Source organism: Ambystoma mexicanum, chromosome 8, assembly GCF_040938575.1.
Source record: "Ambystoma mexicanum isolate Mex_15411 chromosome 8, UKY_AmexF1_1, whole genome shotgun sequence".
Taxonomy (NCBI): Eukaryota; Metazoa; Chordata; class Amphibia; order Caudata; family Ambystomatidae; genus Ambystoma; species Ambystoma mexicanum.
Window position 1 is genome coordinate 1674356766 of NC_090929.1, and position 72089 is coordinate 1674428854.

The 72089-nt window shown below is 47.3% G+C and overlaps 1 pseudogene; it reads right to left on the minus strand.

Moving 5' to 3' along the window:
* Positions 1-47702: 47702 nt before the first annotated feature.
* LOC138475077 (28S ribosomal RNA) lies at positions 47703-52497 on the minus strand (annotated as a pseudogene).
* Positions 52498-72089: the final 19592 nt, after the last annotated feature.

Genomic DNA, 72089 nt, shown 5'->3' on the forward strand with positions numbered 1-72089 from the left:
CCACAGTTTGATGCTTTGCCAAGTGGACCGCTTTACTTTAATTGCATGCGTGACAAAGCTACAGAGCTTTCTGCGGCCACCACCGCCCTTCAGTTTCTCATTTGGCCACCTGCGAAAAAGAGTGTGAGCAATGCATCTAGACACCACCACCACCCTCTAATGTGTACACTGGACACCCTGACTTTCTATGCACACCACCACCATCCATCCTTTCCCTGGGCCACGTGTGCAACAGAGCGTGAGCACGTTCTCTGAACATCACTGCCATCTTCTATCCTTTCCCTGGGCCATGTGTGCAACAGAGCGTGAGCACGTTCTCTGACATCACCGCCATCTTTTATCCTTTGCCTGGGCTACGTGTGCAACAGAGCGTGAGCACGTTCTCTGACATCACCGCCATCTTCCATGCTTTCCCTGGGCCACGTGTGCAACAGAGCGTGAGCACGTTCTCTGAACATCACCGCCATCTTCTATCCTTTGCCTGGGCCACGTGTGCAACAGAGCGTGAGCACGTTCTCTGACATCACCGCCATCCTCCATCCTTTCCCTGGGCCACGTGTGCAACAGAGCGTGAGCACGTTCTCTAAACATCACCGCCATCTTCTAACTTTTCCCTGGGCCACGTGTGCAACGGAGCGTGAGCACGTTCTCTGAACATCACCGCCATCTTCTATCCTTACCCTGTGCCACGTGTGCAACGGAGCGTGAGCACGTTCTCTGACATCACCGCCATCTTCTAGCCTTTCCCTGGGCCACGTGTGCAATGGAGTGTGAGCACGTTCTCTGAACATCACCGCCATCTTCTATCCTTTCCCTGGGCCACGTGTGCAACAGAGCACGAGCACGTTCTCTGAACATCACCGCCATCTTCTATCCTTTCACTGGGCCACGTGTGCAACAGAGTGTGAGCACGTTCTCTGACATCACCGTCATCTTCTATCCTTTCCCTGGGCCACGTGTGCAACAGAGCGTGAGCACGTTCTCTGAACATCACCGCCATCTTCTATCCTTTCCCTGGGCCACGTGTGGAACAGAGCGTGAGCACGTTCTCTGACATCACCGCCATCTTCTATCCTTTCCCTGGGCCACGTGTGCAACAGAGCGTGAGCACGTTCTCCGAACATCACCGCCATCTTCTATCCTTTCCCTGGGCCACGTGTGCAACAGAGCGTGAGCACGTTCTCTGAACATCACCGCCATCCTCCATCCTTTCCCTGGGCCACGTGTGCAACAGAGCGTGAGCACGTTCTCTGAACATCACCGCCATCTTCTATCCTTTCCCTGGGCCACGTGTGCAACAGAGCGTGAGCACGTTCTCTGAACATCACCGCCATCTTCTATCCTTTCCGTGGGCCACGTGTGCAACAGAGCGTGAGCACGTTCTCTGACATCACCGCCATCTTCTATCCTTTCCCTGGGCCACGTGTGCAACAGAGCGTGAGCACCTTCTCTGAACATCACCGCCATCTTCTATCCTTTCCCTGAGTGTGCAACAGAGCGTGAGCACGTTCTCTGACATCACCGCCATCCTCCATCCTTTGCCTGGGCCACGTGTGCAACAGAGCGTGAGCACGTTCTCTGACATCACCGCCATCTTCTATCCTTTCCCTGGGCCACGTGTGCAACAGAGCGTGAGCACGTTCTCTGACATCACCGCCATCCTCCATCCTTTCTCTGGGCCACGTGTGCAACAGAGCGTGAGCACGTTCTCTGACATCACCGCCATCTTTTATCCTTTGCCTGGGCTACGTGTGCAACAGAGCGTGAGCACGTTCTCTGACATCACCGCCATCCTCCATCCTTTCCCTGGGCCACGTGTGCCCCGCCATCTTTTATCCTTTGCCTGGGCTACGTGTGCAACAGAGCGTGAGCACGTTCTCTGACATCACCGCCATCCTCCATCCTTTCCCTGGGCCACGTGTGCAACAGAGCGTGAGCACGTTCTCTGAACATCACCGCCATCTTCTATCCTTTGCCTGGGCCACGTGTGCAACAGAGCGTGAGCACGTTCTCTGACATCACCGCCATCTTCTAACCTTTCCCTGGGCCACGTGTGCAACAGAGCGTGAGCACGTTCTCTTTACATCACCGCCATCTTCTATCCTTTTCCCTGGGCCACGTGTGCAACGGAGCGTGAGCACGTTCTCTGACATCACCACCATCTTCTATCCTTTCCCTGGGCCACGTGTGCAACGGAGCGTGAGCACGTTCTCTGAACATCACCGCCATCTTCTATCCTTTCCCTGGGCCACGTGTGCAACGGAGCGTGAGCACGTTCTCTGAACATCACCGCCATCTTCTATCCTTTCCCTGGGCCACGTGTGCAACAGAGCGTGAGCACGTTCTCTGAACATCACCGCCATCTTCTATCCTTTCCCTGGGCCACGTGTGCAACAGAGCGTGAGCACGTTCTCTGACATCACCGCCATCTTCTATCCTTTCCCTGGGCCACGTGTGCAACAGAGCGTGAACACGTTCTCTGAACATCACCGCCATCTTCTATCCTTTCCCTGGGCCACGTGTGCAACAGAGCGTGAGCACGTTCTCTGACATCACCGCCATCTTCTATCCTTTCTCTGGGCCACGTGTGCAACAGAGCGTGAGCACGTTCTCTGACATCACCGCCATCTTCTATCCTTTCCCTGGGCCACGTGTGCAACAGAGCGTGAGCACGTTCTCTGAACATCACCGCCATCTTCTATCCTTTCCCTGGGCCACGTGTGGAACAGAGCGTGAGCACGTTCTCTGACATCACCGCCATCCTCTATTCTTTCCCTGGGCCACGTGTGCAACAGAGCATGAGCACGTTCTCCGAACATCACCGCCATCTTCTATCCTTTCCCTGGGCCACGTGTGCAACAGAGCGTGAGCACGTTCTCCGAACATCACCGCCATCCTCCATCCTTTCCCTGGGCCACGTGTGCAACAGAGCGTGAGCACGTTCTCTGAACATCACCGCCATCTTCTATCCTTTCCCTGGGCCACGTGTGCAACAGAGCGTGAGCACGTTCTCTGAACATCACCGCCATCTTCTATCCTTTCCGTGGGCCACGTGTGCAACAGAGCGTGAGCACTTTCTCTGACATCACCGCCATCCTCCATCCTTTGCCTGGGCCAAGTGTGCAACAGAGCGTGAGCACGTTCTCTGACATCACCGCCATCTTTATCCTTTCCCTGGGCCACGTGTGCAACAGAGCGTGAGCACGTTCTCTGAACATCACCGCCATCTTCTATCCTTTCCGTGGGCCACGTGTGCAACAGAGCGTGAGCACGTTCTCTGAACATCACCGCCATCTTCTATCCTTTGCCTGGGCCACGTGTGCAACAGAGTGTGAGCACGTTCTCTGAACATCACCGCCATCTTCTATCCTTTCCCTGGGCCACGTGTGCAACAGAGCGTGAGCACGTTCTCTGACATCACCGCCATCCTATATCCTTTCCCTGGGCCACGTGTGCAACAGAGCGTGAGCACCTTCTCTGAACATCACCGCCATCTTCTATCCTTTCCCTGAGTGTGCAACAGAGCGTGAGCACGTTCTCTGACATCACCGCCATCCTCCATCCTTTGCCTGGGCCACGTGTGCAACAGAGCGTGAGCACGTTCTCTGACATCACCGCCATCTTCTATCCTTTCCCTGGGCCACGTGTGCAACAGAGCGTGAGCACGTTCTCTGACATCACCGCCATCCTCCATCCTTTCTCTGGGCCACGTGTGCAACAGAGCGTGAGCACGTTCTCTGACATCACCGCCATCTTTTATCCTTTGCCTGGGCTACGTGTGCAACAGAGCGTGAGCACGTTCTCTGACATCACCGCCATCCTCCATCCTTTCCCTGGGCCACGTGTGCACCGCCATCTTTTATCCTTTGCCTGGGCTACGTGTGCAACAGAGCGTGAACACGTTCTCTGACATCACCGCCATCCTCCATCCTTTCCCTGGGCCACGTGTGCAACAGAGCGTGAGCACGTTCTCTGAACATCACCGCGATCTTCTATCCTTTGCCTGGGCCACGTGTGCAACAGAGCGTGAGCACGTTCTCTGACATCACCGCCATCCTCCATCCTTTCCCTGGGCCACGTGTGCAACAGAGCGTGAGCACGTTCTCTGAACATCACCGCGATCTTCTAACCTTTCCCTGGGCCACGTGTGCAACAGAGCGTGAGCACGTTCTCTTTACATCACCGCCATCTTCTATCCTTTCCCTGGGCCACGTGTGCAACGGAGCGTGAGCACGTTCTCTGACATCACCACCATCTTCTATCCTTTCCCTGGGCCACGTGTGCAACGGAGCGTGAGCACGTTCTCTGAACATCACCGCCATCTTCTATCCTTTCCCTGGGCCACGTGTGCAACGGAGCGTGAGCACGTTCTCTGAACATCACCGCCATCTTCTATCCTTTCCCTGGGCCACGTGTGCAACGGAGCGTGAGCACGTTCTCTGAACATCACCGCCATCTTCTATCCTTTCCATGGGCCACGTGTGCAACAGAGCGTGAGCACGTTCTCTGACATCACCGCCATCTTCTATCCTTTCCCTGGGCCACGTGTGCAACAGAGCGTGACCACGTTCTCTGAACATCACCGCCATCTTCTATCCTTTCCCTGGGCCATGTGTGCAACAGAGCGTGAGCACGTTCTCTGACATCACCGCCATCTTCTATCCTTTCTCTGGGCCACGTGTGCAACAGAGCGTGAGCACGTTCTCTGACATCACCGCCATCTTTTATCCTTTCCCTGGGCCACGTGTGCAACAGAGCGTGAGCACGTTCTCTGAACATCACCGCCATCTTCTATCCTTTCCCTGGGCCACGTGTGGAACAGAGCGTGAGCACGTTCTCTGACATCACCGCCATCTTCTATCCTTTCCCTGGGCCACATGTGCAACAGAGCGTGAGCACGTTCTCCGAACATCACCGCCATCTTCTATCCTTTCCCTGGGCCTTGTGTGCAACAGAGCGTGAGCACGTTCTCCGAACATCACCGCCATCCTCCATCCTTTCCCTGGGCCACGTGTGCAACAGAGCGTGAGCACGTTCTCTGAACATCACCGCCATCTTCTATCCTTTCCCTGGGCCACGTGTGCAACAGAGCGTGAGCACGTTCTCTGAACATCACCGCCATCTTCTATCCTTTCCGTGGGCCACGTGTGCAACAGAGCGTGAGCACTTTCTCTGACATCACCGCCATCCTCCATCCTTTGCCTGGGCCAAGTGTGCAACAGAGCGTGAGCACGTTCTCTGACATCACCGCCATCTTCTATCCTTTCCCTGGGCCACGTGTGCAACAGAGCGTGAGCACGTTCTCTGAACATCACCGCCATCTTCTATCCTTTCCGTGGGCCACGTGTGCAACAGAGCGTGAGCACTTTCTCTGACATCACCGCCATCCTCCATCCTTTGCCTGGGCCAAGTGTGCAACAGAGCGTGAGCACGTTCTCTGATATCACCGCCATCTTCCATCCTTTCCCTGGGCCACGTGTGCAACAGAGCGTGAGCACGTTCTCTGAACATCACCGCCATCTTCTATCCTTTCCCTGGGCCACGTGTGCAACAGAGCGTGAGCACGTTCTCTGAACATCACCGCCATCTTCTATCCCTTCCCTGGGCCACGTGTGCAACAGAGCGTGAGCACCTTCTCTGACATCACCACCATCTTCTATCCTTTCCCTGGGCCACGTGTGCAACAGAGCGTGAGCACGTTCTCTGAACATCACCGCCATCTTCTATCCTTTCCCTGGGCCACGTGTGCAGCAGAGCGTGAGCACCTTCTCTGACATCACCGCTATCCTCCATCCATTGCCTGGGCCACGTGTGCAACACAGTGTGAGAACTCTCCATGGACACCGCCTCCCTTCTGTCTCGGCCAGAGAGTGTGCGAGCTTTCTATGTGCACCACTGCCCTGCAGTTTCTCCCTAGCCACATTTGAAAGGAAGGTGGGGATTTTTATGGGCACCGTCCGTCATCCTCCATTTTCTCCGTTGGCCATGTTTGGGAAATAGTGTAGGCTCTTTATGCGGGCACTACTGCACTCCTCTATAGCACATCCATTGCCACGCGTGGAACAAAGTGCAAGCACGTTGGTGGACACCTCATCCTCCAAGGCAAGGCACCCTCAGACACCTGTGTGCAATCCTGCAAGCCAGCTCTTGTTTAAAGTGAGGGGCTTTGAAGGTTCCTGATGCTGCCTACAGTGAGCTTCATAAGTTGGCCTGCTGTCGACCCCCGACTGACCTAACAGCGCCCAGCTGTCTAAGAACTTCAACACGCACCTGTTTGTTGGTAAAATTTGTTGCAAACTGTGAATTTTGACGAAAGTTTGTCCACTAGCACGGGTCAAAACTATCAGCTGCACAATGAACTAACTTCTCAAACTACAACGAGCTCACTTCAGCCAAAACACTGGCCGAAACCCGCACTCAGGGCCTGCACTTTGGGCTTTGTGCCAAACAGCGCCTGCACTTTGGGCTTTGTGCCACATAAGCCTACACTTTGGGCTTTGTGCCACACAGCGCCTGCAATTTGCGCTTTGTGCTATCGCCCTTTAGGCCAGCCCGAGCCTTTGGAGGGAAGGGGAAATCTTGGGAGATAGAGGTAAGGAGGGTGAGAGAGAGGGAAGGAGGAAGAGAGCAGCCGGTCCTGATGGATGAAATAACGGTGGACTTTCACCCAATAGCCCTACAGTTAATTATGCAGTACTTTCACATGCAGTACTTTCACATGCAGTACTTTCACATGCAGTACTTTCACATGCAGTACTCTTACATAGAGTACTTTCACATGCAGTACTTTCACATGCAGTACTTTCACATGCAGTACTTTCACATACAGTACTTTCACATGCAGTACTTTCACAGGCAATACTTTTACATGCAGTACTCTTACATAGAGTACTTTTACATGCAGTACTTTCACATGCAGTACTTTCACATGCAATACGTTTACATGCAGTACTCTTACATAGAGTACTTTCACATGCAGTACTTTCACATGCAGTACTTTCACATGCAGTACTCTTACATAGAGTACTTTTACATGCAGTACTTTCACATGCAGTACTTTCACATGCAGTACTTTCACATGCAATACTTTTACATGCAGTACTTTCACATGCAGTACTTTCACATGCAGTACTTTCACATGCAGTACTTTCACATGCAATACTTTTACATGCAGTACTTTTACATGCAGTACTTTCACATGCAGTACTTTCACATGCAATACTTTTACATACAGTACTTTCACATAGAGTACTTTCACATGCAGTACTTTCACATGCAGTACTTTCACATGCAATACTTTTACATGCAGTACTTTCACATAGAGTACTTTCACATACAGTACTTTCACATGCAGTACTTTCACATGCAATACTTTTACATGCAGTACTTTTACATGCAGTACTTTCACATGCAGTACTTTCACATGCAGTACTTTCACATGCAGTACTTTTACATGCAGTACTTTCACATGCAGTACTTTCACATGCAATACTTTCACATGCAGTACTTTCACATGCAGTACTTTCACATGCAGTACTTTCACATGCAGTACTTTCACATGCAGTACTTTCACATGCAATACTTTTACATGCAGTACTTTCACATAGAGTACTTTCACATACAGTACTTTCACATGCAGTACTTTCACATGCAATACTTTTACATGCAGTACTTTTACATGCAGTACTTTCACATGCAGTACTTTCACATGCAGTACTTTCACATGCAGTACTTTTACATGCAGTACTCTTACATAGAGTACTTTTACATGCAGTACTTTCACATGCAGTGCTTTCACATACAGTACTTTCACATGCAGTACTTTCACATGCAGTACTCTTACATAGAGTACTTTCACATGGAGTACTTTCACATGCAGTACTTTCACATGCAGTACTCTTACATAGAGTACTTTTACATGCAGTACTTTCACATGCAGTACTTTCACATACAGTACTTTCACATGCAGTACTTTCACATGCAATACTTTTACATGCAGTACTCTTACATAGAGTACTTTTACATGCAGTACTTTCACATGCAGTACTTTCAAATGCAATACTTTTACATGCAGTACTTTCACATAGAGTACTTTCACATGCAGTACTTTCACATAGAGTACTTACACATGCAGTACTTTCACATGCAGTACTTTCACATACAGTACTTTCACATGCAGTACTTTCACATACAGTACTTTCACATGCAGTACTTTCACATACAGTACTTTCACATAGAGTACTTTCACATGCAGTACTTTCACATGCAGTACTTTCACATGCAGTACTTTCACATGCAGTACTTTTACATAGAGTACTTACACATGCAGTACTTTCACATGCAGTACTTTCACATGCAATACTTTTACATGCAGTACTTTTACATGCAGTACTTTCACATGCAGTACTTTCACATGCAGTACTTTCACATACATTACTTTCACATGCAGTACTTTCACATGCAATACTTTTACATGCAGTACTTTTACATGCAGTACTTTCACATGCAGTATTTTCACATGCAGTACTTTCACATGCAATACTTTTACATGCAGTACTTTCACATGCAGTACTTTCACATGCAGTACTTTCACGTGCAATACTTTTACATGCAGTACTTTCACATAGAGTACTTTCACATGCAGTACTTTCACATGCAGTACTTTTACATAGAGTACTTACACATGCAGTACTTTCACATGCAGTACTTTCACATGCAGTACTTTCACATACAGTACTTTCACATGCAGTACTTTCACATAGAGTACTTTCGCATGCAGTACTTTCACATGCAGTACATTCACATGCAGTACTTTCACATGCAGTACTTTTACATAGAGTACTTACACATGCAGTACTTTCACATGCAGTACTTTCACATGCAGTACTTTCACATGCAATACTTTCACATGCAGTACTTTCACATGCAGTACTTTCACATAGAGTACTTTCGCATGCAGTACTTTTACATGCAGTACATTCACATCCAGTACTTTCACATAGAGTACTTTCACCTGCAGTACTTTTGCATGCAATACTTTCACATGCAGTACTTTCACATAGAGTACTTTCACATGTAGTGTTTTTTTAATGTATTGCATTTGGTCAGTTTTATTTACCCATCGTTTATGGTGAGTTGTGGTTAATACAGAAGTGCGAGAGAGCAACTTGTGCGAAAGCGACAAACAACATTTAAAACATTTCAAAATGTATTTTTTAATAATAAAACATATATACAAAAAATCTACACAACATATTTCAACTCCATATTATGGATGGACTCCTAAATCCTGAGCATTTATTATTATTAAACCCAGGGTTATCCTTAAAACATTCTTTCAGGCGGATTTGAAGCAAAAATTGGTGAAATTCAATGCGGAATAAAAAGGTATCGTGATGTTTGGTCAACACAAGGCCTAAACCTTTACTGAGTATATTTTCTTGCTCTATAGACAAGGGGTAAGATGATATATTCATCACCATTGTTTCCTGATCCTGGTTGTTTGTATTTGACCTTGTTCCCCCTCTTTCCTTATGTTGCCTCTGGCCAAAAAAGGACGATGCTGATACCATGTCTGATATCTACCGTTCGAACCCCTACCTCCACTTGTTGAACCATTGCAGGTATTATTGGCAAGGATATTTGTGTTAGAACTTCCTGGTTCACTTTCTATTAGCGAACTATCCTCGCTAGAACTGTGTGAAGTCTTGCGGAATCTTACTCTCCTATTCGTTTGGTTCCATCATTAGAAGGGCTGTTATACCCAGCTGCATAATCATTTTTAATGCATGAGAAGCTTTTTTCATGTAGAAAACCATTCAAATCTTTTTAAAGTCTTTTAATACGTTCCCCCATTGCTTCACATTTGAATTCAGTACATTCTTTGAGATGGAATTCTAATTTCAACTAAAATGTATTAATAATACCAAAACAGAAGAATTCAGGTATTTTTTTCAATATCGGAGGTGATTAAATTATGTCATGAATGAATTATCTTATGATCTATAAATAACATGATATGAGAGAGTTGTAATGAATTACAAAATGTGTTCTATGTCTTGTAGAGCACAGGGAGGTGGTTAGCCACACAAAAGGTTTTGGGTACATCGCGCACCATTGAAGCAAAACTCTCTGATATTAAAAATCATTAGAGAGAGATATTTATAGCTACACCCAAATCAGAAAGGAGAAACCCAATGTTTAGACCCCTGAAGAATGTCCTACAACTATAGTATAAGGGACAGAAACATGTTGGGTTAGCGTTTATATGTAACGTGATGATTAAGATTAAAGATTAAATCTTCGTTTTAAGTCCATCAAAAAGACTAGATGTATTCATAGCTTATGTAAAATCCATTTGTTGTTTTATATATTCTCCCGATTTGGTGATAAAACAGTTGTATCTTTGTAAAAATATAGTGTGGTGTTGGAATTGAGTATGCTGTGTATATTTTTTATGAATCTTTTGTATTATTAATAAATACATTTTGATATTTGTGTAAATATTGCTTGTCATTTTCACACTAGTTGCTGTCTCTATACTTCTGTTTTTCACTTTCCTATGTATGATAATATGTTGCCCAATAATTAGGAAATTACATATGTTATGGATCACCTCGATTAGAGTGGGTATTCCGTATAGTATTAATGACTTGTGGTTAAACTGCATGTTTTTACGGAGACCGCCAACCTCATAACTAGACACAATAATCTTTTGGTGGGTCCGCAGATATCCAGCTGGGCTTTCAAGGAGTAGCTGCACATCCGGAAACTGCTGAGGCCAATAGTTTCTAATTCCCAACCAGAACCACTGCTATAAAAAGACAAACCCAGCCGGCTTCCTCAGTCGCCATCAGCCGGATTGGCCCAAAGGGGCGCCATTTTGGTTCTGGAAAAAACAAACCTGGCCCAACCTTTGGCTTGGATGCTACTCATCCTTGCACCGCCCATGTAGCCAGTGAAAGTGATCATGTTTTACAAATGGAGCGCTTGATGCTTTACCTCTTTGCCAGAGCAAAATGTTACAAAGGTTGGCCCTGCTGGCGGAACCAGAAAAGAAACTTTCCTGCCAGACGTTTGGAAAGATTGGATCATCAAGCATGGTTCGGCATGGTTCGCTCTCTACATTTGCTGCCATGGGTCTGCAGCATGCAGCTTTCCAGATGTTTTGGACTATATCTTCCATATTTTCTCACTATTGACTATGTTGAAGAGGGCTGGTGGGAGATGTAGTGAAATACTCTTGGAGAGCCACTGGTTGCAGACCCCTGCCATAAAGGGCAGGGATTACAGACAACTCTGTTGAAAGTAGAGGGTGGGACTCTATTGGCAAGCTGTTCTTTCAGTAATGTGTTAGCGCTCTAACGCCTTTGGATTTTGAGTGCTATAGACACATGATACAACAAAACATAACATAACAGCACTTTCGTGCATAGTGCCTTGGAGCGCCTTGAGGAGGTCCCATTGAATTGCAGTGCTTGAGGCTGCAGCCGCAGGACTTAACCGTGGCGCCATTGAGAGTGCATGGAGGTGCAGAGCAGACTTCTTCAGGGCCTTTCGTTTGCCCACTGCCCGAACCACCGCAAGGAATTCCGAAGCCAGCGGTCAAGGGATTCCTGGGACAGGAGAGAAATCCCTCCTCAGCCCCTTTTCTTTTTGGTCCTTACCTCAGCGGGAAGCAGGCTGTAGTGCCCCTGTTATGTATGAGTGATGTTCGACCACGCCTAATAAAATGGCATAAAATGCAGATAAAGCTGTAATGAAGAATGCCAACCAAATTACCGCCTTTTTTCCTCATGATAGGTGTTCAAGGTAGGTCATTGACAGGGCATTATAGATGAAGTTCTGTTTAGAGAGGTATGTGTGATGTACGTGGTAATTTGTCTGTGTATATAGTGGAGGCTTGCCTGGCTAGTGGGTGTAGTTGCCACCTAGCTCGAGGAGGCATAGCTCCCTGAGACTCTGGAGGTACCAATTCAGGCACTTGGTCGCACCAGCTTGTCTGGTGCCAGGTGAGTTCATTTTTATCCACCTACCACTCTATGGTACCCTACCCTCCCGATCTGAATTATAAATGGAAATACACTATACACAAACCTGGGGGACGGCGTGGGACTCGTTCTCGGCACCGCTCCACTCTTGGCATTTCCTGGTGTGGCTACTAACTCTGTGGTAAACTAGTGGCATCTCCTGGTGTGGCTACTAACTCTGGTAAGTCAAAAAAGAATTTCCTCAACATTTTGACCCTCTAATTCATAGATAATGCGCTCATTGGCCCTCTTTCCAAAGCCAAGCCATAGTGTAGCATCTATTATTTCTACGTGCACAATTGTTTCCGTGCCAACGTTTCTGTGCGTGCATGGAAACTATGATGTGGGTATGCGCCGGGGGTGTGGAGAGACACCTCAGATAATGTGCCTCAATGAACTCCTCAAGAATGATCTTGCGACGGCTTTGTTGCACATATACTCTCTGCAGTGGGTTCTCAACCCACTGTGCTATCCTACTGACCACAGCAAGAAACATGTTTCCTACAATTGCTGGCTAATGTGCAACCAGATGGCCAGCTGCAACGGGAGTGCAATCCAGCAAGCTTTCTAAATGCATGCACATTTATCTCATGAATATTAATAAGGTGTATCCTAGAAACTTGCCATTGCTGTGACCCCGAGGATGCGAGTTCGACACACCTAGCATTATCAAATGGGAAAGCACTGACATTTTCTGTTTCACAGCCATCTCAATGCTGATGTTGACCCGTCCATTGGTATTCCTGGTGGCCATCTTGGGCAGCCATTTTCTGTTTCACAGCCATCTCAATGCTGATGTTGACCCGTCCATTGTTTTTTCCTGGCGGCCATCTTGTGCTGCCATTTTCCGTTTCACAGCCATCTCAATGCTGATGTTGACCCGTCCATTGTTTTTTCCTGGCGGCCATCTTGGGCAGCCATTTTCTGTTTCACAGCCATCTCAATGCTGATGTTGACCCGTCCATTGTTTTTTCCTGGTGGCCATCTTGGGCAGCCATTTTCTGTTTCACAATCATCTCAATGCTGATGTTGACCCGTCCATTGTTTTTTCCTGGCGGCCATCTTGTGCTGCCATTTTCCGTTTCACAGCCATCTCAATGCTGATGTTGACCAGTCCATTGTTTTTTCCTCCATTTTCTGTTTCACAGCCATCTCAATGCTGATGTTGTCCAGTCCATTGTTTTTTCCGGGCGGCCATCTTGTACCGCCATTTTCTGTTTCACAGCCATCTCAATGCTGATGGTGACCAGTCCATTGTTTTTTCCTTGCGGCCATCTTGTGCCGCCATTTTTGCCTTTGGCTTGGGGATTACACTGTACACCCCCCTCCACTCCCTCAAGCAGTGATTCATGAGTAATAACTTGGCACAGATACAACTCCTCACAGAGGCACCAACCTATCCCAGTCCGTGCCTTCAAATCAGTTGATGGAAACCAATAATGTCCACAACAAAGACCAGCAAAACGAAAGAGTGATTAGAATGCAAAGTTAATGAGTGGAGAGTGGGAAGGGCCAGAGGGCCCGGAGGGGTTGCTTAAACAAAGGGCCCTGGGACCCTGGGAAGCTTAATCAGAATGAAGCACAGACTGAATCCGAGGTCGTTCCCAGATTAAAGTCCCTGGAGCGCCCACGCTATCAGCACGTTCAAGGGCGCGGCAAATATTTAGCCCTCGTCCCTCTCCGCTCCCATGGGTTTCAGCCTCCACTCCAGAACACAAAGGCCTCAGACCTCTCTCCAGGCGTGTGTTTGCCTTTCTCAGCTTATCTCCCCCCTCGAGAGGCAGAAACTCTGTCTGGTGCCAAGTGGCAGCCGTGCAGGTGCTGCTGCTGACGGGGAAGGAGGGTGCAAAGAAAGCGCTCTGAGGTGGGGAGTTGGAGGGTGACGGGAGGATGTAGGCAGTGTAGGGCAGATAGCGACGCTCTTCACTTTCTCACCTCACCCCCCCACCTCCCTCTCGGGACAGTTGGTAAACTGTTTCTTTTGGCGCCAAGCAACCTGAGTGGTCCCCACTTGCTCAAGTTGTTGTGATCCCACACAAATCAAGTCTTCTGACTCTGGGCCGCCATGTCGTCTTATCTGAAAAAAACTGGCAGTACTTAGAAACAGGGCAGCCGTCAATAGTGCGTGCGCACACAGGCAGGGCTTCCAACGCAGACTAAAGGCAGAAACATATGAACATGCAACAGGGGCTTTTCTAGGCTCTGAAAACACTTTGATTAAGAACAGACATCTCATAAATTGACATCCCAATTTAAACAGCGCCCACTCTCTCAACCCCTAATTGAGTTAATAGTTTCTATTAGTAGACTATACCTCAACACAGTAACTAGTGAGAGTACAACAGAAGTATTGCAATATGCATTCCTCGGATGGCCTCCTCCATGAACCGCAACCTGGATGCCCCTTCGAAACAAAGTATTTGAACTGAACCACCTTAGAAGAATTTGAACCCTGCCAGACCAACGTAACCACCGCACGGAAGGGCACAGACGTAACTAACTCTAATATATCCTGCATACTCACCCTCAAACACCAAACAAAACACACAAATACATCTATTGCAGCAGAAACCCAAATCAACCACAAAAATGCACATACTCAACAACACACAAATAAACAAACCACACTGCAGAAAACTAAACCAATTACACAGAAATTATCCCACACACACTGAGACAACAAACACCTCCAAACCCGTGCCAACTAAAAACACACTCAACACACAGTGACCGTTTCTGAATCTACCAATAGCAGATCAAAGCTCTCAAGCACTTTCCCCCTCTACTCCACTAACTAAGCCCTCCTAGCCGTCCTTCCTGTTCAGTTCCGCCAGAGCGCCTGGAGACCATGAAAATGGCAGGGGTGTGCTGTATAAATCACAATAACATAACATAACATAACAAAGTGCCTAACCTGCAAAATTGAACAAGGGCAATGACTAAGAAGCTTTACTAAATGTAATATCGACTTGTGTAACTACTAAGAAGGACTGTATAAGCTGAACCAATGAAAACCCTGTTCTGCAGAAGGCCTGCTTGAATTATTGAGTCGCCGAAACACTGTTTACTATATCGTTGACTGCAGGCAAAGGTGATTGCTGCTCCTTCATGCCCTTGATTGAATTTCTAGCATCAGCCACACAATGCCCTAACGCTGGCACGGTCAAATGTTGCAAAGACCAATCTCGCTTTACTTGGCATTGCCCTGCAATGTATTTTGCGACTGTCTGGGGGGTTTCATGAACCCTCAACTGCGCCGCCCCTCGCTTGTTTCACTTTTTTCTTGTGCTTATGACAAAATGATGGCCCAGCTGAGAAAAGCCTGCCTTATAGGTCTGTAGTTCATCTCGCTACATGATATACGAACGTGAGAATAGCTCAGGAGCAACACGTTTGTCTTGAAAGCAAGACAACGCAGAGCAACATAGGATCCAATTCCAGTTCTGCGCTTGGAGCCTGGTGTCCAGTATTATGCACGTTAAAAAAGATGAATGAATTAATGAAATATATGCATTTATGCTGGTGCTGCAGTTCACTTATCAACACACACATCTAATCCTAAAAGTGCTACCTTCGTTTTGCCAAATTCACTGAAGTGGGTTGGTGGCTTTGGCCATGACATGGTCAGATCTGATTTGCAGAGCTGTGTGGAGGTGCAGTCTGAGCACATTGCCTGCGTGTCTTTCTACCCTGTCTATTGCTAAGCCGTTCGATCACTTCGGAAAGAAGGAGGAGACTCTTTGAAGACTGCTGCAGTCCGCGGAGCGGCGCGGAGCTGCATTTAGGTGCATTCTGAGCAGTTCAAGCTGACCGTGTCGACGTGCCTGGAGACCCTGTTTTCAATGTGGGTAAGCTCCTTAGCCGCCGCTTGTTAAAGCCTATTGGGTCTGGATGATTATCTCCTGCATGTACGATCTACGTAGCGACAAGCATAGCATGCCTCCCCAAACAAACCATGCTCACATTACCGACGATGAGATGATGGCCGCGATAAATCTTCCATTACCTCTCTCACTCGCGACTGTGATTATCCTGGAATTGTCAAACCGGGAAGTGGGGACTGAGCCAGCTACGGCTCTTCCAGGACTGGAGGAAATAAGGTGTTTATCCCCTTTGGGAGTCACGCTGAAAACTCCTGTCTATAAAATTATTACTTCATTTTTTTCCTTCAACAGGTAAACAATCAGTGAAGATTGCCAAGGGCGCCGCGTTACCTTCTCCAGTGCCCCCTCTTGTTTCTGACCTGATGGACTGTATAGCCTGCTCACCATTCTCAAACCGGGCTATCGATGATCCTAGCTTTCTAGATTCTGATGGGTTAGCGATATGACCCGGATTTTGATTCCTCATTGTCCTCGATAGGCTTCTCGCTTCCCTGCAGGCCCTCCTTAACCCTGGGACTATTAAGACTATATCAGGGAAACATTTCCATGACACGAGCAATACTACCAGACCCATTTAAGGGCTACCCAGCAAGGGCAAGAACACGCCGTACCATCAGGGTACTGCCAATACAGAACATTGCCTTGAGAACGACCTAGCGTCGAAACACGTGTCGGCTGAATTTAAGAATAATTTAACGCTCATAACTTGCAAGTAACCTTGGTCATGTTCATTACTGATCACCAAGCATACTGAGATCACATTACTGGACTTACTGGCTGTGCGCGAATCACTTCACAACAATTTCTAACCTCCCTGAAATTAGCGGCACCTTTTTCATCACACAACGAGGGATGGCCGCCCACGGCGCAATCACTGGTGGAGATGCATCAGGTGCTGTGCATCTTAATTTCATTGTATGAGGGCCTTAACTTTGAAACAAAAGCGAATTCTGTGCTTTTAGAATCTCTCCTATTCAAATTTGATCATATAAAACTCCACGTGTCAGCTAAAGATTTTCTGGTTGATCAAAGCCTATGTAAAGCTAATCATCAAGTACTAACGCAATTAGGGAAGGCATCTGGGATGAAGGCCACGTTGACGCCCACAGTGTTAATGGTGGGGGAACCTGGCACGGAAACACTAGCCACTGAAGTTGTTATTGCCACTGGTAGGACTGCACCCTCCTCTGCCCATGGGTAGGCATTTGATACTGAGATTATTTGGGTGGATGAATCCCTCTTATTAATGGGGGTGACCAACCATGGCCTAGTGATACCACTAGTGTTAAATAGTGCCTCTACCCCTATTCCTATGAAAGTAGTGTAACGGAAGGGCCCATAGAGGAAGAAATCAAAAAACTGTCCTGCTTCAAAATTGAATATACCGGCGTCCTGGCAATTCCTGAGATCTTTGCTGTTGCAGCCTTCAGTGAAGACAGTACTGTCTAAATCTGTCATAAGAGATGTTTCTACTGATGCAAGGAACGACATCGTTATCAGCTCTATTGTGAATACATCAGTCGCCCCAGCTGACATCATCATGATAGCCTTGCTTCCGAATTTGCCTCGCGTGGAGGTGCCAACCGTTTCAATAGTGTATAGTATAATAGTGGCTAGTAATAGTGGCTAGCCTCCCTAGGAAAACATTGAATATGATTGTTTCCTTACCAACACCCCAAAACCTGTCAGTGTTACCCACTGTTGATGATCATTTGAGGCAGAGCCATCAAGAACAGGGGTTGGGCCCTTCGGCCCTTTGGCAGCAACACTGGGAGAACACCCAGGCCTTTTTGGGCGCTGTCTCGTCTCAGACGAAAGACTTGGCTGGCTGTCTGCCCAACTGGGCCAATAACATTAGTCCTAGCAAGAGTAAACAAACGGGATACTATATGAACAATGCGGGTGGTTCATCAGAGCATTGGCCATTGCGTCCTGGGGCATTGGGTGGTATTCGAGTACAGGCTTGGGTGACAAATCATGAGCCAACTGAGTCTGAATCCCTTTATGGAATTCTATTTGATATCCCAGAGAACAGAACCTTGAATCTTGATAAAAAAATATCCGTAGCCTACTCGTGGAAGTGCCACATTTAGCAGGGATTTCAACGAATGCTCTTAACAGACAACATTTATGGACAGATATAGGACTGATAGGTCTGTGCTTTATTTTAATTCTAAACTTGTTTTTGATATCGTTCTACAAGGTTTAAATAGCCTCCAAAGTAGTTCCAGGTAAGAAACGGGCATATTGCTTTTATTTATCTCAGTATGTAGAGGAAAGAATGGTTGGTACTGCGACTAAAGGGCTTGAGTGTGACCAACAATGGGGTGAGGAAATTCAGGCCCTTAAACGTAAGATGAAGGCCTCAGAAGAGACTAGTGACTAGTCTTGGTTATTAAATGCGACGCAATGTTAAAAGGGAACGGCCTCGAGCCCCAGTAATAATGGTTGAGTGACCTTTTTCTACTCTGTCTTGGAACAAGAGGGGGCATATTCACCTATTTACTAATCCTAGCGTGGGCCTTGAATTTAAGTCCCAAATGGTGGTTTGCCTTTACGAGACCTGGCTACAATGTCTTCCCTCATTTGATGGTTACACATTGATATTTCAGACGGCCAGATGAGACGGCATGGGTCGCCCGTGCGGCAGCCTTTTAACCCTGGTGAGATCGGGAATGATGCTACATTTGTGACGTCTGTGGATTCTTATTTCGGCACTCTATTGGCTCACGTGCAAATAACTGGAAATGTGCTCCTCTATCTTTCAATTATTAATGTGTATTGGCACGAGAGAATCCTGGTCCTGGTCGACATCTTAAATTACTTAACAAGATGTATTAATAACTGGGGTGACCAGAATATGGATCGTCATATAATACTTGTGGGTCACTTAAACTCCTAATGTATGGATCCTATGTCCCAAGAGGAGAAAGATGGGTGTGATGAAGTTTGTTCGAGTAAGCAACGCAAGGGTAAACAATGGTTGGGATGCTTGAGATGGTTGGGCCTGTATACACTGGATGTGTTGGTAATGGGCGACATCCCACAACATCTGACCTGGATTAATGGGAAAGTTTAGTCGACCATTGACTACATTTCTGCAGGAGGTTGGCTGTATGATCATTGTAGTAAACTGACTACTGCTTCCACCCCATTTTGTGATCACTCTATGATAGTGACAAAGTTTATATTAGGAACTTACACTGGGGATTTGGGAGATCATGGCATTATAGACTTGTCAACAAATCTGCTGGCAATCGACTGTTCTCCAATGTAGCCTTGGTGGCTCAGGTCAATGGTTCCATTGTAAACATCTTTATATCCTCTTCTGATGACAGGAAATATCAATCCTTTTCTGTGAACAATTTTGAGGATTTTGCGAAGGGACTACTAAAGCTTAATCGACTCCCTGGTACCCAAAGACAGGTAAATAAGCCCCATAGGTATCTTGACGATGTGTACAATGCAGAGGTTGCAATGAAAAAGCGTGAAATGAGGAAGGCCGTTAGGTTGCTAGGGAAACGGTTAGACCTTTCCCCTGAAATGAGGATTAGCCTGATTAGGCAAATACGCCAGCCATACAGGAATTGGCTTAGATATGGACGAGTGAAAATTAGACAAGAAGATACAGAAGTTATGTTTGCTAGCTTAAGTAATAAGAACGCTCAGGTCTTTTGGCGCTTAATGAATAATTTGGAATTTTCTCAACCCGGCAAGCAAATGAATGCCGTTACAGAGAACAATTGGGTATCCCATTTTCAAACTTTATATTCAAGACCTATGGGTGACTTAGTGTTTATTCCAAATGATTGGGGCCCGAATGACAAATTTAACTCTTTACTCTTTGATTAAGATAATGTCTTTGAGGTAATTAGGAAGATGCGTTCTTCCGGTGTGCCTGGCCCTAATAAACTGTCCAACTTTGTGTTTAAAAATGACACTTTCTAGGGTTGGCAGTCAATCCGGCCTCTCTGAGAGCTTTCATAAAAGTGCAAAAATGAGAAAGATGGTCCTCTCACGTTTAACTGTAGATAACTATTTTGTCAATGTAGGCCCCACAGAAATTGGAATAGGGTTGTAGTATTATGTCCATCAGTTGTTGAAAAGTCGCTTTGGCCCCATGCAGACCAAAAGGGAGAACTTTAAATTGGAATAGCCCTATGGGTTTTGAGAAGGCTGTTTTTTCCTTATCAGGTCAGTGTACCTGCCAATACCCTTTAGTTAAATCTAGAGTAGACAAGAACACTACATTGCCCAGTTTATCTATCAAGTCATTGATCTGTGGCATAGGATATACAACAAAGGCATTCTGGTTTAGTTACCCTCACGATAGGGGAAGACCATGGACTTGAAGAGGGCTCGATAATATTTGCCTTCAGCATCTTCTCAACCTCATTAAAGACTATTTTCTTTCTCAACTCTGGGAGTCTGTATGGTTTTTGATTAACCACTTTTCCTTTTGCGGTTCTGATGTAATGATAAGTTCCATGTACTCTACCTGTTCTTTCACAAAATATGTCAGAGAAAGCGGTAACAAGGACATTTACATTTCTTTGTTTGTATTTAGGTAGTTCTTGGGGAATGAGTTCTAGGTTATCACTCTCCTGGGCTACCAAACAGGATAACATGGAAGAGTTAGAGGTAGAAAGGTTCTCTTTCCATTCTTTCAGGAGATTCACATGGTTGAGGTGGGTCTTTTGTCTCCTATCAGGTTGGGCTACCCTATAAGTACATATTCCAGTTTGCTCTAGTATTTCATAGGGCCGGTGCCATTTTGAAACAAGCTTATTTTCAGAGGTAAGTAAAGAACCAGAACTTTCTGATCAACTGAAAACAATCTAAGATTTACCTTTTTATCATAGGCAAGATTCTGTTGTTTTTGAGCCTTTTCCATATGAGTATGAACTAGACTTCTGACTAGATTCAAGTGTTCTCGTCACCGGGTGGCTGTCTGTGAAAGAGGTGATGGTGCTTCTTCCCTTTCTTCCCAGGTTTCCCTGAGCATGTCTAAGACATATCTTGGTTCTCTACTATACAATAATTCGAAGGGGAAGAATCCAGTAGATGCTTGAGGGGTCTTTCTCACCACAAGCAGGGCCCAGGGGATCATGTGATGCCAATCGTTCCCATCCTAGTTTACTATCTTTCTTAGAATCATCTTGAAGGTCTTATTAAATCTTTCTACCAATCCATCGGTTTGGGGATTGTACAGTGAGGTCCTTAAGGTTGTAATATGTAGCAATTCCTTTATTTCACCCATAAGCTTACTCATGAAATGTGTCCCTTGGTCAGTTAGAAATTCTTTGGGAATCCAACTCTAGAAAAGAATGGTAGTAAATGCTTTAAGAATTGCTGGGTGGTGGTATTTCTCATGGGAAAGGCTTCTGGGTACGTGGTGGCATTATCAACGATCACAAGAACACATTTGTTGCCCAATTTAGAGGTTTATAATGGTCCGATAATATCCATCCTGATTCGGGAGAAGTGCAATTTTTATTATTGGTAGTGGAGTTAAAGGGGCAGGTAGAGGAATATGTGAGATGGTCTTTTGACATATATCACACTTCTGAACAAAGTTTTTTATATCAGCATGTACCCCAGGACAATATAATTTTCCACTAATGTGAGTTTGGGTCTTAGACTGTCCTAAGTGTCTCCCTGTGAAGTGAGAGTGTGCAATTTCTAACACAATTTTCCGATGGGTTTTGGGTATTACCAATTCGGTTTTACCTATGCCTTCCCCTGAGGTTTCTCTACGATATAGTAGTCTCTGTTTCAAAAGGAAACATTGGTATCTTTTTTCTTGGCCTTCTCCCTCAGGAATTATTTGCAAGAAATCCTCTGCCAGCATTGGGTTGTTTCGTTGGGCAAAGGCTAAGTCTGGAAGTGTGGAAACAGAAAAATAATATGAGGCCGGGAAGCCCAGAAAGAAACACACCAACACAGGTTACAAAGAACATACAAGTGCTTTATTTAAAAGCTACAACAGTTACCAAGTCAATTGACAAACGGATAGCTATTCGGCTCTCAGAGTAACATAAAGAACTTCAACGAGGGTTCGATGTGTTAGTGAGAGACCGTACATTGGAATACTTGGGCCTTTTATACAGTTCGTCCAGCCCTTGGCCAACCCTCTCGCGGGTTAACCATTCTATGAGCCAGGCCTATGGGTTCCTTGCCAGGTCAATCCTGTAATATATGCATTTCCATTAGTTTCACTGATATAGTTGTACATTTACATATAGGTCAACGGTAGGACAAGGTCTCAGTTCGCGACCCCGACAAGTGGCCTGCAGGCATATTAATTATTCATGTGTACGGAGGTCACAACGGCCAGAATCTTACTCAGAATGTCATTCGGCCTCCATTTTGATATTCAGGGTGACTTCCATATAACAAGAGAACCTAAAATGGCAGCTTAATCCAAGAGGGTGACTTACATTACTTTCTCTAAGGTCAAGACCTTGCCATGGAGTTTGTTCGCATATGATGTTTAGACAACTTGGCGTAGGCCAATACACAAACAATTGTTACGATAGGAGGCATAATATTGTTTCAATTCCGACAGAAGGATGGTGGGATCATCTTCAACTTTGTCATTCGTCCCCCAAAACCCATGTTACCTTTCTCAACCTATGCCAGTGGAAATCAGTCCTCTTTTCCCTGGAGGGATGGTAGCCTCTCTACTGCCTCTCTACTGCTGCCTATATCAAAGCTGATAGATTCTTTTGTGGCGGTAGTGGCGGATGAGTCTCGGTTACTACATTTCTGAAATTTAAGCGTTCCCCAACTTGTTTCAATTGAGTCATGTCCCACCCTGACACCATATGTGAGGGAGGCATAGTATCACAAGAAGAGGCTGATGCAAGAGCAGCACATATCAAAACCTTTATTGATGGTTTAAGAGGGGTTGGAAAACTCCTATCTTGACCTATAACTAAGATGGGAGTATTCTAGACCATCAAACAAAAAGAAAATCCAGTCCTAGTCAGTCCTTAGTCAAAAAGAAAATGGCCTATACTAATAAACCTAATGCCTGCTCTCTTACTAATACAATACATGTGTAAAGGGAATGTGTAATGCAAAAAGGAAAATCAGTGTTCAAAAGAAATGTCAGTATGGGTGAGCAAACTCCCTTCCCCACGTTTTGTAGCACGGGGGTAAGGTGGCACACTTGGACTTTGAGACACACTCTGGCTTTGGACACAAGAATGTGGTTTGTTTCATGGACCAGAGCCCACTTGGCATTCCACAAAAACCACTAGTTTATCCGCTGGATGGTACCTGGACTTTTCATCAAAATCCAAGGCATTTAAGACCTTTCCATCAAATTTTATTTAACGAAAATACTTTCCATCGAAATGCATATTCATTGGATAAAATTTTATGGAAATTCAATGGATTTTTAAAATTTTAAATTAGGGTTAGGGTATGGAGTAGGGCAAGGGGAAGGGTTAGGGCAAGGGTTAGATTTAGGGGAAGGTGTAGGGCAAGGGTTAGATTTAGGGTTACAGTTAGTGTAAGGGATAGGGCAAGGGTTAGAATTAGGGTAAGGGGTGGGCCAAGGGTTAGGGTTAGGCTTAGGGTTAGGGTAAGGGGTAGGGCAAGAGTTAGGGTTAGGCTTAGGGTTTGAGTTGGGTTAGGGTTAGGTGGGGTGTTTTGGGAGTTGGGGATGGGGGGCCCCACAATAAAAATGCAACTTTACATGAAGCTGGCAAGTGCCAAAATCTTTTGAAGATTTCAGCGCTGGACAGATCCTTGTAACGTTTTAAGGTTACAAAAACATGCATAGAAATGCTATTTTACATTTAAAAGTCCATATCCATCTATACTTGTGTATTTATATATTCAATGGACTGGTTTTGATGGAAATGTACTTTTACATGTAAAACATAGCATTTCGATGGAATGGCATTGGATGCATTTCCATCAATGGATTTGCATTTCGATGCATTTCTATCGATGGAAAGACCATTAACCCAGATGGACCTCTTGGCTTTTTCTCACCCCAGTCCAGGTCAACTTTAGCTTGCAATACAGTTCAACAAAAGTTTGTTTCCTTCTGGTTACCACAATTCAGTACAGGTTTCCCTCTGCTGGGCTCAAACCTTTCAATCACATCTTATAGGGGTTTCCTTCCCCAGGCGTCTTTCACTTTCCTTCTGCTATCGAAGGCTTTCGAAATGGCAAGGCTTGTGCTCTTACCTCGACATGACCACTTCGACCTTCTTTCCTCAAATGTCACCTTTTCTCTCCTACACTAAGGCCTCTTGCTAAAGGTAGTTGTGAGCACAGTACTTATTTCAAAAGTTCTGAGATATCTCTCACATCCGGGTTTCCCTCTGTCAGGCTCAAACCTAACAACAGTTCAAATCTTGCATCTCAGTTTCTTTCTCTTCCCGCTGCTTCTACGGCATCACACATTTCACAGAGACTTCGATTGGGCAATCTCCTCTTGCCGGACCACTCTATTACTTTGTATCTTTAATTTACAGTTATTTACAATGCTTTGCTTTCTCTCATGTCTTATCGACACACGTGCAACCTTCATTCATCAGATATTATTGCCATCAAGTTTCATTTAACACAGACCGCACTTTCATTGCTTTCATCAACTCACTGGCTGTGTTAATTCATTTTATTCTTTCGCGGCTTTGATCCTGAAGTCAAGGCTGATACCACAACTGCTGCTGCACCTCCCCAACTCTGCTGTTCAGATGTGAGGGTGGCTGGTATCCTTGAAACACAAAAGAGGTTTGTCTCTTCTCTCTAGCTGATGGTAATTGAAGGGACAGCCCAAAAACTGGCAGGACTAAGGTCTAGAAACTAATTGAAACAAGGGCATCCGACCATCAATATTTAGATATTTACATCAACTTTTATGTAAACATATTCACCTTTCTAATGTATCACTAAGACAAGAACATCTTTGTCTCACTAATATTGATGGTAGGACGACCCCCCTTGTTTCAATTAAAATCTTCTCTCTAGCTGGGCTTCCATACGCAACCTTCAAGGCCCTTTGGAGGTAACAATCTCTCACCAGGGTGTCGTAGGTTTCTCAGTACCTCGGTTCCGTCCCTCGGCCTGTCGCTCTGCTCCACCTGGTTTGCCATCAACCTGGAAGAACTGCTCCTTCTCGTGCACCATCTTGTTCAGAGTTTCTCAATGTTCCACCTTTTAACCATGTGGGCAAAGCTAATAGGTACCAGGTGTATGTAATTAAGGTCAAGTACCTCACCATGCCTGATTTTATTAGTGGGACATGTCCAATGTATTGCATGGGTGGTACTCCTTTCAGCCTCAGATCTCTTCTTCCTGGCTCAGTGTTTGTGTAGGAAAGGGGGGATCTGGGAGGATGGAATATCGCATAAAATAGGATGGGACAGGGGTATTTGGAAAGGGGGGATACCATGTCTCGCCATTGGGCACTCCTCCCCCACTCCCTGAGGACCCCTCACCCAGGTGATAATCCCGCACTTGTCCACCCCCAGGGACTTGATCCAAAGGTGATGGCTGTGCCCTGGCCACCTGAGTAAGGGATCCCTGGGATTTAGGCAGTGAAACAACCTCTGGTTTTTCAAAGCCTCCATGACCTAACAGCCGCTTTTGATGCTGTGGACTGTAATTATCTTTGATACAAACTTCACCACTGGGGAGTCCCTTTTGGTTGTGTATTTGGACCCTAAAATTCTAGTTCGACTGAATTATTCTGGATCACTATTTCGCTAGATTTCTATAGTTTGTGGTCTCACACAGGGTTGCATGATCTCACCCTCACCTCGTCGACCATCAGATCCGTACCAAACATCTGATCAAAGCAGCAGCTTTCTCCACGAATGCTTCTGACTGGATCAAATCTTTCTTATCTAACAGGACTCCCAGAGTCTTCTCCCCATCAGCTTCGGCTGACCCTACACCAATCCTATGTGGCGTCCCTCAGGGCTCTTGTGGTGTGTGGCCCACACTGTATAATATATTTACAAAGCTACTCTTTGACCATCTGGATAACTTGGGTGTCATCTACACCAACTATGCAGATGACACCCAAGTCCTCATCCCCCTCACTGGCTGCTATGACCATGATTCCAAACTTTTAAACACTATCTACCTCGAAAATCAGGCCTGGATGGCAACCAATGGTCTGTGTCTCAATGACGATAAGACAGAGCTGATGATCGTGGAAACTCAGGCATGCCTGAACAAACTCGACTCCAACTACTTCTCCTTCGTCATTGATGGCAACACTATTAGGGTTTCCAGAGAAATAAAAACATTGGGGGTCTACCTTGATTCAACTCTCTCCCTCTAAAAACAGGTAAACAGCCTAATATCCTCCACTGCCTACACCAACAAAGTGATCTACAGTTGTAAAGCCTACCTGTCAACAAGTAGCTGCCTAAAACTGGCCAGAGCTCTTGCGCTCTCCAAACTCGATTACTGTAACACCCTTTTCCTGGGCTCTTCTGAACAAAACCTAAGCAAACTCCAGGTACTTCAGAATAACTCTTTGAGAGCAGCACTCAGCCTCCCTAGAGCCTGCCACATCTCCCTTCACAGACAGAATGTCAACTGGCTACCCATCCGTGATAGAATCACGTTACACACCCTAGCCATCACGCACAAATGCCTAACCAATTCTGCCCCAAAATATCTGGCTGATAAGTTTTGCAAACACCTTCCCACTCGTACTACCAGATCAGCCCACTCACATAATCTGATAGTACCAAGATACAAGCTAAAAACAGCTGGAGGAGCCAGCTTCCCAGTACAGGCTGCCAAACAATGGAATTCCATTCCCATCCCTTTCAGACAGGAACCCTCATTCCTCACCTTCAAAGCCAATATAAAGAATTGGCTGAGCAGCAAGTCTCTTCTTCAGTAGACCGCTACCCTGCATACGTACCATTGTGAATTTAAGAACTGTATTTAAGAATCAACTCATCTTGTGTTCTTCATATTCGTATTTGACTCTATGCCTCCTTTCTCAAGCACCGACCCACCTGTAACCAGGGTCCTTCATCGTTATCTTTAATGTTTGAATTATGCCTGCACCATTGTACATTGCCTATAAGTTTTTCAAGCGCCCAGTTACCTCAGGGTTTGGTGCGCGATACAAATAATAAACAAATACAAAAATACAAATACACCCTGCCTGTTTAATCTGTACATGTCTGACATAGGTGATCACCTGAAATCGGCTGCCTTTATTACACCAAAATTCCACTATTTAAGGCCTTTTTGGTTGTCCTTTCCGGACGACTTATTTTGTATTCTACTCTGGTACGACCCTAAAGGTCAATTGATGCATTTTCTGTCTTTACGGATTATCATGCCCTTCAGATGAATCCAGTAAAGGCAAACATTATGCAATGCTCTTAGGGCAGGAAAGAGACTGCTTTCTGAAGGTGCAGTTGGGAAAGTCAATTTGTTGATCTATCTGGGATTTTTTTTTACAATCTAAACCTGGTCAAACAAAGCTTCAAGAGTGGCATAAGAATTGTACCTTTGCCCTTGCTAATCAATGGGTGTGGGTAGATTTTCAATATCGTAGCTACACCTTGAAACTGTGTATAAAGTACTATTAAGGTAAGATTGTCCCCAAATTTATCACTTATCCACCTTGGAGTATTTGCCAACTCTTGAAGCTCTGATTTGGAGAAGGACTTTGCATTGACCTAACTCGGTCCCGATACATGCAATCAGATACAAGTTGGGTCTCGTTATCGTTCCCGGATGGGCAGGAGCCCTTCTCAGTCTGCCTCACCGCCAGCTGCAGCAACATGATCACCTGGAGAACGAAACCAAGAAGCATCCAGTGATCCTGGCATGGGTAAGCAGTCTGTAGCTTCCCAATGCCAGCTAAGCCACAAGCGTCTACTGCAATGTTTTAATTACGTAATATTGGCCTGAAAGCTGCATTTTTGTAATTTCTCCACGTGTAAAACCGCATGGATCAACCTAAAATGGCCGCCGTTACTCTTTGTGTATAGGTTGCCTAGCAACTCACATCTCCGCTCATTGGAGGATCACAGACTTTTATTCGGCCCGTATCCGCCGGAAGGCGCTAACCGGCCCTCAAAACAAGTAACTCAATATAAGGCACTAGCCTGTCTGTGCCTCTCAGTGCCGGGAGGCCTGGAGTGCTGCCCATGCCCATTACATCTCACGCCCGCTTCCTACTCCTGATCCAACGCCGCTCCATCTTGTTCCACCGCCTCTCTCAATCTTTGAGGTAAAACATCGACTTTCCGCCTTGGAAATCACTGTGCCAAGGATACTAATAACCTTCTAGTGACTTCCAAACACGTTAAACTCGTTCTGATTATCCGCACAGGATTCCCGACGCGTCCTAAGCAATCTGCGTCTCTCACACCCTGGCAACATCCATTTCCATATCCTTGCACATTTCTGCATCGAGTGCTACATGGCTATTCATTCTGGTTACCGCTGTGCACGATCCTCTCCCTACGGCCATACTTACTAATATTTATTTAAAAAATATACTGTAATGTATTGGGGATACGTGTATATTGTTCACGTGCCGCTTCTTAACTTGTAAAATCCTCTTACTACCTATCAGTAACTCAATAGATGTCAACTACATTAAGCAGTAACTGTTATTATCACGCTGATTGTGCATGATCGCTTGTGTAGCATATTTACATTTTCGCCATTAACATCATATCTCGAGAATTTACTCCACACTAGCGATTCAAATGATTTGTAACCCTCCTAACTTGTGATGGCTTGCTTTCCCTGTTGTCTGCATAGGCGTACCTAGCTATGTATAATTTTTAAAAACGGATTGCTTGCCTCCATTGTGTACCGCATTTCAAAATGGCTGAATAGATGTATTCTATCCCTATTGTCCACTTGTTTGCATAAGTCGCACCTAGCCTAAGTGCACAGGAGGATGCAGGCGGGGTTATATCTTTATGCACCGTATGTACCGCTTTTCTCTATGCTGCTTAAGGAACTCTGGTACTATTGAGCATTTGTCTACATAAGGTGGACTGAGCCTTATTGTACCGCATATATTTCTATCTGCTCTCACAAGGTGGTAGAGGAATGTCCTGATACCGCCTCTGACTATCCCTCATATCACAGGCCATCTACCTACAGTCTAGATTACTGTTGCTTTAATTTGTGCATATCTAGCTACCCTGCCTCATTCAATTGAACCTAGCCATGTTTCCACTTCACCGAGTGATAGTATTCATCGCAAACTGCCTATTTTGTCTGATTTTTCCCATCTCTGTACTAACTATTGTTAGTCCCCGACTGATATCTATAATGAACTCATATACCAACTCCAGTGTGCCATACACTGGCTTAGCTATGGCATATAGTTTCCCGTCATCAGCCACTATATGCCCATCTAAATTCCTACCACCATGTCTGCATACTGGACCGATCCTCCCTCAAAGGTTACAACTGTCACGTATCTGCAATAAACCGAAAAGCCCAACATATGCCCACAGCATCTCCCCACAACACGGTAGCACCACCTCATACCACCTCTTTCTGCAGTACCTGCGACCAGCCACCTCAATCAACCACACCTACACCATTAACCACCGACCCATGCCCTACTCTAGACAGAAACTGTTACGCTCACCTGGACCCCACAGGGGTGTCGATCGGACCCGGACAGCTGCGGTCTCCTTCAACGTGATGCGTAGTGCAGAGATGACTGTCTGGATTGGCCCACCTAGTCTTGTCTTCTGGACCCGAAGACGTATTTTCCTGCAAGTGGAGACAGGGATTAACCACCTGTGGGTTTTAGTGATGGCCTCCCAACTGTTCTCGCTCTCCCCCACTAATCACCTCTGATATCCCCTTAGTGACCTCACCTTATGTTCGTAAAAGATGAGCTCTCCATCCTGCGTGTCTTGCAGGGGCGCGTAGATACCAGTTACTTCACTGGTTTGAAGGCGTTGGGAGAGTTCCGGTAAGTATTGATTCTGAAGTCCCTGGCAGGATTGGTAAGTATCAAGTTCAAAGAGTTCAATGTGCCCGATGTTCACTCTTGTCCCCTTCCTTCCTTCAGTTGCAACTGAGTTTGTGAGAAGAAGGTCTCGTAGCTGCTGCTGGCGTTCAGGTAAGAGTCTGTGTTACCCAACGCTGTCCGCTAACTATTGCATGCGTTAACTTGTTGTTTTTCTCCCTCTTTACAGAGGCGGCATATAAAAATGTGGAGAGTTATGGAATAATACCGCTGGTGGTAAGAGGTTGTATTTGTTGATTCCCTTGGCTCACCTTGTTTTTTCTTGTGTCTCCTAGGTGCCAGATTACGGCGAAGAAATGATGGAGACAGTGCCAGATCGAAAGATGCGGTGAGAACTGGTGAGTATGGCGCCGTGCTGGAGCTGGCGAAGCGACGCGTGCAGGACTGATGTATTTTCCAGGTCCGGAGATGAAATGGTTCCGGAATTAGGTGAGGAATTTGAGATAAGTTAGTTTTCTAACCTTGTCCTTTTCTTCTTCTTTATTCTAGGAGCTCCGGATTCGAGGCGGGCGTGGCAGAAGACTGGATGTTGGCTGCAGGCACGCGGGCGTGGCAGAAGACTGGATGCTGGCTGCAGGCACGGTGAGCGTCACGCTGCTGGATGCAGAATAACGCGAAGCATGTGCTGCTGTTCGGGTGTGGTTTAAATAGCCTCCAAAGTAGTTCTAGGTAAGAAGTTCCCTCGAGCCACGCCCGTGTAAAAAATAGTCCCTGTAACAAAATAGTCCCATCCAGGCCTCATGTAGGCTTGGACTCTTTTGCAGCATGGTCTGCATCAGGTAAGTAAAGTCTATGAGCCTGGCGCCTATGGCGCCAGGACTGATTTCTATGATGAGCCTGGTGCCTAAGGCGCCAGGACTGAACCCAGACAGCCCCTAGCCGGGGCTGTTGAGGTTTAAACAAATATCTGGATGCCTGCTCCCGGAGCCGAGGGCCTTGGTCCTGATGCCCGGGGGTAGGCATCATGACAGAAACCATAGGCTAGGCTTTAGACTCCTACGCCGGCACAACACCCTAATCACTAATGACACCATTGCTGCAACACACACTCAAGCTAACCAAGTTACCCTATCTCCCGCATCTGAGCACAGCCCAAGCTCACCTCAGGGGAAACAGAACAACCTGTCATCTACAATCAAAGCCAGTCTTATCAATGCCAGATCCCTACCGGCACACAACTTTATAACACTTTATTGTCTGTCCATCAGATTTTTTGGATCGAGGGCCATTTCCATCGAATTTTATGCAACAAAAAGTATGCATCCCCCAACCCTCTGTTTTTTACCCTTTAAAACTCACCAAAACAAATTAACGCTTTACTCCTTACAAGCAGGCATTCGATCCATAATTTTTCATTGCAAAACCCCTCAATGCAAATGCATTCGATAGACTTTCGATGGAAAGTCCAGATACCCGTTATAACACTACATGACCTTGACTTTATGGCCTTCACTGAGACCTGGCTTCACAGAGTCTCAGGACTCTCCCTCACGCTTGCAATCCCAGACAACTACTCCATCATCCGAGCTGACAGAGATGATATCCTCTCTAAAGGAGGAGGCCTTGCCATCATCTACAAAACTGCATTATGCCTAAGGAATGTTAATAACCAACCTTTGCCATCAGCAGAACTCTTATCTATCAAACTACCCACCTCACCCACATCCACTATCACAATCCACCTTATCTATCGTCCACCAGGATCGACTATCACCTTCGAAAACGATATCTCACACCTACTGTCAGCTAACACCAAAAACAAATAACAACTCATAATTCTGGGAGACTTTAACTTAGGTTTCCAAGATACTAAAGACACCAAAGTTTGTGCCCTCAAGGACACTATCACTGAATTAGGTTTCATACACCAAATAACTGAACCGACTCATAATAAAGGTAGAACCTTCGATTGGTTAGCTGACTTAAACTGCAACATCGATATCCTCTCCAACACTCCTTGCGCCTGGACTGACCACCATCTAATCACATTCACCATTGAAGAATCGTTATGACGCAATTGGCTAAATCAAGCACCAGCCATGATGACCAGAAATAAACGCAACCTGACCATTGACAAACTTATACCTTTACTTCAACTGATCATTAACCCTACTACAACCCTCTCAGACCCCACGGCTCTAGTTGACCTGTACAATCGCACCATCCTTAAGGCGATCAACACTTTAGCGCCACTTAAACTTAGCAAATCCAAACCTCGAGCGCACCTTAACACGTGATACACCCCACATCTCAAAGCGCTCAGGAAATTGAAAGGAACCTTCAAGGCTTTATGGAAGAGCACCCCTTCCCAAGCAAACAAGGACAACTTTACTGCAGCTTCCTTCAACTACAAGGTTGCCATTGTCTAAGCCAAAAAGATAACTATACCGATCGTATATATCTAAAGCTAAGTCCAACACAAAGGAGCTCTTCAATATACTGAAGGAGTTAGAATCACCGGCCCCACCTCCTGACACTTGCAACAAAGACACTTGTGGTTCACCAATATCCAGAATGCACTCTAAGACAAAATCACTATGCTCCAAAACAAAATAGAAAGAAAAAAATCACTCATTACTAATATGGAGCCTTCTCAGCACCCACCGTCACTTACCAGGAAGGTGCTACCCCAATTTAACTTCACACCTCTCTCCATCAAAGAGGTGGAGACTATCATCCTAAAGCTTAAACCATCTAACTGTCAGGAAGACACATGTCCTGCACCCCTTATCACGGAGGCCGCAAAGGAACTAGCTCCCTTAATCACATCTGTCATTAATGCCTCATTTAAATATAGTACAGTACCTAACAATCTGAAAGACTCCTGGGTACTACCGCTTCTAAAAAAAACATCCTTAGACCCGAACAATCCATCCAACTACAGACCCATTACGACGGTTCCCTTCCTGTTAAAAATATTGGACCGAGCGGCCTATCTCCAGATACAACAATATCTTGAATCTAATAACCTGTTAGACCTTGGAAAATCTGGATTCAGACTCAAAAATGGGACTGAAATAGCACTGAGGTGGACGGTTCCTGAGTGTCATGCTCGGCCTCACTGCTCTCCACTATAGGACTAAAGGCCCCTTCAATTAACTCCCATCTAGACTGCTCTGGGGTGGTGGCGTGGTCTGACTCAAGAGATGAGATTTGGCGGATGCCTGTGGACTGGGTGTGCAGGGCAGTTCTGAGGAATCGTCCTCCACGGGCACCCATACCACATCCTGTGCCCCCTCAGCCTGGGGTGCTGTGGCTGCCACCTCCCCAGCCAAACTGGACTCCGCCGAGTTTGGTGCCTCAGCTGTTTTCTGTGGCTGTGCAATAGGTGTAGGCGCTTCCGCCTCAACGGCCCTTGGCAGCACCAGTGCACTGGCAACCTGAGGTGTTTTCACTGGTGGTGCATGGCGGCCCTTGGGTTGGCCCTTCGAGGTGGAAGGCCGGTTGGCCTCATCCCGGGCCCTCTTCCGGGGTGTGGTTTTCAGTGGGGTTGAATCCTGGGCATCACTGTCATGGTCTGAGCCGGTGGGGGTCAAAGAGAGGGACGGCATGAGTGATGTTTTGATAGGCATCATACATACATTTGTACAATTGATCATCCACACGATCGAGGGTAATAGGCATTTGAGTCTGGATGATCACGTTGTTTGATACATGGGTGGGTTATGCAGGCATACGTCGGGGTCACTCATGTTGGGCAAGACCTATGGTATGTGACATGCATATTTGTTGGGGCCTGAATGCAGTGTGACTTATGGCATTTACATTTTGTGTGGTATGTGTCAGGTACGGCATTGCCTTGCTGCAGGCATCTGCATGTGTCTGTGATGCGTCTGACAACTTTGCTGGGAGTGTGTGTGTGTGTGTTGGGCCATGGCTTGCCTCTTTGGACAGACATATTGGTTGACTTTCATCAGACTCTGCATTACAGTGTTTTCTTAGGACACTCACCTCCATCCGCCGATGTTGTAGTGCCACACTCCATGTCTCTGACACCTTCTATCCCCTCAATGCCAATCATGCTGGCGCAGATGTCCTCCCATCGGGACAGCTTGATGGGGGAGCTGGCTCCTCCGCATGTTCCCATTGCCCGGCTCCTGTTTGCAGATAGTATGTTCCGTACTCGCAGCCGCAAGTCGTCCCAACGCTTCCTGCAGTCTTTTATGGTGCGTGGGGTGTTCCTGACTGCGCTCACTTTCTGCGCCACAAGTGCCCAGATCTCTTTTTTTTCCGAAATTATGGCCTCCCTCTTCATGCTGTGGGCGAACACGATCTCAGCATGTTCCTGCAGGGTCCTAGCTAGCATCTCCAACTCGTCTTCGTTGAAGTGCTCCTTGCGCTTGCGGCCGCGCCCTTCTTAACAGCCTTGGGCATTGTGGTGTGTTAGATGAAGATTTTGAAACAAACAGCAGAGTCCCACAGGTCCTGTGTGCTGAGGTTGGCAATGGATTGTGTTTTTAAAGATGGCCGCCGTGCTCCTTCCCATTCCTGTGCGAAGACGCTACTTCCGGTTCTGCTTATTTACGATGACCGTTATTAGTGTTGACCACTAATAGCGGTCACCAATATTAGCGATCACTGCTAATGCCGCATTGGTTCATGCTGGTAGTGAGATCTGCGCTATGCCTGATGCTGCTAAGGGCATTTTTCGTGCCTTAAGCAGCATGGCAGTAATGCACTTACCGGCATGGCGCAAAGCTTGTGCCTGCAAAGTCGTAATAGCCCTCTATTAGCGGGCTATTGACTACACGGACACGCTATTGCCATGCCGGTAAGGACCGTTACTTACCTCCAACCTCGGAATGACCCCTGCTGTGTCAACAACCAAACTACAAGTTACAAAGAGCAGGAGGGGTTAGAAGAAATGAAACGCACTCCTACTTTCAATAAGAGAGGAACCTTCCTACCTCTTATTCCGGAAAAAGGTCAAAGTGTGGCTCCATGAGCAAGACCTTATCACAGTAGCATATCCACGACCTACTATGTATATATGTATGTGAACTTCTGCCAGATGTATATATGTAACTCTTATGTATATAATTCTTATGTAATATACTGTTGTATCACTTGTTTTTTTTCTTTTTGTATATTTTGGAACTTGTAAGCATAGCGCCCAGATTCCTCTGGACTTGGTGCGCTCAACAAATAAATAAACTAAACTAAACTAAACTAAATTTACGAGATGGTTTATGGCTTCTAGGGCGTCCAAACCATCAAGGCGACACCAAATCTTGATCAAGAGAAGTCTGTGTTACGGTGTTCCATTTGCTTACAATAAAGAACTTGTCGCGTCCTGCTGTTTTGTGGTTAAAAAAACATAGAAACCACTGATCAATGAATATATTATGAAAAATAACCAGCTAGTAGACAGCACCAAAGTTGGTTAGGTCACATTATGTTTATTGGTGATTACTCTTAGTGATGCTACATGTTTCGGCTTATTCATAAGCCTTTCTCAACTCAGGGCGTGTTACATGGTGTAAGTTATTCTACTTCTGAGTTAATGTCCTCGTTGTACTGATTGTTCTGATTTTTTTGTAAACCGGGGCAAGGTTTTGGATTAAACAGACAAGAAAATGACCGTGGTCATCCTAATGGACCTCTCCGGAATCATCAAAATGACTCAGCTAAAGACAGAGCAACACAGCAATAGGAAGAGAGTTTCCTGGCATTTGGACATTTCGATAGTTTGAAAAAGAAAAGTGTTGCCCTCTGTCAGTAGCTCCAGAGTGGTTCTTCTGACATATTCATCTTCAATGCTAAATCAAAAGGCAAAGGCGTTGCTGGGGGGGTGGGGCTGAGGGGGCTATAGCCCCGGGTCTTTTGGTTGTAGCCCTGGATAGAAGCTCAGGCGCTACAACCAAAAGGCAGCAAGCCCCGAGTCCCGCCAGTCCCGGCATTAGCGTAGCCCCGGATCTTTTCCAGACCCATTTACACACATGTCAATATTCCAGCTCCTGCTCTATAATTCCATTTTAGATCCCTACCCTGTGCTGATCGAGAGAGTACTACAATACTCTATTTGGGAGTTCCCCTAAAGAGGGCCTTGAAACTCCCAAAGAACCGAAATGCTGCTCAGGCCAGACCACACTGTTGGACAGATTCGGACTCGGCTCAGAAATAACGGCACTGACCTTGAGTCCTGGCACTGATTACCCCCAAAGGCTAAAACTGGCCTTCAGTCCTATCAGCGAAGCCCGAATCACCTCAGCCGTGGAACCAGACCTGAGAGGAGGGATCTCTAACATTTTCCAAACTCAGATGATCTACTCAAGACGGGAAGCACCTCAGTGCAGCAGTTGTGTAACAGTGCTGTATAAACGTAACCACTCACTCGTCAAGAAGATTTAAAGGAAGCTGCACAGTGCACAGTAGGCAGATCCTTGTCCCGTCTCTCAGTTCACAGGGTCCTAAGCCCCCTGCCAAGCTCTGTGACACCTGGCTCGCAGGATCAACTCCTAAAGAGCCATGCCACAGATCAGCGGTTGCGGCCCATAGCTGCGCATGGTGGCTGGGCCGCGGCGGCAGCGGAACCCGAGTGTATCCTGCACTCTTCATGCACACTCTCTGCACATGCTCACATTCTCAAGGCCTAGGATGGAAAGTTCGATGGACGCCAAAGCCATCTTCCACGCTCATGTGTCTTGTTCCCGCTTCTGGATCCTTCAAGTGTTTGCTCAACCCATAGAAGCAGCGTAAGTGGGAGATGATTTGTCTTGGTGGAAATAAAGTGCCCAAGTGTACATGGTTGGGCTATCGGCTTGGCTTGCACTAACTTATCTTATTGGCACTTATAGAGCGCAACCTTCGCCCGGGGTGGTGATACTCCCACAGGAGCAGATGGACAAGGCAGTTGGTCAGATAGCACAGCGACTAGAGCGCTCGCTTTGACATCTGTGCAGAGCCTTTTGATGCAGATTCGAATCCCGGCAGGGTCAAACTCAGCCTTTCATCCTTCCGAGGTTGATAAATGAGCAACACACACCGCGCAGAGCCTGCTGACGCAGGTCCGAATCCCGGCAGGGTCAAACTCAGCCTTTCATCCTTCTGAGGTTGATAAATGAGCACCACACACCGCGCAGAGCCTGCTGACGCAGGTCCGAATCCCGGCAGGGCCAAACTCAGCCTTTCATCCTTCCGAGGTCGATAAATGAGCACCACACACCGTGGGCAATAATAAGCAGCGCTCAGATGCTTGAGGGTTCGTAGCGCTATATAAATGCTAATGGCTAGGATTATTTAAACAGAAAACATTTCAAGGAACACCGGTAGGAGAAATGGTCCTCAGTAGTATGCAGAGGCAGGGCAAGCAAGTTCCACAACTTGGCGGCAGTGATAGAAAAAAAATGTGTGGCCGCCCACCCGAGTGAGCTGAACACGAATAGTAAATTACTCCTGTGAGTGGAGGGAGCAATTTGGTACATGCAGGCGAAATTTAAGCTGCAGGTACTCTGCCCCAGTGCCATAAAAAGTGTGCTGCACTATGCACATGGACTCAAACTGGACCCTTTCAATAGTGGCCACTCACCCCCACACATACCCACACACCATTTCTTACTCAGCACTAGCACATTACCAATAGATAGTAGCGAGTGCGAAGTGCATATTTTGAGGCCCAAATAAACTCCTAGTTAAAGGGTGCTTCTTGCTTGATGGATGTTGTAATGTTTATACAGTACTCGTATACGCCAACGAGGCCACCTAGCGCTGTCCACTACCGTCACACTGATGCAGATTTAAAACACTGTACCCTACTCTAAAAAGACTACTTCTAAGGGCAGTGTGGGCACCTGTAGACTCTCATAAAGCTATCAAGAGGGTTGCTCACTCGGGGAAACACCCATTTCTTAAGGTGTCTCCAAAAACTGGTATGGCCTGTACTGAAGTCCCTTGTCCGGACCCTGGTGCGTGTGTGAGGGAACCTCGAGGGGTTGGGCCCCACCACCCTCTCCATGATGGAGGTCCTGGAGCAGTGCAGGGAGGGTCCCCTCCGGCACACAAGGAGTGGGCAGCATGGGGCGGCTTCATAGTATCATAGAGTGATGATATGGTAGTAGTAATAGAAATGCCAGCAATATTAGAGGACCTGATCGTTTCATGACAACAAGGCCAACGATGGGACTCTGCTTCTTGGTCATAATTTGGAGACAGCTGACAAATCGAGCAAGTAGTAGAGGGCCTGGCAAATGCCTCTCCAGTGCCTACACAAAAGAAAAACAAACTGTTGGCTTTGTCAAGGTTTGCTTCTCCTGCAGTCAACCCACACATGCTTACTTCTTATGCATAAACCCAGCTACAATTGCACTCTATATATTTGGGATCATAAAAGTGTATCAATAATCGGACATCATATTCCATGCCTGATCAAACAGAATACACCCTGTTCAATAATATATTTATCACAACTAGTAAGATGACCATTCCCAAAACCCTAACTGAAAGGAGTTTTGCAAATATAATACTAGTTTTCTCCATCACTGCCCCCACCTCTATCGTGTACATCCCAATACCCCTCTATTTCACACCGTATCCCTCACTGGCATACCATATGCCCAGGATCTGGCCTCTATGCCCAATATGTTCAGTAGAACATGCTCCGCATGTGTGTTATTTACTATGCCCACATGTGCCATCCAATACTCACTTCCTTTTGCACTCCCACATTCCCCTCATTTGAACCATAAAATGTTAACATTTTTCCTCATCATTTGTGTCATCACATGTGCCCTCATTAGCTCTTTTACATCCTAAAATGAAAACCAAAATGTATGTATACTATCTGTTCCTAGGAGGCAGTAACAGGAATTCAGTGCAGGAAGCAGGGACATACCAATTCAAGGCACACTTGGTTAAGCCATTTTTATTTCACCCCTATGGGGTGTACAGATGTAGAAGTACACCCAACCCAAAACGGATGGAGGCACAGATGCAATGCAAGAGGGGTGGTGCACAGATGATCTGTGCCTCCATTTCTAAAAATCGTTTTGGGTTGGGTGTACCTCTACATCTGTGCACCAGGTGCACAGATGTAGAGGTACACCCAACCCAAAACGATTTTTAGAAATTGAGGGACAAATGCAAACAAGAGCCTCTTGCTTTGCATCTGTCCCTCAATTTCTTTTACCCAGGCCAGAGAGATACACAGTATGGATGGAACAAAGGGCCATCCATACTGCGTCTCTTCTCTATGGCCCGGGGGGGAGGGGGCTCAGCCCCGACTTCATTCTGCCGGTGGGTGCCCAGGCCCCGGAGTACCCGCATACTCGGAACAAAGCCCGCCTTAGGGGGGGCGAGCCGGGCGACCGCCCAGGGTGCCCTTAGCCCCCACCACGCCAGCTCGGGGGAGCCCCCCAAGGGCTGGCGCCACGGGAGAAGGCGCGGCAGGCAGGTCCTCTCTGTCAAATGCTCCCACCGCGGCGGGCGCATTCAATGACAATAGGGTGCTGTTAGCACCCCATTGTCATCAAATGCGCCCCTCTGCCGCGGGCACCTCCAATGACAAAAGGCGCCATTAGCCCCCCACCACGCCAGCCCGCGGGAGCCCCCTAATGGCACCCCCGAGCTGGTGTAGCACAGAAGGCATGGCAGGCAGGCGCATCATCGTCACCAAATGCACCTGCAGCGGGGGGCTCATTCAATGACAATAGGGCGCTAACGCGCCCTAATATATATATATTTATATATATATATAAGTGGTCCATCCTGGCCCCACCCCCCTTCCGCCCCGGTTAACCAGGGGCACGTGGGGGGTAAAGTGGGGGTGCCAATTCACCCAGGGCGCTGCTGCCATGAAGGCCGGCCCTGACTTGGCGCCCCTGGTCATGACTGACCCGTCCTGTAAACTGATTGTAGTGAGGTGCACTAGTCGCAAAACCGAGCGACACGCCGGGAGGCAGAGTCACGAGCTGGGGAGCGAGAGGCTGGGAGAAAGAGCGTGGAGAGCGATGGAATCGGACGCTCCACACAAGCTCCTGGGAAGCGCAGGTATGCGCTTTAAGATACATGAATGGTTTATTATGGTGCTATGAGAAGCAGCAGAGACACAATAAAAAGGCCAGTTTATAATTCCACTCGGAATTAACGTTTATCATTGACAGGCTCCTGCAACGGCGACAAGGATGGGATGCAGGTGGAAATAAACAAGGAGCCGTCCACATACAGAGGAAGAGAAGAATTAAAGAGTCAAGGGAGCAGCAAGGAAAAAAAGAAAAAGACATAAATAAAGGAAGCTCATGGAGAGATAAAGTAAATGGGTCAGCACGTGGCAACTCCACCAGTATTCCTGCATGATCCAGGTATGTCTGCCATACCCTGGCAACAATGGGTACAGAACATTAATGTATGTATGGAGGCATCGGGGACAAAGGGAGACATACACGGTAGCCTTCCCATCAAAAGCACTGACGAGTGTGTAGCAACATTATTCTGTGATAGAACCATTTCCAGACACATCTATGGGGAAGAAGGTTAAAAGTGTAGACAGACAGCAAGCCGCTGGTGAATATATTGGAAGCCAGCAGCCCAGGAAATCAGTCACGAAGGGTAGCAAGACTACATGACAAATGGAACTACATGAGCACAAAAGAGTACTAATGAGAGGAAACCTGTTAATATCTCCTAACAGCCTCCGTAGTAAGATGATATGGCTGGGTCATAAAGGACACATGGGGGTGACGCTCACCAAAAGAAGAAGAATGGAACAGTATTAGTGGCCTCAAATGGACACGGAAATTGAGAGAACTCTGAAGAACTGCACCCTTTGCCAGCAAGAAGACAGACGAATGCTGACAAGAGTAGCACCATTGGGAACAGTAGAATGGCCCAAAGAAGTGTGGGATCAACTAGGTGTAGACTTCATAGGCCCAATGAGACACCTCCCAGACTAACACAAATATGCGACAGTCATTGTGGAATTTGCGTCCAAATGGTCAGAGATTCATTTCATGGTGGAGAAAACGACAAAACCTGTTTCGAGGAGGTATTCAGGAGAGAAGGATACCCAAAGACCGTTGTCACAGACAATGGAGTTCAGTTCTTCTCTGAAGAAATGAAAGAGTGCCTGAGGAAGAATGAAATGTGACATAAGAAGTGCAAGTTATATCACCCCCAAGGAAATGGACAGGTGGAGAGAATGAATCATTATGTGAAAAGAATAATATAAGCAGCGAGCAGAGGAGGACTGGATTTTCAAGAAGAATTGAGTAAAGTATACAGCACATCGAATGACTCTCTGAACAGTATCACAGGAGTTTCCCTGTTCTACATGATGAGGAAGAGGCTAGCAAATATTAAGCTATCTCTGCAGTGGATAAAGAAAAATGAAGGACAGATGGAGAAGAAATTAAGAGAAGCAGAAGGTAGAGTGAAAGACACTCAGAGGAAAAGAAAGGAAGTGCACGGTGTGAGGAATGCAGTCAAGAGACAAGACATCAAGTTGAGGAGATTGGGTGAAGATCAGAATGACACACAAAGACAAATGGACAATGTACAGGTACAGTGCTCTGATACAGGCAAGCAAGGTACATGGGCATTACATTCAGTCGGCGAATGGAAAGAAATGGAACAGACACAGAATTGCACTGTACGGTCAAAAAGAAGATAAGCAGGACCCGGAGAGGACCGAAGAAATCAAAGGGAGGACCAGCAAAGAGCAGGAACTGAGAGAGGAGAGGAGAGCCGCTGATATTTTTGTCTGGAGAAGACATTTCATCTTGATGCACTTTCTTGAAGTCTGACCCTTAGGAGGCTCTGCTGCCCACCTACTCATTAGGGCGCCGGCCGTCCATCCTGTTGATGCTGTCATGCTTTCGAGAAGGCCCTTCAGATCCCCTGTCCCATGACATATCGATGTACCTTCTCTGCAAAGTGCCTTCTATTGGTATCTCCTTCAAGTGCTGCAAACCTCCCCACTCTGCAAGGGCCTACCTTGCAGATCATCCCTCCGTACAGGTTTAGGAACAGGTGTGTCTTTATTGGGCCTTAACGATAAGTGCCACACAACCGGGTCATTGCCTAAATGTGTGGCCTTTTGAGACCTAAGCACAGTGGACGCAGTCCTTGGGGTGTGGAAAGCTCTGCTGCCTGGAAGTGCTCCAGCTGGTGGATATGTGGTGCTACTATCAAAAATGAGGGACTTAATGTACTTTATTTATATACTGTGTTGCATGTTTTCTGTAGTTTTTATTGGGATTGTCTTTACTGGTAGATGTGCTCTGAATGGCGACGAGTGATTTAAGGGACTTCGAGTTTCTCTAAATTCTAAAATAATCAGGGCAGGGCAGCACTTGCCATCTGAAATGCCTTCCCAGAGAACTGAGCCTAGTACCCGCATTGTTGATATTTAGGACAATTCTGCAAATGACAATTTTGAAGCAGGATCCATAGGCTTCAGAGGGATTATAGACGCACTCTCAAGCTTTGACCAGCTCGAGGTCTGCAGGACCTTTGGTTTTCATGTGCTTAAATCATCGGCCTGCTAATGGTTCTTGGTGCTGTTACCGGGATCGACCCACCTGTACATGCTGTGCTTCAGCCTCTTATGCTGCTGTGTAAATGGAAATGTATCAAAGTTCAGCCGGTCAGGACTGCTTTTTCCAATGGTCTCTGATACTTGAAGGACCACAACATGAAGCTTGTTGATTAAGCTTCCTACAGGTGCAGCCCTTTTCTCATTGAGATAGACATTTCCAGTGCTTTTGGTTGTGTTCAAATAAACAAGAGATACACAGATAAAGATTGCTTGAGCTCAGTAGACGTTTCAGGCCCTCTGCAATGCCTAACTTGAGATCCAGGTTAAGCCGATGACGGAGTCTTATGCAGCAAGAGCACTAAGGCCCTTTATTTTGAACGACAGCTCCTATGAAGGCTTCGCAGCTGGTAAAGCAATGATAACACCCAAAGAACCTTGTGGTGAAACTTGGCCACCGTTGTCATGTCGGTACATCATGTTCATGGTCACGTGTCACCACTGAGAGACTTCACAACAAAGAGCTGATTAGAGGCTCCCCCCCTTACTCTCACTTTTCACAGCACATGACAAGTTAGCACTCAGCGGAGGATCAGACCATTATGCCGATAAGGTGATAGGCCCTGTAGGTCCCCTTTATTTCACCAGCTGTGTCGCATTTGGCCCAGTTTAAAAATCCAACATGCTGGCAGAACTGGGAAAGTGGGTCCTCACTGACGCACCTGTGTGTGTTGGTCTTGTGTACACATCCTCCATTTTGGAATACTCTTCGCCTTTGGAACTTCTTCTGGGTCTTTTGTAATGCTTCCCATTGCCTTGCCATTAGAATAAACCATTGCCTGCTTTGCTGTTTCATCTGCAGCCTTGAAATCACTAACGTCTTCGACGACTTTGAAGGGCAGACTGTGCTGAAGACCCTTCTTGACGACTCCATCTTGTTTGCCCTTGGGCATCATCGTGGCTCGTTACTTTAAACATCAGATGCCTTAGTTGGTTGGGCTAAGTGTTTAATTGGCCAACCGGGAGAGTGACTGTTGCCAACCGGGAGACATGGTCTGTCAAGTCAAGTGGTTAGAGTGAGAAGCAAATGAGGTATGAGATTCTGAGAGCAGTATGTTGAGGGGTGTTATTTTTTATGTGATTAGTTGTTTCCTGGTCGAGGACCCGGGAAGGGTATTTCTGGTTGTTATGGTTGCTGCTCTGGATGGTACATAGATTGAATTCTAACAGATGTTTTGAGACTGTTTCATGGAAGCGGCTGTGTGTGCTGAAGAAGGTGGCTTTATTGGTCTGGAGAGGCCGGTAGGTCAGGCTGAAGGTGGTGGCTGTATATGCTCAGGCAGTGGAGACAAGAGGAGGAGGCTCTTTGAGGGTGGATGTCCGTCATGACTTGCGGATGACGGCGGGTCCCTTCTTGTGCATCCTATGCAATCTCTGTGCTGTGTTTAGGAATGAGGGTCTCGATATGTGTTGTGGCCGGGGAGAATTAGGCCTCAATGATGAAGTGGATGTTAAGATTACGTGGTGATGGTGTCGATGATGCCTGCGGAGTGTGTGTTATTGAGCAAAAGCTTTCGTGATTGTTTGGTGAGCAGTGCCAAGTGGGATGCGGATGAGATTTTGAGTTGTGTGGGTGCGTGTTAGGTGTTTGCACGCTTGGGTGGGGATGGAGATAGGAGTGCATGTATCCCTCCATTTTCAGGGATCCTCAAAACATACCTGTTTCCCCACACATAAACCCGCCCTCCATCGCCCACTGCTGCAACATGTCTATCCAAATCGTTCTATCCAAGCCTGAAAACCTTCTGTACCTTCTGTTTCACCTCCCACCTTTTTAACCTTTGACCCTTGTAAGGTGCCCTAAGATCCTCTGGTTATGGCTAGCGTTGATTTGTCTACTCCACGTATGTTGGAATAATTTTTCAGGCGGTTGCCAGGCCCAAACAGGCACAAAGGGGGGCGGGGGCGGGGGTCCTTGCCTTCCATGCTGTGAGTGCATGACTGATAGGTGTGTGACCCAAAGGAGCCTGGAATAAGGAGGCAATGGCCAGTGGACTCAACCAATAAGAGCGCCTCTCATCCTCCATCTGCCTATTGGTCCACTCTCATCATCCATCCGCCTATTGGTAGGGTGACCAGACGTCCCGGTTTTCCGGGGACAGTCCCGTAAAATCGACCTCTGTCCCGGGTCCTCGGAGTTTTTTAATTTTATAAACCCCGTCCTAGGATAGGAAGGGTGGGTGGCTACGATCCCGTTTTCGAAATCCCAAAATTGGGCCTGGCACGACTCTTCCTGTGCAAATCAGGGTGTGAATGCTTTTCACGCCCCCGTTTCCTCCCCCTCCCGGCCGCTCTCCTCCAATGAGAGGAGTGTGCCTGTGAGCAATCCCTCTTCTCCACTCCCCCCGCAACAGGCCAGCAACATAAAAGTAGGACTACAGCGGCTCCTGTTGTCATTGTTAGCAGGCACTCCTCAGAAACGCATTGCAGACTGCAACTCTTGTGATGCATTTGTTTCGTAAAAACTACAGGACTGGTGGTCAAGCTTTGCTAGCGACATGCTCAACATGGGATCAAATTTTACGTTCGTACATGTTTTGCGTAATTCAACGTAACTGTGGCAATATTTGTGTGGCATGATAGGGATTGTTGGATCCCTGTCCCCAGCCGCTGCGCTGGCGGGAAACAGGGAAGAGCAGGCCCGCGTAGGTGGGCCTCGCTGCACGGCTCCGGCAGGAGCAGTAAGGACACGGACACACGTAGTGTTGCTGTCACTGCCCCGGAACTGCCTCCGCGGAGCGGGAGCGGGGCTTTTATTAGGACGTCTTGCGTCACCACGTAGCGGGACGCAAGGCGGATATAACAGGGATCATTATAAAAAAAACTCCACCTTTGCAATGCCCTGCTACATTCCTGAAATACTCCATGTCTAGGGAAAAAAAACAGACATAATCCTTTATTAGGTGTGGTAATGTAGCTCAGAGAGTTAAGCGCTCGCCTCAGGCATATGTGTTTCACCTGTAGTCACAGGATTGAATCCAGTCAGGACTTACTCAGTCTTCCTTCCTTCTGAGGTTAATGGAATTGGGTAATAATGCTGCCTATTATTACAGCGCTATGAAGCAGAAAATCCATCATGTAGCGCTGTATAAAAAATAAAAAAAACAATGTTATCAAATGGTCTTGGGCACATCCAGGACTGGGTAAAGGTGTTCTTGATGATATGGGGTAAGGCTTCCTTTAACTTATTCATATAGAGCGCCTGGGGACCAATTCCGTTGGTGACGGTGCGCTATATAAATACCTTTAACATAACATAACATAACATAACATAACATTCCTTCTGCAGCACGGGTGAAGTCGGCCATGGTGTGGTCTGCTTAGCGAGTGACAGAGGCATCCTGGAATGCAAGGAGGGGGCAGGGAAGCGTGAATGCTGTCTGCAACATATGGTAGCCCCTGGCTACGTCACTAGCCATCACAACAGGAACATTCGCCTCAGCCCTTTGGCTGCATTTCTCTCAATACTGGATGGATCGGCTTTAAAATCGAAAGAAAGATGGCGACTGCGCCCCCAGCTCCCTGTCATGGGAGGGCTGATCGAATGCAGGAGCACCCGTCTCAGAAGGGTGGGGGTCACCTCTGCTCTGATGTGCATTCCCGGACCTGCCCAGCAGAGGCCTCAGGGTGGGCAGGGCCCGTCTGACTTACGTCGCTAAACCCGGCGGGTTGTACAGCTGACTGGGGCTAATGACAGAGGCATTACTCTCTCTCCCTGCCTGCGGTCCTGGGGGCCGAGCTCCCGCACGTGTTCCCAGCCCTGCGGGTTGGCTATGTGGCCTTCCCCAGTTGAAAGCATCGCTGGGGGTGATGGAGGCTTCTGTGGCACGACATGTCGTGATTTCAGAGACATAGCGGCCAAGTTGTCGAGTTCCACGAGGGACTTTTCCGCAGTGTATGCTGGGACTTGCAGGCCCATTCTTACAATGGGAAAAACGAAACTACAAGCTCCCACCCGGGGCATGCTGTGTCTGCAGCTGGGCAGTATGGTGGGCAACCCACGTCGGGGGCTGGTGCCCGAGGGCGGGGCCACCACCACAGATGTCCGGTGCCCTGTCTGGATCGTGTTAGAGATTTTGCCTCACAAGGACGCCGGCCGGGACACCTCCCAAGGCACGCAGTGAGAACTGCTGGGCAGGTCAGTGGCTGACCCGCCCCACGGCTGGCATCTGAGGGCGGGCCAGCACCCCGGCTGTCCAGGGCTCTGGCCTCGATGCCTTGCCCTATGGAGATAAATGGAACCCCTGCCGGGGAACGTTGAGACAGTCATGGCCGGCGGGGGTGGGGAGCACTCAGACTCGGGTCTTGTGTGGTGCTGCCCCAGAATGCCCCAGTTTGAAAGCTGTGGCCATGACCCAGAACTCGCCGTGACTGCCTTCTCCATGCCCGGGTGTCCAGCTGCTGTGCTTGGTGGTACTATATTTCTTCTTTGGTCTTCTAGGACTGGTCGGTAAAGGCCACATGCTCTGAGATGCCAACCCAGGGGTCCCAGACTGCCTTGCAGAGCCCTGGTAGCTCTTCCCCTTTTACTCCCGCCAGATCACAATTCCTGCCTGCCTAGGCCTCAGCTGCCAGGCTCTCTTAATCCTTGCCCTTTACTCAGGCTCATTGCGCTCCACCTTCACTGGGTCCCCCTTGCCACCTCAGGGGCTGGCTTGTCACCTAACTGGGGCACTGGCCCAGGTGCGGTGGAGACGTCTGCCACAGGAGGGCACTTTCCGTTGGCTATTATGGAGCCCAGCTGGAAACACATGTTGGGGTCAGCCAGACCAGCTGTGACTCGGAGCATCTGGTCCGACATACCCGGTCAGAGAGCCAGTGGGGCCCTGCTGACAAACCAGACAGCCAGCCTGACCCACTCTGACCAGATGCCCCGGCGGCCCTGAAGGCATCCCGCTGCTGTCTAGGGCGAAGCTTCCGGGGCCCTTGCTGGTGCCGTCCGGCGCTACAGCCATCCGCACCCAAGGCTCAGCCTCTCTTCCCTGCCTCCTGCAGCCAGGGTGCCTCACGGCTCCCCAGGCTGTGACCTGACAATTTTTGACACTGACTGAGGGAAGGACCTGGCCTCCCCAGGCTAGGTCCCGTCACTCTTTGAGGCTGGCTCGAGGGGGATAAGGCCATCGGGTCTGCTAGGCTTGCTGCAAAGGGAGAGGAGATGCTCCCCGCCCACACCCCATGGTGCATCCAGCGAGGGTGGGAGGTTTCTGTATGCTTCGTGGAGCAGCAGGATGGAGACCCTTTCCCACCGCTTGACAAAAGCTTAGCTCAGAGGATGACTTTCAATAGATTGCAGCGAGGTAGCTGCTCTGCTACTTACGAAACCCTGACCCAGAATCAGGTCGTCTGCGAATGATTTAGCACCGGGTTCCCCGTGAACATATGGTGCAGTACAGGCGAAAAAAGTGGCCCCTTCTGTCCACAGCCGAGTTCTGAGGTGAGCGGCTTTAGGCACCCACAGAGACTGGCTATCCTGGGCCAACGGAGGCTCTGCAGCACAGCAGTATCATTACGGTTTAGGGGGGATTCTGACTTAGAGACGTTCAGTCAAAATCCCTCAGATGGTAGCTCCTCCCCATTGGCTCCTCAGCCAAGCACACACACCAAATGTCTGAACCTGTGGTTCTTCTAGTACTGAGCAGGATTATTATTGCAACAACGTATCATCAGTAGGGTAACACTAGCCTGTCTCGCGATGGCCTAAAGCCAGCTAACGTTCCCTATTAGTGTGTGAACAATCCAACGCTTGGCGAATTCTGCTTCACATTAATGGGAAGTGCCAACTTCGAAGGATCAAAAAGCGACGTCGCTATGAACGCTTGGATGCCACAAGCCAGGTATGTGGTAACTTTTCTGACACCTCCTGCTTGAGACCCAAAAACTCAGAAGGATCATGAGTCGCCCCCTTTCACAGTGTGTATTCATACTGAACATCGAGATCAAGCAAGCATTTGCCCTTCTGCTCCACAGGAGGTTTCTGTCCTCCCTGAGCTCACAATAGGATAACTGCATTATCGCTTGACAGGTGTAGCGCCCCAGTCAAACCCCCGCCACCAGCCACTGTCCTGGGAGTGGGTCATGCCTGGTGGGGCCCGGGCACTTGGAGCCAGAGGCGAGAGCCCCACACGGCTCACACCCATCACTGAGTATGTGAAAAAATGACAAGAGTAGTGATATTTCACCGGCGGCCTGAGGGCCTCTCATTTATCCTACACCTTCGCAGTGGCTGAATAGAGTCAGCTAAACAGGGTTTTCTCTCTCCGCTGATTCTGCCAAGCCTGTTGTGGTTTTGCTACATAGTAGGTAGGGACAGTGGGAATCTCGTTCATCCATTCATGCGCGTCACTATTTAGATGACGAGGCATTTGGCTACTTAAGGGAGTCATAGTTACTCCTGCCGTTTATGAACACTTCGTGGAATTTCTTACTTTGACATTTATTGCACTGGGCAAAAATACCATTGTGTGAATGACCGCTGCGGACCTTCGCAATGCTTTTCTTTAATTAAACAGTTGGATTTCACTGGTCTGCGCCAGTTCTAAGTCAGCTGCTAGGCATCGGCTGAGGAAGAATGCTGGCCCTGAATACCAGGAGGAAAATGGAGAGAGGTGACCACTGCAGCTGGCATGATCCACAGGAAGATAACACAACAAATATGGTCAAGCCAATGTTAATTTCATCTGACTGTTTTTTTTAGGCTTATCAAAAGCAAGAACACATTACATAGACCCTAGTCTCAACTTTACATAATTTAAATTGGTGTCAATTTGTAGCACAATCAATTAAAGCATCCTCTATTTATGAAAATATGTATTTGTTGATTTGAAAAATACACAATGATAAAATAAATAACAAACCAATGACAAACAAAACATTTTCTGACATAGAAGTTTCAATCTGCCGTAACAGGTATCAATTTTTCTGTGTTAAAAGCAATTTCCCATTACCTCGACACACTTCCAATTGTATACAGCACAACTCTACCAATCACACATGCAAACAACACATCTCATACACTGCATTCATACTAATCCATCCAACAAGTGAAAAAATAATGCAAGTCCGAAGAATTAGAACTTATGCCGGTTTCCTGCACTGTTCGAATGTGCCAGCAATAATTGAAACCTATTTACAGTTTTACCAGCAGTCTGTGCCGTGTGAACAGTTCCCAGGCAAAATACAGGGCTGACTGGTGTGGTGTTCAAATTATTCAGAAACACAGGCTCAGAGCAAACGCTGCACCCGTGGTGGTACCATGTTGTTGAGAGTATAATTGATCTGAAAACTAAAAATAAATTCTGACACAGAGCAATTTGAAGTAACTGCAAGACACACTTTAAGGGGATAGGATGTGGACCTGGACGGCTGTCGAGTCTCTGTCCTACTATGTTGCACACCTCTCTTTGTGGGATGTTGGTATATATTGCTGATATGTCAAGCGTAACCAAAAGGTTGTTTGCATTATCAAACGACAACCCCTCAAATGCATTAATGACTGCCATCATATCTTTCAAAAAGGCAGGAGAATCTTGTGCTAGCTCATGACTCACATGTTCGAAGTACTGACCACAAGGCTCCAATACTGATATACACAAAGGTACTATTGGTCTCTGGGGCGGATTGAGGGGGTCTTTGTGAATTTTAGGTAGAGCAAAAATGGCTGGTAGACAGCAATCATGTGGAGTCAAAAACCTAGTTTCTTCTGGAGTCAGAAAGCCTTCTTCAAGGAAGCACATGGCTCATGTCCAGAGTCTGCACCGCCCCCGGGGGCGAGATGCACGCCCCAGTCCCACTTTGCATCCCAGCCTGACCGATCCAGCTCTTAGAGAAAATCCTCATCCAGAAGGAATGGATATGACTTGTTGACTTCCCTTTCCTACATTGTTTCAACATGCCAGAGGCTGTTCACCTTGGAGACCTGCTGTGGATATGGGTACGGGTGCCCAGTGCAAGATTTACACCATCTCGCCCAGATTTTCAAGGACCAGCGAGAGCTCACCAGACACCACCGGAACCACGTTTTCCAAAGCTCGGGCCCCACTCTCGGGGCGAACCCATTCCAGGGTGACCTGTCCTTTACAAACAAAAGAGAACTCTCCCCGGGGCTCCCGCCGGCTTCTACAGGATCATTTGTGTTACCCCACTGGATTCCACAACACAAGGGTGCCTGTCTCTGCCTTAGGGGATATGAACCTGACTCACTTTCATTCAGCTGAGGCCAACAGAGGTCATCCCCCGTCCCTTCCGAACGATGCTCGCTGATCTCTTGGGACCGACTGACCCATGTTCAACTGCTTTTCACGTGGAACCCTTCTCCACTTCTGCCTTCAAAATTCTTGTTTGAATATTTGCTACTACCACCAAGATCTGCACCTGCAGTGGTTCAACCTGGGCCCTCGCCCCAGGCTTCTGTGCACACTGCAGCAGCTCTCCTTGATGTTGCGGCTTAGCCCTTGTGGCTCTCAGCGACAGCCAGGAAGGCCCCCCCGATGTGCAAGCGCCATCCATTTTCAGGGCTAGTTGATTTGGCAGGTGAGTTTTTACACACTCGTTAGTGGATTCTGATTTCAATGAACACCCACTTGCTGTCTGCATCTACCAATGTCTTTTCTGGGGTCTTATGAGTGTTGGCATCGGCCGCCTTAACCCGGTGTTCAGTTCATACTGCAGCACCAGTTCTACTTATCAAACATGGCCCACTGGGGGCATTTGATGCCCAACTCCACGCCAATGAGCCGAGCTTCTTACCCATTTAAATTCTGGAAGTAGGATGAGATTGTTTCATTCCCAAGACCTATAATCATTTTCTTTACCAGATGAAACTAGGGTTTCTAATTGCAGCTATCTGAGGGATACTTCGGAGGCATCCAGTTACTAGTTGGCTTGATTAGTCTTTCACCCCTATATCCAGGTCAGACCACTGATTTGCACATCAGGACTGCTACAGGCCTCCACCAGTTTCCTTTGGCTTCACTCTGCCTAGGCATAGTTCACCGTCTTTTGGGTCCTATCACACACACTCATAATCCACCTCCTAGACAGAGCAGGTGAGACAAGCCGTTGGTGCACCCACCACAATGTTATCCCACCTCAACCAGGGCATGCCGGCCCTCATCTTTATTACGCCACAGGGTTTTGTTCAGCCCGTCGATTTGTGCACTTGTTAGACTTCTTGGTCTGTGTTTCAAGACAGGTTGGGTGGGTAACCAACATCACTGCAGACACCTGGAGCTCTTGGTGGGACTCCTGCCTGGCAAAGTGACGCGGTTGGGGTGAACTGAGGACAGTCCAACCCAGTCAACAGTCACACCGAGAGCAGGGGCCCCATCTCTTGCCGGTGCCCCTGTGACCACTGAGAGGGAACAGGATGGTTGCCGGGGGAGGGAGTGGCAGAAGTCAATCTCCCTCGGTCCCACAGACATGGCTAAAGTGCTGCCAGGGGCCTGTAACACTCTCCACCCGAGTGGAGAACCATCTGTTCCCAGGGCCTTCCCAGCCGCCCCAGAGCCGGTTGTGGTGCATTGCCATGGAGGAAAGGCACCCTGCGAAGGCTGGGTACTCTCGGCTGGTGGACCCTTCACAGGATCCACCGTTCTGCGGGACCAACCTGCATGCTGTGTTGAATCCCCCAGGCAGACTGCACAGTCTCCACCCATTTACCTCTCGACAGTTTCATGCCCTCTTGAACTCTCTCTTGGTACTTGTTGGCTATCACCGTATTTAGTCTTAGATGGAGTTTATCACCTACTTTGGGCTGCATTCCCCAATAACTGCACTCCGGGAAGACCTAATGCCGGCATGCTGGGGGCCACTACTGGCCTATCACCATCTGCGCCATGAGCCTCGATCAGAAAGACTTGGGCCCCCTAAGCGACGCCGGGGAGCCGGTCTTCTGTACACCACATTTTCCATGTCCACTGCCAGATAGGGATTTAGCGTTGGGCTCTTCCCTCTTCATCCATCATTACTGAGGGAATCTTGGTTAGATTATTTTCCTCCACTTAGTAATAAGCTTAGATTCAGCGTGTCATCCCATCTGATCTAAGTTCCAAGTCGGGAGCCGAAGCTCGAGCAGCTGGCCTTGAGGCCCAGGGCATGTTGGAGAGTGAGCTGTCCGAATCTGTGCTAAGGACCACCTGGGCAGCAGTTGCCTGCCAGATGCGAACACAAGGCCTGCACTCCAGGGCTGTCCATGCAGGTTACAATGGGACACCATGGTCAGCCACATGCGACACAACCAGCTGTCCCAGGGGAGATGCGACAGGTTTTAGGCTGCTGGCACCACCGACATCTGACCCTTCCAATACCATGAGGCGGAAACAGAGAGGCCAGGGCACACTGGCAACAAGCCTCCACGCCAGGTGAAGGGATCCTGCGACAGTGCTGATTGGGGTCTGACCTTAGGGCAATGAAGGGAACAGGGTCCATGCGATGGCCACAGCTGCACCGTGGAAAGGGTTCCTGGGGCAATTGACATTCAAGTGACCCTCAGACAGGCTTACCCCTAAGAGCAACTTGAAGAGTCAATGATCAATGTGTCCTGCAATTAACACTAATTATCGGAGCTAGGTACATCCTTCATCGACGTTTGAGCCGAATGAGCCACTGCCAAGAGACCCATGTTACTTTCAGATGTCGGCTGAACTGCCGGTGCAGGAGAAGATGGGCTGGTTGCAGATATGCCCATCCCACCCATGTGGCGATAAGGGCCAGCGCCCCGTCTAGTTTCCCTATTTGGGAGTCAGCTGAGACCATCAGGGTTAAAAAAGAAGAGTTCGGGGTGCTCAGCCCGGGTAGACCCCTCCACCTGCTTCCTACTGCAGCACATAAGGCTTCCCATGGCAACAGAGACATGCCGCTCCTCTGCCAGCCCAACCGGACACACAGCAGCCGCTCATCCCCCTCCTGCCCTTTGAGGGACAGAGTGAAGGATAGAAGTGGCAAAAGGTTGTGTGGGACTGCTACTGTCTTCAAATAGCAGCCCAGCCACACAGGGCCAAGCTGTAACTACCTGGCGACAAGGAAAGTTCACCTGCTGCACTGGTAAATCTGGCCATCACTCACCCATAGTGGTGGGCGGCTGGACCTTGATGCCTGCCCGTTGTGTAGGCCCGGCTCACATGGCATGCTGGGTCCCATCTCCCTAGTGAGAAAAGCCAGGTTTCCCTCTGCTCACGTAACCCCCACTCAGGACAGTCCTGCCGAACAGAGGCCCATCAAGGCCCACCCGCCCACTGGTGGGGCGGGTTCAGAGATGGAGTGCCCAGCCGGTATGGCTGCTTGGGGTTGGCTCAGGTCTCTCTCTCTCTCTCTCTCTCTCTCTCTCTCTCTCTCTCTCTCTCTCTCTCTCTCTCTCTCTCTCTCTCTCTCTCTCTCTCTCTCTCTCTCTCTCTCTCTCTCTCTCTCTCTCTCTCTCTCTCTCTCTCTCTCTCTCTCTCTCTCTCTCTCTCTCTCTCTCTCTCTCTCTCTCTTCTCTCTCTCTTTCTCTTTCTCTTTCTCTCCTTCTCTCCTTCTCTCCTTCTCCCCCCTTCTCTCCCCTTCTCTCCCCTTCTCTCTCCTTCTCTCTCCTTCTCTCTCCTTCTCTCTTCTTCTCTCCCCTCCCCTCCCCTCCCCCCTTTGTGTGTGTTGGAAGGGTGCTCTCCAGGCAGGTTAAGTCAACCCTGCTGGATGTCCCCACCTGTCTACGGTCCCTCTGGCCCCCCTGGGGAGGGGATCCCGGCCCCAGTGCCTGGTCCTCCATGCACCCTGGCTGCGGATTGTCCCACTGTTGGACTGTAGCATGAGGGCCACCCTGGGATGTGGGTGTGTGCATCTGGGATACAACCAAGGCCAGGCCGGCAGCGGACCCTCCAGCTACACTGCCGTTAATGATCCTTCCGCAGGTTCACCTATGGAAACTTTGTTTACGACTTTTGCTTTTTCTAGACAGTTACGTTTGATCGTCTTCGGTGCTCTTCCTCGAGCAGCTCCAGTGTGACCATCAGTTCACTGAGCTCCACCAGTCACACCAGCAGGCCCCACCTGTACTACCATCAACTCCTCCAGCCACATATGTCATACCAACAGCCCTCAAACCCCACCAGTCCCATCAGCCCCTCGAGACCCACCAGTACCACCATCAGACCCTTAAGCCCCTCTCATCCAAACATACGCCTCTTGAGCCACATCATTCGCACCATCGGCCTCTCCAGCCCCACCATTAGCCTCTTGAGTGCCACCAATCCCACCCCAACACCCTCAAACTCAACGTGTCCTTACAGCAACCCCTCAAGCCCCATCTATCCTACCAACATCCCTCAGGCCCCACCAGTTTCATCATCAACCCCTCAGGCCCCACCAGTCTCATCATCAACCCCTCGAGCCACACCTGCCCTATCAGCAACCCCTCAAGCCCCATCTATCCTACCAACATCCTTCAGGCCCCACCAGTCTCATCATCAACCCCTCGAGCCACACCTGCCCTATCAGCAACCCCTCAAGCCCCATCTATCCTACCAACATCCCTCAGGCCCCACCAGTCTCATCATCAACCCCTCAAGCCACACCAGTCTCACCAGCAACCCCTCAAGCCACACCTGTCATCCCAAGAGCCCTCAAGCCCCACAAGTCCCATCAACAGCCAATCAAACTGCTCCCATTCCAACTGCAGCCGCTTGATCCACACCAGTCTCACTACTAGCCCCTCGATCTCCTCGAACACCACCATTTCCACCACAAGGCTCTCAAATCCAACCTGTCCTATCAAAAAACCCTTGAGCCTCACATGTCCAACCAAAAACCCCTCAAGCCCCACCTGTCCTACCAAGAACCCCTCATCCCCACCAGTCCTACCAACAGCCCTTGAGTGCCGCCAATCTCACCATCGATCCCTCGAGCACCTCCAGTGCAACCATCAGCTCCTCAATCCTCAGCAGCCCCTCCAACAATCCCTTAAGTTCCACCTGTTCTATCAACAGCCCTTGGACCCCGCCAGTCCCACCAACAGCCCTGTGCACCCCACCTGTCCTACCAACAACCCCTCGAGCCCCACCTGACCTACCAACAGTCCTTGAGCCTTACCAGCCCTACCAACCACTTTTGAGGCCCACCAATCTCACCATCTATTCGTCAAGCGCCTCTGTTGCCACCATCAGCTCCTCGATCCCCAGCAGTCCCTCCAACAATCCCTTACCTTCCTCTTTAAAGATATTTCATCTCCCACACAGAGAAGCACAAAGATTAGGATGAGGAGTACACACATCATAGCGGCAGTGCGCAAGCGATGTGTGTTTAGTGTGCCTTTAAGATGACGCCACCGATAAGTCAGGGCGTCAATACAATAAAAAGAGTTCAGGCTTCTTCCTCAGTACTGTGACAAGAACACAGATCAAGAAACATTTCAAACCGCAACTACACTCTCAACCAGAGAAAACGGAGTAATGAGGCACATCCTCACTATCCAACACCCCCCACTGACGGATCACAACTGTCAGCAAGATGAAGTTCTCTCGTCCTCCTCACATTAAGACAGCAGGAGCAGCCACAAGTACGCACGCATCCTGTCTCTGGTGGTGTGTTACTTTACTGAGCCTGTGGGTCCCTTACAACTGAGGGAACCCCACACTTCTGGCAACGAGGTTGGCGGTCTGCACCGTTGCCTGTTACCAGATTCCTGAACGCCCTCTGCCGTGCTGACTCTGCTTTTAGGGCACCCGATGAACCGATGCACCACTGAACTACTGCGACGCACAGGATCCTTCCTCTATGGAACGCGCACCATGCCTTCAGGCGATTAGGGCTGGTATGCTAGCCACCCATTGGGTGCTCCTTGCATGGCTCATGTGCAACCCAAGTGGGAGCCCATTCTTCAAGGTTGCAGCTCTTTTTTGAGTGGTTGTGCGCCTCAGGAGCTGTCACGGCATGCTGGAACTTCCCTCCTGGCCTGTTTTCTGAACATCTCCTGCACACAGGCTATTGAGTGTTGACTGCCTGACAGAGGTATGCCTATCGTGCACTGAGAATGATATCTGCTAGTGTCCTGCCCCCCCGTGTCCAATGTGTTCGATACCTTGAAGAGGAATGTGTCTGTTGTACACACGTACACAAGCACAGACAGGAAATGGCTGAGGATCAGAAGAGGCTCAAAGCCAAGGGAGACTCCCCAGACAGCATGAATCACTCTCCCCTTTGGTTGAATTTGATATCCTGGGAGCACCACCCAGCCAAGGCCTGAGATGGGCGCTCTAGGTAGAACGCCTTGAAATGCATTTTGATGCCACTGGGGAACTTAAAGGGATGGTTTGCCCAAATTTTGTTATTTCGAAAATAGATAGGCAATATTAAAAAGATCTATTGGCAATTTTTTTCCCCAAGTCCTTATTTAACATTTTGAGCAAATCAAGCTCAAAGAAAGCACATGGAGGCATCCATTTTGTGAAATGGATGCCCGCCTCTGTGCTCGCTTTGGCTTTTGCGGCACTAATGAAGGAAAAGCCAGCCAGCTGTAGTAAACAAAAGCTACCACTGGGTGGGTTTTCCTTCATTGGTGCTGTACGCGGAGGACGGGGATAAACACTAGCTGCGTTTTTTTTTCTAATTTTTCCGGGCTGGAGGAGCCCGGAAAACTTAGAAATAAAACCCCAGCTTTAAAAATTTTGTATTTCTGTTTGCGGTAGCTTTTGAAGTGACCGCAAACATAAATACAACGTTATTGTGTTTGAAAACAATGCGTTTTTTCTTTCTAAGTTTCTCAGGCTCCTCTGGCTCGGAGGAGCCTGAGAAACTCAGAAAGAAAAACCGCAGCATTTTCAAACACAACCACGTTGTGTTTCTGCCTGCCGTGGCTATCACTTTGGGTCTCCGGTGAGCACCGGAGACCCAAAGTGAAAGCCAAGGCAGGCAGAAACACAAAACGCTTGTGTTTACATGCCGCTGTGTTTCTGCCTACAGCTGATTTCCCATTTGGGTCTCTCAGGCTCCCCACAGGGAGCCCGACAGCCCCAAATGGGAAAGCAGATTTAGGCAGAAACACTACGCGGTTGTTTTCTGCAATGCTAAATGCTGCAGTGTTTCTGCCTAAATCTGCTTTCCCATTTGGGGCTCTAGGGCTCTCCGTGGGGAGCCCTAGAGCCCCAAATGGGAAAGCAGATTTAGGCAGAAACACAACGCGGTTGTGTTTGAAAACGCTGCGTTTTTTCTTTCTAAGTTAAGTTAGAAAGAAAAACCGCAGCGTTTTCAAACACAATAACGTTGTATTTATGTCTGCGGTCGCTTCAAAAGCTACCGCAAACATAAATACAATATAAAACTGCGGTTTTATTTCTAAGTTTTCCGGGCTCCTCCAGCCCAGAAAAATGTGAAAAAAAACACAGCTAGTGCTTATTTTAAAAAAATAATAAATAGCACTTACCGAGATGCAGCTTCAGCTTTTCTGCTCTGGTCTCCGGTCCGCGTCCTCCGAGTCCCGGCACCAATGAAGGAAAAGCCACCCAGTGGTAGCTTTTGTTTATTACAGCTGGCTGGCCTTTCCTTCATTAGTGCCGCAAAAGCAAAAGCCAGCACAGGCGGGCATCCATTTCACAAAATGGATGCGGCCATGTGCTTGCTTTTGCAAATTTTGAGCTTGAATAGCTCAAAATTTTACATAGGGACTTGGAAAAAAAAATGCCAATCGTTTTTTTTTAATATTGCCTATTTTTGAAATAACATTTTTTGGGCAAACCATCCCTTTAATGACATTGTGAAAAAGTTCATGCTCTTGTATTCGGTCGGCCCTGCGGTGCATAAAATCTTTCAAAACCCTAAATGCAACTGATGCCTCCTGCGACGACAGTGTTGAGCAATTAGTTTAGCCCCATGGCCAATGCAGACTATGAACGTTTTCTATGTCGTGATATCAAGCAAAGGGACGATGAGACGCTTGCTACTTTCATGCAAGACTCCGACAGCTTGCATTCTCATGTGTGCTGTTGAATGAGGAAGACGAGATTTACGCTGAAGTGATATAGGGCTGTTTTTCTGTCACGTTACGGAAGCAAATACTGCGTGTCCCTAGCATCCAGAATACTGGAACTGGGGAGGTTGGAACTGGGAGTTGTTGGAAGTGAGAACGTCCAGATTAGATGCCGCACTGAAGGCCATACAATTGGAAGATGCATATTCTGTGCACAAACAACCATATACATTATACAAAATGAGAGGTCCAGCCTAAAGTGAGAAGCCTCATGAGTCTCCTGCTATTTGTCTACACTGGGGATATCATTTGCTGCACAGAGTTCTCCTGCGCTGCCAAAGGTCACACATGCGACTGGTGTGGCCTCACCAATCCCTTAGGGAGGGCTTGTCGTGCTCAACTGCCTCCTTTAATGTCCAGAGTGCGTCCCAAACCACGACAACAATTCCATAAGAGGAAGGAAAAAGTTGCTCAAGGAGACCGAGCTGCACAGGAGAGGATCCAAAAAGTGTAGTTGATGTCGATGGGGATGTATTCTTCATTTTAAATGTTTTGAATACAGGTGGAAAGCACAAGAAGCAGCCGAGATCCATTGTCCGTGTGCATGGCATGAACACCCAATGGCTCATTGACATGGGAGCCCCTGTTCATATTATTGCATCATCACATTAGAAGGCATTGTGCAAGCCTCCACTGTTGAAGCTCACGCAAGTGCACATATTCACATTTGGGGGTACAAAGCATCTCCTTCTAGAAAGAGGGTTTGTGGCTGTAGTCTTACACGGTGAATGGCAGATCCAAGCACGAGTCTATGTAACTGCAGTAGGTGAGGACTCTCTATTTGGCTGCGCCATGACTGAGGCACTGCAAATTGTTAACTTTGCATTTGAGGTTTATGTTGACTGGAATTGGATGCATGAAGGGCGATCCAGTCCACCTGCACATTGACGAGACTGTCCAGCCAGTTGCCCTAAAACATTGGAGGGTTCCATTTCACTTCAGGAGCGAGGTGGAGGAAGAGACCAAGAAACTGGTAGCACTGGGAATAATTGAACGGGTGGATGGCCCCACTCCTTGGGCTTCCCCAATTGTGATTGCATGGAAACCGAGACAACCTGCCTCCGTCAGGATCTGTGTGGACATGCAGCTGCCTAATAAGGCTATCAAACGCGAAAGACACATCACCCCTATGATAAATTATAATGTCTCAGTTTGCAAGGTGCAGCATTCTTTTTGAAGTTGGATATGAGGGTTGGATACGACCAACGGGTTCTACAGACGGTCTCAAGATATATCACCACCTTCACGACACATGAAGAACTGTATTATTACAAAAGATTGGGTTTGGGTGTGTATAGGGCGGCAGACGATTTTCGAAATGCCAACAGAGGAGCCCTGGACGACTTACATATAAGTGATGACATATTAGTATTTGACAAAACTGAAGTAGAGCATTTGGCACACCAAATAGCCCCAAGCATGTCCACAGGTGAGAAGGAGAGAGTGAGAAGGGATTATTAGTTCCTGAAAGAGAAGGTTCAGAAACTAAGGGAAGATGATTAATGCAAAAGAAGGTGTATAAAACAATAGAGAAGTTGCAGAAAGCAAGAAAAGGCGCAGAAAGCAAGAGGGAATGTGCAGAAAGCAAGAGGGAATGTGCAGAAAGCAGAAAAGGGTGCAGAAAGCAAGAGAGATGGCGCAGAAAGCAAGAGTGAACGTGCAGAAAGAGAAGGTGCAGACAGCAAGAGGTGGTGCAGAAATGAAGAGAAGAGAGGGTGCTGAAAACAATGGCGAAGATGCAGAGAGAAAACAAAGGAGAAAATGCAGAAAGCAAGAAAAGGTGCAGAAAGCAAGCGATAAGGCAGAGAAAGCAAGAGCACGTGCGGAAAGTAAGAGACGGTCCTGAAAGCAAGAGACAATGTGCAGAAAGCAGGAGGAGGTGCAGAATGCAATAGAAGGTGCAGAAAGCAAGAGAAAATGTGCAGAAAGCAGGAGAAGGTGCAGAATGCAAGAGCGAAGGTGCAGAAAGCACGAGACAATGTGCAGAAAGCACAGAGACAGTGCAGAAATCCCGAGAATGTACAGAAATTAACAGAAGGTGCACAAATCCAGAGAGAAGGTGCAGAAAGCAAGAGGAAAACACAGCAAGAAAAGGTGCAGAAAGCAAGAGAGATGGTGCAGAAAGCAAGAGAGACGGTGCTGTGGGCAAGTGAAGTGGCGGAAAGCCATACAACGTGCAGAAAGCAAGAGAACATGTGCAGAAAGCAGGATAAGGTGCAAAATGCAAGAGAAGCGCAAAAAGCAAGAGCACGCGCGGAAAGTAAGAGAGAAGGTGCAGAAAACAAGATGTGCAAAAAAGTGCTAGAGTGCTGTGAATACAGAAGAGGCACAGGTGATGGCTCACACCCTCGCATCCCCCCTTTAGAGTGTTACTCCAATCCAAGACCCTGTCCTGACCATTATGGATGAGGGGTGTTTCTGGGGTACGACGTTCATTCATTGCCTGTTTTTCTTTCCCCTGCACTTTTTGCAGCAAATGTTTTGCCGAAAATAAACGGTGACACATATGGGGGCAGGGGGCATATATGGGGGTAGGGTGCAGTATAGGGAATACATAATAGGGGATGGGTGGGATTAGGGGGGACCCCCCAAATAAAAATATCTGGCAAAACATGTTCGGCAAAAAAAGCTGTGGAAAAAAAACTGGGCATGAATGAACATAGAACCGTATGTAGGTCATTGGGCAGAGAGCCACCAAAAACAAGGTCCCAAAAGAGCAAAGTGAGGAGATTGGAAATTTGTAAAGCAACAATCCCCCAGAGGTAAGTGCTTCTACTTTCCCTCCACTGCTTTTCTGCGTAAGTGGCGTGACATATTTTTTAGACTGTCAACTACACTGTGTGAGCTCAAGGGGTTTTCTATACGCTACTCGTACAACTGCAACCCTGTCACCAATTGCAGCAACAAATAGGGTGACCAGATTTTAGAAAAGAAAAACCCGGACGGGTCATTGAAATAGAAGTAGGACTAAAGTAATTGCAATATAACTTCAGTCCTACTTCTATGTCGCTGGCCCGTGGCGGGAAGCGGGGAGGGGGTGTGCTAACCTGCACACTCCTCTCATTGGAGGAGATCGCTGTGGAGGGTAAGGGGGAGGAAATGGGTGCATGAAAGGCATTTCACGCCCCCATTCGCGCAGGAAGAGGTGCGCCGGGACCCGATCCGGCAAAAAAGGCACCGTGACCAAAACCCCAGATGGGATTTATATAATAAAAAAACTATTGGGACCCCGGGACGGAAGGTGATTTCCCCGGACTGTCCCGGGAAAACCTAGACGTCAGGTCACCCTAGCAACAAAGCACCTTGAGTAACTCAGCTTGGATGGAAGCAGCGGTAGTGCACTAAAATGTAGATCCAGGTGATGCGTCCTAGCGGTTTCCACAAAGAATTCTTCTGCATCAATGTCCACAGTGGCTGCAGCCCCTACTGGCAAAGGTCAGAGCCAGCTTGTGAGCACTGCAGATAAACAGTGCTGCTGCATGATGGGCCATTAGTTGGCTAGTTCATTCACTCGCCAGAAACCTGGCTTTGCACGCCCACATGCATGATGCCATTTTAGCCATGAACAGATCCGTTTCCATCAACAGTCATGCACTCAATACCCTCACAGATTAACTGTACAAACAGGCGAAGGGTACACTCTCCTGCCGCAACAGAAAGACGTGTTGCGACACCTTGCCCCGCAGTAGTCAGGGGACATTTCAAAGCCCCCCCACCGAGCGCATCGAGTAACCATGAATCACCAACCAACTTATCCCTCACAGCATGCACCCCGACCAGCAGCAAGAGACCCACCAATCAGTCTAGAATGACAAAGGAGACCACAGACCTGGACAGCGGCGCATGCATTGGTGCGCAACAATTCCAAGGCACCTTTGGTCGAAAAGTAGATATAGCAGTCATACCTTCACAACCTGTCAGAAGCAGGCACACATATGCATGAACACTTGTATAGGCATTTTAGCTTGTTGAAGGATGGTTTGTGAATGTTTGAGTTTAGTAAGTTACAGGCACTTACCCCATTGGGCTAGGATCAAGCGCTGCCTGCCATCTAATGAAGAGGGTTGGATTTGAGGCATTTGTATAGCGCTAGCAAACCTGGCAGCATTACCTGCATCTAGCGCACGTGATACATCAAACATTTTGACTCCATGGTAAGCGCTCCAGAAAACCTGGGAACTAGAACACTGCCGAAAAATAAGAATTCAATAAATTGCAAGGTTTTAAGAGATTTTCGAAAGCAAGTAAGAACTGTTGTGTTGCTTAGACACCAAGGTAAGTTTTTCCATAGTTTGGGGCCGTAGACAGTAGTGCGGTGGGAGACATAGCAGTCCTTGGTATTTGCAACGTGTTTCTAATTACTCCTTTCACCTGGGTGGGTTATATGGGGCAGAAATCTGCAATATGGTGTTTGCTAAAAGAAAATGCTTATGTGTGTATCGCAACAGAAAAAGAAAATTCACTATGCACTCATGACTTCATTTGACCAACACTAACTTGAAATTCTGACCCTCAAAACATACATGTGCTGTGACATACGATGCTGGTGCAAATTACATACCCCTTCTCTACTCCTATCCTACAAAGATCCCTTGCTGCCCTAATCTTTGCACTGGACTCTGCCAAATCCTCCTACTTCACAAACGTAATCTCCTCCCTTCACAATCACCACTGCAAACTTTCATCTACCCTGCAAGCTTTGCTCACGCCCTCAAGCCAATATCCCTAGCCTCCTCCATTTCTGCTAATGACCTTGTTCACTACTCTTGCTCTAAAATGTGTGTCACTCTCACAGCCCTACTCTCTCTCTCCCCAACGACTCTGTCCACCACCTCCCCTCTTTCCCCTACCTGCTCTATTAAATGAACACTCACCCTTTGCAGTGCCAACCCATCTTGCGGTTTTGACCCTTTTCCTCCCCAACTGTTCCAAGAATGAGTCTCAATCAGTTGCCCTGATCTCTCTGAGCTCTTTATCCTCTCTCTCTCTGCTGTACTCTTCCCTGCTTACTTCTAATGTGCAACTGTCTCACCTCTATTGAAGAAATTCTCTGCTGACCCAAACGTCCCAGCAAACTATCACCCTGTTTCTCTATTTACCCATTTTGGCATTTTGATGCTGGACTGCACAGGGTGGGTGAGGCCAGACTGATATGCAAATGGATATTTCTTCTTTATGAAAGGAACAGTGAGCTTAAACGTGATTGTAGACCCTTCAGAGTGGGAACCTACCTATGCAACAGGTTATTTGGCCGTGTTCGTTCTCATGAAAGGGGCTCCAAGACCTTTGTATACATCTTAAAAATAAATACAAATATTACAATCACAAGTTATTTTTAACCAGTTACACCTATTAATTGTGTCTGTCAGTGTGACTTAAACGTTCCTCAAAGTTGTACACATTTATTTATTTATTTATGGTTTGCTTGTTAGACGCTTATACAGCAGCAGTTGCCTGTCACCAAGTTCTGCACCTCTTCTTTCCCCATGACTGCTCTGACATGGGTATTCGGCTCCTCCTTCGGGAGGTCAGTCACAGTTGAACATGTCGTGGCAGTCTTCGGGGAGAGGGTTCTTTCTTCTAGTAACGACATTAAGCACTGTGTTTTCATTGAACATAGAAGATCTGCATTGCTGAGACACCAGCATCATTTTAACCTTCTGGTCCCTGGTCTTGCCCGTCCAGGTGTGTGCAATATTGGATCTTCCATCTGCAGGGGTTTCTGTCCAGGTGGAGCAGGAATCTTTTCTGGGGATAAGCATTGTCACCTAGGAAAAAGGGTTTAAATTAGTCAGTATGCCATGACGTCTGTAAAAACCTTGGGGTGACTGCATACAGTGCGACACATGGCAGGGATACCATCATCAGGGGTGTGCTGCTGCTTCATAGTATGTGGAAGTCATGGGACAACCCTGGAAAATGTGTATAAATAACACTGTCTCTAGTGTGATACATTTCCTCTCGGACATGTTGTGGGACCATCTGTATGGGTGTCAAGTCAGTAGCCTCTATCATGTTTGGGAGTGGGCCAGCTTGTAAAAGCCTGCTCTGATGGTGTTTCATACTTGCAAACGAGACGTGTTTGTGCATGTGATTCTGCATAACATTCAACACCGGCCGGGGTACATATGAACGGTACAACGTCCTTTCATCGCCTGCAATTTCATCCGCTGACATTTTAACGTGTATATTACAACAAATATGCTCAATGAATCTTTTAGGTGGGGAAGAGCAGATAAAGGCTTGGGTGGTAGGGAACAGCTAACAATAAGTGGGGGAGGGAGGGTTGCGGGGTATAACCCCCACCCCAAAAACAAAATGATGAGTGTTTTCATTAGAATGTACACATTAAAATGCCAGGTGATGAAATGACATAGAAGCATATGAGCATCCAGGTGGTGAAAGTCCTACCACCATTGCAACTGTGCTCTGAAATGAGCCAGTGGCATAAACATGGAGAACCAGTGGAGAATTTGCAGCCCTGTTCCCATTTTGGATCTCCACCTTGTCCTTCACAGAGTCCAGTATTTGTAGGATGGTTTTACAGGCCAAACTATACAGCTGCAGGACATCTGGTAAACATTGACTCTCGTCCTGTAGATGCACGCTGTAGTAGGTCTAGTGTGTCTTCCGCCTCTGCGCATTTGCCCAGGTTAACATGCCCAACAGAGTCATTAGGAACAACACCATCTTCAGGCACAACACCATCCTGTAATTCAGAGAAGGAAGAGTCAGACACTATTAGAAATGGCATGTTGCGCATAGGAAAGCCCAGAAAACTCATGCAGGGTTACTGAGGGCGTTTTGTCTTGCTTGGTGTGTCCGTCGGAAATTCCGTCACGTGTGCCAGTAAACAACATGGCCTCTTTGCTCTCCTACAGCACCATGGAAATGTCATTTCTAGACACCGGTAAATACACAACAATCAACACACATAAAACGATGTTCACACTTCACAATGCTGGTGCATAACTGCAATACCCTGATGGAATGATTTGGCACTCACTATGATAGTGCTGAGTTGCCATGTCAGAAAAGGTTGCAACGCACATACACACAAACACAAACATAGTATGTATTTGGCTCTGTTAAGCATTGAGTCTGGAACGGTTCAAGAGATAGAATTTTCTGACGTGATTTTGCAATATGCAAATCTAGATGGAAATATATAGTTTAATCCTGGCAGTGTTTCTGGCACATCAGCCTCGGGCAGTCGAAAGCATCTATTCACTGGGTGCTTCTCATCTCATTCTTTCTATGATGACTTGAATGTGTCTGCTGTGTGGCATGAAATGAAATGCTGAGCGCATGTTGATGAATGTTACGTGCCTTTTTGTTTTCTCCGCTGCCTCGTCATGTAATGTTTTTCCGAGGGGATGTATTTTGGACACATTCATACAGAAAATAAATGGTCAGGTTGAACTGTTGGATTATCATTTTATTAAATAAATACTTGCTTAAAAATAATGTTCTTTTATTTTATTTCAAAATTAATATATTATTCCAAAAGAAAAGTGAAAATGTCTTCAACATACCACCCACTTGGGAATACAGGTCACAGAGATGAGCAATGTTTATATGTTATTAACTAGATAATCGGTTTCAAGCCAAGAACAGGTTTCTGTTGAATTTGACTCCAGGTATGTACTCCCTTCATTTTCATGTGGATTGAAGTGGTGGATGCCTTGGAGCAAGGTGAGTTGGATGCGCCTAGGATTGGTTCCAAGAGATGGCCCACTGTATTCTTTGCCGATGATGCGGCAATCCTTGCAACCACCCCGAGGGGCAGATTTCTTTTTGGGGAAATGCAAGGCCCTCGGGCTGGAAGTGAACGTCAAGAAAACCAAGGTTATGGTCTTCAAGCCTCCCTTTACTAAATCCCATAAATTGAGGGTAATGTTCGAGGGCCATGTTTTGGAGCAAGTTACCACTTTGATTACTTGGGGATTAGGTTCAATGAAGTAGCTTGCTGGAACGGCCAACTGACCAAAGCCAAGGTTAATCTCTCAAAATAGTGTGAAGGCATTTCTTCGTACTTCCGTAGCCACGGTTGTGGGGCAATCTTTCTGGCTATGGAGATTTTTGACAAACAGGCCCTTCCAGCAGCCTCATAAGGAGCAGAGATTTGGGGCTATGCTCATACAAAAGGTTTATCTTCCGACTGAGAATATATTTTTAAAGAAATTATTACTGCTGCCAAAAAATGCGCCCTCTTCCTTGCTCCATTTGGACCTACAAACTTGGCCCATAGCCGATCAGATTGCCCTAAAACCTGCGTGGTACTGGGTTCACCTACAGGTGGCCTGGTCTTTCCCCGTATTCAGACGCACTCAGCTGTACAAGAGAGGGGGGATGTCCTCTGAGGGGCCCATAGGTCAGAGCTCACCCTCAAGTACCTGCAAAACAAGATAGCTGCACCATGTGAGGAATGCGGGTGCAGCATTCACTTACTCCAACATGATTCAATAGTTTGGCAAAGGGAAGTCCGTTTAATGGCAAGTACAGAAAACGGGGAAACAAATGGGAATCAGCAGTGATGCAATCGCCTGTCTCGTTTCAACTTCTTCGAACTTCATACAAACAGTAACTTTTATGGTCAAAACTCGTCATCATTGATGTCTAACTCTACAAGTTTGTCATGCAATATAATTGGTTGGAAAAGGTAACTTTAGTATAGGTGCTATATCTGTATATGATAACAGAGCATGCGGATTGGATAACTCTTATCGGGTGGGCATCTACGCCCATCACTCTACATCACACGTGATAAACGTCACTACAAGTACGACGTCCTATTGGTTCAACTATCTATAGGACCCTAGATAACTTGGTCCATTATGATTGGGTAGGTTACACCCCTAGTCATAAATCTCCATTTTAATTAGCAGCATGCAGACTGGACACCCAGGTGCCTAGTGCCCCAAGATTCACCCTGCCTCCCATCCATCAATCAGTGCCTTTGGGCTATGTGTCAATTATTTGGCTGGGTATGGCCTCAAAACGGTAGCCTCTTATCTGTAGACGTTATGGCCTCCTTGGTTCTGGGTGACAACAGACGTTGGTAACTCTTCGCGCCTGGCTGGTCACATGTTTGTTCACCGTGAATCTGCTTCAGTTTCCAGCTTTTCGTGTATTTAATTCTTCCTTAGCCTCGGAACCTGCCTGGCCCCCCCTTATCTTGACCTTCACAGGGCAGGCTGGTATGCTCTGGAGTTTCGTTCCTTCAGAGTTGCAGCTCTCCTCCCTTCCTTAGGTTGACCTCGAATTCCCAGGTGTGAGCTGCTTCTTTGCTGAATTTCGATTCCGCTCTTCCTTCGGCTCTAGCAGGAATATGAAACCTGGCCTGCTAGGCCCCTGGCCGCCTGGGCATACTTCTGCTTACAAAATGCACTTGGACACTGTGCTTTATTGAGGTATATATATGGTTGGCGCTTGCCGCTCTATTCTTCTACTACGCATTGCAAGCAGTACTGTTTTCTTTTCTTAGCTTCTTGCGTTCCAAGCCTATTTACACGTGTTAGCTGGTTGGATACTTCCATCTTGTTTTACCGGAATGTTTCTTTACGTATAAACATCGTCTCTTCTCCGGCGTCCATTACATCTGTTTTCACAGCTGTTCGCACTGGCGTGTTATCTTTGATAGCCGTTTTCGTTCATCCGAGAGTCTGTCCAGGCCCCTGTGTCATTTCCACTGGCCATCCATTAAGGCTCTTTGGGTCTCTTCGTGGACTGTCTGTAGGTACTCTTCATTTCGTGTCAGTTGTTGGTATGGTTGTCTAAGAGGGTATCGTGCAGCCCATGGTTGTCTAGTTATGGGTGCTTCAACAGGTATTGCTCTTCTGATGTACACTGTGCAGAGCCCGAGTGCTGCTCTCTGTTGGTTCATTTGCTCCTCATACGTCACATTCCTTGGCAAGTATGTTCCTGGTACCTCGAAATGGGGGGCAGGGGTGCTGGCCATGTCTGGGACCTCCTCTACACTCCCCCATCTGGTGGTTCATCAACCACTTTTGCTTCCTCCTTTGCATTCATCTTTTTTGGTTCATCTGTGTCTTGTCCGTCATCTTCTGGGTTTGTACAAGATGGTGTGAATGTGTGTATCTTTGGAGTCCATATTTTTATCACACCTTTCAAACTTCCTGCTGTTTTTACATGTTCGTCTTTGTTCCAGGTCATTAGCTGGCATTGTCCATTTGGGCTGCAATAGATTCATTTTCCTTCATACTTTCTTCGTTTCCTGGGGTATGTAAACTTTGTTCCTTCTGGCGCAAATTCGCTGGTTTTCACAAAGTCTCTTATTTCTTCATCAGTCAGGTCTCTGGGCTTGCACCCTGGTTCGACATCGACCATGATTTTCATCCCAATGGCTTTCTTCGCAGTTTTCTGGCACTGTGTGATAATTATCTTGATAACACAGAATCCTAGTAGTATCATTGCTAGTAAGGCTCCCAGAAACTTGAATATATCTGCCATCCATTGTGGGACCCATGAGAACAGGGCTCCAAACCAGCTGTCATCGTCCACTTCATCACTTTCATTGATCATCTGGTTCTTTAGGTTTGTCAATATGCTTATGGCCTCTGTTAAGGTTCCATTTTCTTCATCATGCGAAGGTATAAAGGTGCAACATGATTCTCCGATTTTTGCACAAACACCTCCATCCATCGCTGTGATCATGTCAAGCACATACCTGTTCTGGAGGGTCATTAATCAAATTGCTCTCAGCTCTTCTTTGATCGATTTGAATCCTTTTATGGTGGTGTTGAGGGTCTGCAATAACTCCCATCTGGTTATCTGCAAGCATTTAGCATTCACTCCTATTTGGATGTGCAGCAGGAGCATTGTTGTGAATACTGTTGAGGTGAGGCTGAACAGCCTGTGCTCGTATGGAATTGCATGGAATGCTTCTTCTGATTTGGCAGAAAAGTAATTTTCTCTCTTCATCCGGGATACCAGTTCCACAGATCTCCTCTTACTTAGATGAGCATCTGCTTTCGGGAAACTGTCAAGACTCAAATCACTTTTTGGTATCACTAGTGCGGGAACGTGGACGTTCACTAGTGAGCATATGCCTCCCCAGTTTTTCGGTAGTCTTATATATGCCTTGCATCCACACGCCCAGTAATGGTCCACTATAACTGCGTTCCCTTGCGTCATCCCTGGGGCTTCAAAGATTCGTCCGCAGTTTTGATTCTCTCCCATTTTCCTTGTGCCATTGCTTCTGAAGCACAGTTTTGGGTTTTCCAGTGGTACTATTTGCAAAGGTCCTCCTCTGTCTTCGACCCATGTCAGCAGTCTCACCAACTTTGGCCATAGAGGTTTGCATAACCTCTGTGAGTTCTCTATCGCTTTGTGGCAGGCTCCAAGGACCATCCAAGCTTGGCAGATTACTACTCCTTCTTCCCATCCACCTGGGGAAACCACTGTTCCCCAAATCTGCATTTGGCCCCTGTTCTTCCAAATTTGAGCCTCTTCTGCAGTTTTTCGTTGGACGTTCAGTCTCGGGTTTATTTCCGATCTTGTTCCTGATCCTTTAACTTCAGCGTTCTCATATCTGATCACGTGATTCCTAGTATGTGCTCTGTTTCTTGTTTTAATATCCTGGACGTAGCCATCTTCATCTGGGTAATCCTTTTCAGTGGCCCATATCAATGAGGCATCTCTTCCCATAAATTGGCCTCTGGTGTTGCATATTGCTATGTGTGACATACAGTGTGCTGTAGGGACATCAATTTCTACGGCCACAAAGGTTTTGGATTTTCCCATGCTGCACGGTAGAAGTGCGCAGGTGAAGCATTCTCCTTCTGATTGCCTTCTTCCTACTTCCTTCATGTGCTGGTATCAAATGTTGTTTCCTAGATGTGCTGTGCTGTCCAGGTAATCGTTCAGTTCATTGTCGTCTTCATGTGGGCTTTTCTTGATTCTCAGTGTCCTTTTGTAGTTTGCTATAATTATATCTTTAAATGCATCCGTGCTGCTTTTCCACTCTGGGGGTTTTTCTGGCATGCTTTTCGGTGGAGCAGGTTTCATTATCTGTATTGCTGTGGTAGGAGAAGGTTTTGTGTTTCTTTTCCTCTCCTTTTATAATCTTTCGTAGATCTCCTTTAACCACCATTGGCTCACCACCTGCCCAACGCGTGGCTGCGTCGTGGGCATGGTGCTTGTTCCTTGCGTTGGAACCAGTGTGCTTGTTATTACAGCTTTTGCGTGTTTGTCTTTCAGTTCCTCGTGTAGTTTCTTTGCTCTAACTATAAACTGGAATAAATGCTCTATCAATATTTGTGTTTTTCCTGTGAATTCTCTTGTGGCTGCTTCAGTCTTTTTGAGTGCCTTTGATATCTCTTCTTTAATTGGCCTTTCGCTTACTTATTCTTGGTCACTTCCACTGTTTTCTGGGACTGGTTGTTCGGTAGGCAGTCTTGCACCCCCTGTTGCTTTTGTTCGAGATTCTATAGCCATTGACACTTGCCCTGGTTTGTGTGTCTCCTGTGTGTGGGTGTGTGCCAAGGTCAGTGCTACGTTTTCATTCATTCCGTGCTGACCCTGTCTCCAGCGTTTTTCTTCATTCTTTACCTCAAATGTGTATGAATCACTGTTAATTACATTCAATTTTAATTCGTTAACTTTACCATCAGGTTTTCTTGGAACTGGAATAACTATGTAGGGTCTGGGTGCTTTCGTGGGGCTTATGCGCACATTATCCGGTGGGTGCACTGAAATTGGAACGCTTCGTGCACCAATAAAGAATGCGGTTCTGATGGTCAATGACAGGAAAACAATAATAATCACTATACATATGCACATTATCTTTCGATAGGACAACTTGCAGCATTTTCTTCCAGGGAAGTGGGGGCGCCCCTCCGCCTGTGGGAGGACTAGGTTACTGTTCTGGGCCCCCATTTCGAACATAAGTCTGTTGTCTGTGTTCATTCCTTTTCACTTACTCTGATCTTGTTTCTCAAAAGTTCGTAACAATAACGTGTCAAGCGCTTCTCAAGTGTCCCCTCTCTTGCGGGTGATGACGGTAGTCTCTGGTTATGGGATACAGTTCCCTTCCTAGACAATGGGAAAAGGTTAGGCTAACATCTTTGGTGAGTCACATTCATTATGCATATCTACAATAGGTAAGATCCCAGTGCACTCCTCGAATTTGCTGGAACCTGTTCAATGCGAAGGAATGGAAAGATGGTACTACTAAAAATTACACAAAAATAAAATGTTGTAAAAATAAAAATAAAAATAAACATGAAAAAATAAGAAATAAAAATAGAAAAAACAAGACGGTGAAGTTCTCGTCTATGCTCTCCTCGATCTGTCCCTCGGCGGAAAGATGAAGAACTGTGTCTCTGTCTCCTGGATCTGTCCCTCTGTGGAAAGATGAAAAACTGTGTCTCTGTCTCCTGGATCTGTCCCTCAGCGGAAAGTCTCACTGGAATCTCCTCAGATACTCTCTCTGGAAGTTGGATAGTTCCACTTGGCGCATGATGCCGTGGAGGAGTGTGCCCATATGTGCAACATTGGCCGGATCACTGATAAAGGTGATGACATCGGCAGGTCTCCCCACCATTTCTGGAAAGTCAGTGACTAAACAAAATAGCACATTATGTGCCAGATGGCTGTCCCCGGGTGACAGGGACATTTGTCCTGCTTT